The sequence below is a fragment of the Oncorhynchus masou genome, chromosome 19, assembly GCF_036934945.1.
Source record: "Oncorhynchus masou masou isolate Uvic2021 chromosome 19, UVic_Omas_1.1, whole genome shotgun sequence".
Taxonomy (NCBI): domain Eukaryota; kingdom Metazoa; phylum Chordata; class Actinopteri; order Salmoniformes; family Salmonidae; genus Oncorhynchus; species Oncorhynchus masou.
The window spans coordinates 11,048,741-11,120,829 of NC_088230.1; the positions used below are offsets into that span (position 1 = coordinate 11,048,741).

At 42.2% G+C, this 72,089-nt stretch overlaps 1 protein-coding gene across 1 annotated transcript; it reads left to right on the plus strand.

Moving 5' to 3' along the window:
• Window positions 1-6,705: 6,705 nt before the first annotated feature.
• On the plus strand, window positions 6,706-55,707 carry LOC135505515 (homeobox protein Meis1-like). Its single transcript, XM_064924588.1, has 13 exons — window positions 6,706-6,954; window positions 39,403-39,635; window positions 40,012-40,153; window positions 40,372-40,422; window positions 41,078-41,128; window positions 41,353-41,499; window positions 44,301-44,415; window positions 48,761-48,900; window positions 51,225-51,301; window positions 52,415-52,473; window positions 52,694-52,783; window positions 53,544-53,641; window positions 54,741-55,707. The coding sequence occupies exons 1-12, from the start codon at window positions 6,706-6,708 to the stop codon at window positions 53,600-53,602; spliced, it is 1,413 nt and encodes a 470-aa protein (XP_064780660.1). The 3' UTR covers window positions 53,603-53,641; window positions 54,741-55,707.
• Window positions 55,708-72,089: the final 16,382 nt, after the last annotated feature.

The following is a 72,089-nucleotide window of genomic DNA, read 5'->3' on the forward strand; positions in this document are numbered from 1 at the left end:
TGTTAATTGACACACGTCTACCACACTATGTTATTGCATCCCACTTTTAACATTTATATTGTTATTGTGTTGCTATATTTGGCTAGCTTAATCACGTATGCTTATTGCTATTGATATGTTTCATAATTGTATTTTCACATTGCAATTGATTAAAATTATAGCATTTGTGTCACGGTTTTCTGTAGGTGAAAGAGAGTCAGACCAAAATGTGGCGTGTCTATTACGATCCATGTTTAATGAAACAAAGTAAACACGAATCAAATACAAAACAAACGTAACAAGAAAACCGAAACAGCCTAATACTGGTGCAAACTGGCACACGACAGACATAAGGACAAAAAGGACAATCACCCACAAAACCCAACACCAAACAGGCTACCTAAATATGGTTCCCAATCAGAGACAATGACTAACACCTGCCTCTGATTGAGAACCATATCAGGCCAAACACAGAAACAGACAAACTAGACACACAACATAGAATGCCCACTCAGATCACACCCTGACCAAACAAAACATATAAACATACAAAGCAAACTATGGTCAGGGTGTGACAATTTGATAACCTAGTTATGTGTGCGTGTGCTATCATTATTGCTCATTATTTGCTATTTCTTTCTCCCTGCAGAAAAACATACATACATACATACATACATACATACATACATACATACATACATACATACATACATACATACATACATACATACATACATACATACATACATACATACATACATACATACATACATACGTAACAGGGTTATATTGGTGATTCCCCTTGCCACTTTATTGTTAAGCCAATGGGTTTTTGGTTTGAGTTTGTCTTGCCTTCACCTACTCAACATGGCATCTTATTGGCTGGTTTGCGTAGCTTGCTTACGAGGGGGGATGTTCCAGTTAGAATCGTCCCAGTGAACAAGCACCAAACCAGCGGTAAGTTGTTGGTTGCCAAGCATTGTACATCAAAAGTGATTCTTATCAAGTGATAATTTAAATGTACAATTTATATCAAATTGTTTGTAAATGTTATTCGAACATCACATATAAGATGCAGCGGTTTTTGGAGAATATTTGTTGTGCATTTTGTTGTAAAGAATTCCCGCCAGTACTAGCTAGCAACTTACTGTGTCTGGTGGGGGGAAGTTCATATATTTTACACAGTGCGTGAGTGCAGAGTTGGATGGTGAGACGTGCATTGCATGCTGTGCAATTTTGTGCCGTTCCTAACAGAATAAAGCTACATGCCTGGTGCTACATACTGGAGTTCCGTGTCGATGACTGATTGTACACAACGCAAGAAGAGTACTGTTACAGTGGTGCCGTGACCGTTCTTCTGGATCGGATCATCCTTCGCTGGATTTCCATCTCAGAACTTCGCTGTGGTTGCTGTTGAAGAATCAGATAAGACGTTGCTGGTGCAGTTCATGGCGATATCGCATTTCGCCACAAGATGGCGCCACTAGAACGTTTTATTATCACAATTGATGATTTCTCTGGCTGAGGCTCTTCACAGATAAAGGACAACTTTTGTGTTACTTGTTTATTTGCAATTCTGATGTATATCTGATATAAGTAGGGTGAGTTTTACCAGTGTACTAGATATAGGTTAGATTTTGACGTGAGGTTAAAATATATATATATATATATATATATATATATATATATGTATGTATATATGTTTTGCTATTTACATTTTTATTAGGGTGTTGATTTCCCATTGTTAAAATGGAAGGTGTTGGGAGAGGTAGGGGTTTCCTGTCCTTTAATCTGTCACCATCTGTTGGTAGGGGTTCAGCCAAAATTCCAGTTACTTCTACACCTATGCCCAAACTGGAGGGTTTTGATGATAGGTTACCCATGGACACGCCCAAGGATGTGTATGAAAGAGTTTTGCCAAATACAGGGAGTGGGGAGGTCTCCATGGATTTCATAGCAGACATAGTACAGCAGATTGGTCATTCCATTGGGGAGAACATTGCCTCCTGTTTGGAGTCAAAGGCAATTGTTGGACATGTTGGGGACAATGTTATGGGGAGTGTATGCAGCTCGAGGGTTATGGATGTGTCAGGCCTGAACCTGGTATTGAAGTCTGATATCAGGGAACCGGTGTACTTTCGGGGGGATGGCTCTGAAAAGTGCACAGTGCATGAGTGGGAGGATATGGTAATGGTTTACATGCGTAAGAGGGGCGTGTCTGTGATGGACCAAGCAGTTGAGGTTATGGGCAGGCTTATGGGAAGGGCCCGTGATGTTGTTAAAGTTGGCATACGCAGCAATCCCTCCATTGATTTATCTAAAGGCCCGAGTCCCATCTTTGACATACTGAAACAACATTTTAGTGACACTGTTTTTTTCAAGCATGCCCCTTGCTGACTTTTATGCCACATTACCTCTGACTGATGAACAACCATTCGAATATTGGCTCAGACTGAACAGGGCTATGGACGTTGCTGAAGATTGTCTAAAGAGACAGGAAAAAAGTGTTGAAGACCCATCTCGTGAGCTCACAGTCATGTTTATCAGTCATTGCACTAATGCTGAACTGTCACTTATCATTAAGTGCAAGCCATTACAGCAGTGGACTGCTGCAGATGTTCATGAGAGGCTGGATGAATACAGGAGGGAGCGGAGGTACTCTCACTTATCTAAGTTGACCCCAGCCATCGCAACAATGAAGCAGGAAGTTGGTGCTGTCATGCTGATCACCATGCCTGCTGTGAGAACCCACATGGAAGTACCCAATACGTTGCCTTACCCAGCCCAGACTATACAGGGCTCAGCTGAACCGATGGAACGTATCCTTGCAATGCTGGAGCTTGTACCTTGAGCTCTAGGGTCTTACCTGAACTGTTGCATGCAGGAGTGTTGAAAAGTCCATCATTGAGTCCTACAGAGGTAGTCTTGGTTGGTTGTGTTGGATTGAAGACGAGACCTTTGGGAGTATGTGAGCTGGAGATGGAGGTGTACGGATGTAGTGTTGCTGTGCCTACACTGGTGGTTGAAGGCCAGAGTGATGACCTCATCTTGGGCAGCAATCTCCTAAAGCACTTGATTCGCCACCTGAAGACGGATGGAGATCTCTGGAAGAGGGTTTATACTCCTGTGTGTGACGGGGGTGAGGAGATCAAGCTAATCGATATGATGGCTAATGTGGAGAGATGGAGAGACAGTGAAGTACCTGACAAAGTTGGAACTGTGAGACTAAAAGGGGCTGTGACTCTAGAGCCTATGCAGGAGCACTTAGTCTGGGGCAGACTAAGAAACACTCAGAATCTATCAGCTGGCAGTGCTGTTGTCATTGAGCCCAGCAGTTCAAGGTCAACACCGGTAGGGAGGACAGTAGCTCTATTGCGGGGGGATGGGTGGCTCCCTGTTAGAGTGATAAACCCTTCTCAGAAGACAGTGACATTGAGACGAAACGCCACTCTAGCCGATGTCTTTCCTTGCATGGCTCTAGAGGATTTTGACTGTTTGTGTGTGAATGATGACTCATCAGCAGCTTTCCAGCAGCAAGTGCAGAGAACGGCTGATATACTCACTGACTGCCAAGATGACTTGACACTGACTGACGGTTCCAGCCAACTTCACGACACTGACGGACCTGACAGTTCAAGCAATCCTGAGGTCTTACGTGACTTAGGTTTGACTGATATTGATATCTCCTCCTGTCAAGCGTCTCCTGCTGGTAAGAAGAAACTCATCCAGCTCATAGCTGAGTACCAGTCTATTTTTTCCAGGCACAAGTTGGATTGTGGAAAAGCTTCCGGATGTCTTCACCGCATTCAACTGAGTGATGAGAAACCCATTCGGATGCCCTACCGACGCCTTTCACCAAATAATTATGAGAAGCTCAAACAAGCATTGAATGAGATGGAAGAACGTGATATCATAAGGAAGTCTAGTAGTGAGTTCGCCTCTCCCCTTGTCCTTGTATGGAAGAAGTCTGGAGACCTGAGACTCTGTACTGATTTTCGTTTGCTCAATGCTCGCACCATCAAAGATGCCCACCCTCTCCCTCACCAGGCTGACGCGCTGGCTGCGTTAGGTGGAAATGCCTTTTTCTCGACAATGGACCTTACCTCTGGCTACTACAATGTGGAAGTGCATGAGGATGACCGGAGATTCACAGCTTTTACGTCGCCATTTGGATTTTATGAATACAATCGAATGCCACAGGGGTTGTGTAATAGTCCTGCATCCTTTATGAGGATGATGCTAAACATCTTTGGGGATCAGAACTTTCTTAGCCTGCTGTGTTACCTGACGATGTCTTGGTCTATGCACCCACTGAAGATCTGGCTATACAGCTCCTGGAAATGGTTTTTGAGCGTCTCAAGGCTTTTGAGCGTCTCAGGAGTAACAGAAGCTGATCTGATGAAAGATGGCACTGACATTCCATCTCAGAAGAAATTGAGGTCATTCCTTGGGATGGTGGTGTATTATCAACAGTTCATTGAAGGTTTCTTGACCATTGCAAAGCCTCTCTTTGGATTGACTACTGGACACAAGGCCCCACGCTGGAAAAAGAAGCGAAGCTCACCTGTCAGGAAGTTGACAGCTGCCGACTGGACAACAGAATGCAGACAGGCCTTATTCCAGCTAAAGCAAGCCTTACTGGACCAGGTTTTGTTGGCCCACCCCAACTTCAAAAAACCCTTTCTACTCTCGGTGGATGCATCCAGCAATGGCTTAGGTGCTGTGCTATCTCAGGTGCAGGAACCGGGAGCTACAGCGAGACCTATAGCCTTCGCGAGCAGGTCCCTCAGTTATGCACAGTCGAGGTATCCTGCGCACAGGCTCGAGTTCTTTGCCATGAAATGGGCTATCTGTGACAAGTTCCACCACTGGCTACGGGGACAGCAGTTCACGGTATGGACGGATAATAATCCCTTGACATACATTCGGACCAAAGCAAAGCTTGATGCTTGTGAACAGAGATGGGTCGCCAAGCTGGCACCGTACGAGTTTGACATCAAGTACATCCCTGGAAAAATAAATGTTGTTGCAGATGCTTTGAGCAGAGAGCCCTTCGTACGACCTAGTGCACTCCATCGCCTGACAAGAGTCCCGTACGAGACCTTACTAGCTGAAGCTGACGCTGTGCGCACAGACAGAGTGCAAGATGTGTTTCGCTGGTCCAGCCTCCCCTTTGACAAAGCATCTGACTCCAACGAAGTGGTCATTAGCTGTCAGGCTACTGTTGACCCCCCATCTGGTGCTTTATCAAGACATGAAGTTGCAGCTGTTCTTCATTCACACAGGTGCTGGGTGGGTGAAGTGGGCTCACATGCACTGCTGTTGCCACAGCTCCCACAGGCTGTTATGCCATCAGAGCAGACCGATGTCGATGTTCTGCCACACGACCTACTGATGAGTAAGCAGCGTGATGACAACGTGATCAGCAAAGTCATCTTCTTTGTGGAGAGGGGGAGAAGACCATCCCGGAGAGAGCGTGCCCATGAGAGTGTTGAGGTTTTGTGTCTTCTCAGAAGTTGGGACAAGTTGACCATGAAGATGGGTGTACTGTATCGTTTTTCGAAGAATGTGGTTACAAAGAGGAAAATGTATCTGTATGTGGTTCCAGCCTCCATGAAAGCAATGGTGTTGAAGGGTGTCCATGATGAAGCTGGCCACCAGGGCCAACAGAGAACAGTTTACTTGACAAGACAGAGTTTCTTCTGGCATGGCCTGGAGAGGGAGGTAAAAGCTTATTTGAAGTGCTGCAGGAGATGCGTGGTGAGCAAGACTCCTGATCCGGAAGCAAGAGCTCCTCTTGAGAGCATAATAACAACTGAGCCTCTTGAACTAGTGTGCATAGACTTCTGGTCTGCAGAAGATTCTTCAAACAAATCCTTGGATGTGCTCGTTGTTACTGACCACTTTACCAAATTGGCTCATGCCTTCTTGTGTCCGAACCAGTCTGCTAAGTCAGTAGCTCATCAGTTGTGGAACAACTATTTCTGTGTCTACGGGATGCCTCGCCGTATACACTCAGACCAGGGAGCCAACTTTGAGAGCGCTTTAATAGCCGAACTGTTGAGTGTTGCAGGCGTTCAGAAGTCTCACACCCCGCCGTACCATCCGATGGGGAACGGGTCCTGCGAAAGGATGAATAGGACTTTGGGTAACATGATCCGGGCCCTGCCAACGAGAGCAAAGCACAGATAGCCTCAGGCGCTGAAGTCCCTTACGTTTGCATAAAATTGTACAATCCACGAGACCACAGGCTTTGCGCCTTTCCTGCTAATGTTTGGCAGGACGCCAAGACTGCCTGTTGACATAGTCTTTGGCTCTGTCATAGAGAACCCAGAAGTTGTCGACTATGACCAGTTTGTTCAGTCTTTGAGGAGAGATCTGAAAGAAGCCATGAATGCAGCACAGGCATCTGCAGCGAAGCAGTTGAAGAGGCATGCTGACCTTTATGACAGAAGAGTCAGAGCACCAGTGGAGATTGGGGATTGAGTATTGCTGGCTAACAAGGGGGAGCGGGGAAAGCGGAAGCTCGCTGACCGTTGGGAGGATACTGTCTACCTTGTCACTGGATTGAATGCTGTCAGTCACACTTTGAAGATTCAGAACAGCTCCACTGGACGGGAGAAGACGGTACATCGCAATCTGATAATGCCAGTCAACTTTCTTCCTCTTCCCCATGCTGCTGTTGAGGAGGGAACAGACATGTCTGGATTAACAGAGTCTGAGGACATGAATGACAGCCTTGTGGTCTCAGCAGCCATGGACACTGCAGTGGATGATGGTGCTGAGTACAGAACCAGAGTGTGGGTGTCAGAGTTGTCTTCTGAAGGAACAGGTGACACAAGCCTGGAGGGTGATGTGCGATCCTTGGATGCTCAGGATATACCACCTTTGGATTCTGTGGATGATATACTGCAGCTGGAAGGTCTGCCTCGATCAGAGAGTCTTCAAGAATCTGACCGAGACTGTAACAGTGTAGTGAGTGAGCTAATTGACCAGTCTGCTTACGATATCCGTACTGACCTACCAAACGCGGACCATTCCTTACCTGATCAGTTACGTACTGACTGTGTTGACGGACACACTATTGCAACAGTACACAACACTGTTGTCATATTAGGTCAAGGGCAGGTAGGCTATTTAAACCAGTGTCAAGACTGATTGAGATTATGAATCAGCAGAAAGTTAGCTCTTGAAGGTTAAATATGTGAATAGAGGGTATTGACATCTTTTATTTGTTTTGCTTTTACATCATTGTGACCATGATTAGAGGTTGCAGGATGGTAATGTGACGGATATGATAACGTCTCTTATGGTGGTTTATTTTATTACTTGGCTGTTTTAAAGTCACTGAGTGTACTTAACATGTGACAGGCATGTTTACCTATGAGGGCTAAGGGGATTGATCAACCGCTTTTCACTCTTTTCACTCTTTTCACTCTAATAAGGAGAATAGTTAGTATTTAGTAGTTTTTCTCTGGATTATTCTGTACATATGTTGACTGTCTCTGTATCTGGTATGTTTGTACAGTGCCGTTTTGTATTTTGTTATTTTTCTTGGCAAGTGGAATTCAGTAGGGGGGAGTGTAACAGGGTTATATTGGTGATTCCCCTTACCACTTTATTGTTAAGCCAATGGGTTTTTGGTTTGAGTTTGTCTTGCCTTCACCTACTCAACATGGCATCGTATTGGCTGGTTTGCTTAGCTTGCTTACGAGGGGGGATGTTCCAGTTAGAATCGTCCCAGTGAACAAGCACCAAACCAGCGGTAAGTTGTTGGTTGCCAAGCACTGTACATCAAAAGTGATTCTTATCAAGTGATGATTTAAATGTACAATTTATATCAAATTGTTTGTAAATGTTATTCGAACATCACATATAAGATGCAGCGGTTTTTGGAGAATATTTGTTGTGCATTTTGTTGTAAAGAATTCCCGCCAGTACTAGCTAGCAACTTACTGTGTCTGGTGGGGGGAGGGGGGGGTTCATATATTTTATACAGTGCGTGAGTGCAGAGTTGGATGGTGAGACGTGCATTGCATGCCGTGCAATTTTGTGCCGTTCCTAACAGAATAAAGCTACATGACTGGTGCTACATATTCCATGTCGATGACTGATTGTACACAACGCAAGAAGAGTACTGTTACACATACATACATACATACATACACACACACGCGCATACATACATACATACACACATACATACATACATACACTCACACAGTACAGTACGCACGCACGTACAGTACAGTACAGTACAGTACACACACACACAGTACAGTACACACACGCACGCACACATATACACACACACACACATATACACACACACACACATATACATACACACACACATATACACACACACATACATACATACATACATACATACATACATACATACATACATACATACATACGTACACACATACATACAGTACACACATACATACATACAGTACACACACACACACACACATACATACATACATACATACATACATACATACATACATACATACATACATACATACATACATACATACATACATACATACATACATACATACATACAGTACATACTACTCTACCCACCAGTTGGTCAATCCTAAAGCCAATCAAGACAATAATTATAGACTAATGCCAACTAAACTGTCAACTCTCAATCATATGATCTAACTCAACTGTACTGTGATTTAATTAATCTGAACAACCTTCCATGCCATGTATCATCATCGAAACATAAAGACTCAGGTCTGGACATTAGTGTAATTGATGACTGGTGAATCGCTTTGAATGCTGGGCTGACGTTTTATACAAGTGCTACAGCTAACATTATCAGTCATTATCTGCATTTGCTTCCATTAACGTGAAGAGATTTTGAAGAGTATTTATCTGGTAAATACCTTCCCTTGTCAAAATATCCCTAGTCCAATAGGATTCTAATAGAATCCTATAGGATTGTGTCACCTCTATCAGAATCCTAATGGACTTCTTTTTTCCTACTGGAAATAAAAAGTAATCCTATTGGATCCAATGTGATTCTCACAATCCTATAGGATTTTGTATCACCTCTACTAGAATCCTATTGGAAATAAAAAACAATCCGATTGGATCCTATAGGATTTCGATAAATCTTGTGGAATTTTGTCTCCCCAATCAGAATCCTTTTAGAACTTTTTTCTTTTCTTTTTTCTTTTTTGAATCCATTCAACTACAGTTTGCTGTCATTAGTTCCAGTATAATACAACAACATTAATTACAACATATTTGTTGATCAGAAACAACAGCTATATATTAGTTTCTGTTTGTTAACATGTAAAAAAAAGCCTGTCCCTTTAAGAGTGACTGAAGTCACAGTTAGCACAAGTATTAAGGCAGTATTAATTAGCGGGGGTGATACCTGAACCTTTTCATGTGTGCAGGGTTATTTTAGCAATTTTCCTACTTAGTTTTAGGATTATTGAGATTGTTTGTGAATTTATATTTAATTATGTGCTTATTTCTGTGCATCCACCTCGTCTCTGCAATGCTTTTGCTAACGAGGAAAATAGTGTAAAAACGCTTCAAGCGAGCCTCTCTTCACAGACGTGCTGCTTTTACTTACAGTATAGCATGTCTCATAAGCTGTGTCTACACTTGACACTTAGTTATATGCGACTTCTGGTATTAGACATACAAAAGTCTCATTGTGGTCAGATTGTGTTCAGACCTGGCTGACAACTTCAAGAGGGGGTCAGTGACGCATTGTGTGCGGATTTCTCCTTCGTCTGGACACAGTCAGGCTACTGAAAGCATATACAGTGTGACATCATTGGCACTCCGCCCACAAGTCTCCAGAAAACTTGTGTTTGGGAGTGAAAGGCACCTTTTTTTCATTAAACGTTGGAGGAAATATATTTCTAGTGTGTGAGGAAGGTGTTGGCTGGCTTTATAAATGCTAGCCAGCAAGTTTATTTAGAAAAAACGATTTTATGCTAGTGTTATGCTAACCTACTTGAAATCCCTTTATCGTTGCTAGCTAGCTTGCTGGCTAGTTACAGAGGTTTGCTGGCTAGTTAGCTACAGCATTTTCTAACTTGATGGTCTGTTTTCATAGCTAACTTACTGCCATCAAGTTGTTGTTGTATTATTAGATTTTGCCTGTTCCACCATTTGCAGAATGCATACTGGCATTTGAATATAGTGCAGGAAAGGGGAATCCAGACACAATGTGGACACGGTAGACGCATTTAAATGTAGTTGTAGAAGTATGACCAGTTCGGAATTCCAAAATCAGAACTCCATGATCAGAATACAAAAGCTGCATGAACTGTCAAGTCTAGACACGGCCATAGATCAGCATGAGTTGTTACTGCAGCTCATGTTATGGAACCGTTACCATGACATGACGGCATTGGCCTAGTTTAGCCGCCAGGGCTTTGATCAGTGTCAGCACATTTGAACAAAAAGTATGCGTAGGGAAAATCATTTTAGTTGAAAGGTTGGGACCCATAGGTTTTATAGCCATAGTTTAGACCTATGGGTCTGGTCAAGCTGGCCCTGCCTCTGTTCAAGATGACTTTACCTTGATCCAAGCTGGCCCTGCCAGGGGTTGTTGGTATGTATTGGGGGGGGGGGGGGGGTCAATAAAAGGTATTGATATTACTGCTAATGTCAGGTTTGAGCTAGGATTCAGGACTGTGGTTTGGTGTGTAGTCAGCTATATCTGAAGCATGTGACTTGAATTTAGTTTTTAAGGTTATTACATTATTGGTTGAAGTTTTTACACTATTCATGAATACAATTTCACCCATTTTGTAATATTATCAAATTTTTCACATCCACCGGATACAGCAAGTGCGTGATACAACCTTAGCATGAAAAATGTACTTACAAGCCCATAACCAACAATGCAGATCAACAAATAGAGTTAAGAAAAATATTTACTAAATAAAGTAAAGTCAAAAATAAAATAAAAAGTAACACAATAAAATTAAAATAACGAGGCAATATACAGGGGGTACCGGAACTGAGTCAATGTGTTGGGATAGGTTAGTCAAGGTAGTTTGTAGGTGGGGTAAAAGTGGCTATAAATAGATCATAAACAGCTAGTAGCAGTGGTGTAAAACAAAGTGGGGGTCAATATAAATATTTATTTAATGAATTGCTCAGCAGTTGTTCACCAAACTTATGGCTTGGGGGTAAGAGCTGTTAAGGAGCGCTCCAGTACCGCTTGTCGTGCAGTAGCAGAGAGAACAGTCTATGACTTGGGTGACTGGAGTCTTTGACAATACGCACCCACCCTCTGTAGTGCCTTACGGTTGGATGCCGAGCAGTTGCCAACCAGTCAGGATGCTCCGGATGGTGTAGCTGTAGAACCTTTTGAGGATCTGGGGACCCATGACAAAACCTTTCAGTCTCCTGAAGGGGAAAAGGTGTTGTCGTGTTGTCGTGCCCTCTTTACGACTGTCTTGGTGTGTTTGAACAATAAACATTGTGCGCAAAATAATTATTATGTTATGTGTTCAGTTTATTTATTACATTATTTGTGATTTATTACATCATTAGCATTTATTTTATGTTTTGTTTTTTTATAATTATTTATTACAAAAAAACACAAGGGGTAACATTAAAGTATTAGAACATGAAGGACAAACAATCCAGCATCAAGACACTATCAAACATGCATCAGTCTTTCCGCAACAGAGCCATCCTTATGTGTGAGTGTACGTGTGCATGATAGTGATATAAAATATATGTCAGTTTCCTTTTTCATGATCACAATCTTGTGAAACCCGAACCCTCCAAGATCCCCCCCACAGTTCCCCAATTAGCTGTCCTTCAACCATTCATTCCCAACCCCAAATGCACCAACAACCAAGAGAATGAACTAAAGAGAAAAAAGGAAAAGGCAGAAGAAAACAGCAAACAAAAATGCAAAAAAAATAAAACTAAATAATAAATGTAAAACAAAGGACATCAAGGACAACTGAAATCATAACAGCAATGCCTACTTTATATGTTTGTGTGCATGTCTGGCACTATTACATGTATGTGTGTGTGTTTGTGTATGTATGTGTTTATTTGAATGAGAGTGTGTGTATATTGTGACGGCCCTGAATTTTCCTGAATGGTCTCAGTGCTTCTCCTTCCAATAGGGTGCTTCCCCTTCAATTCCCAATTAAATAGTGCTTCCCCTTCCAGTAGGGCGCTTTCCCTTTAATTCCAATTAAATAGCCAGCATTAGCTGCGCAAAAGTGGGGTTGTGATGGAGACGTAAATGAGGATGTGTTCAATCCTCAGTTCCCCTATTTCGTTTGTTTTGTTGCCTTTAAACATGTGTTTTGTAGCCAAATCGAGTTTACCCAGGATCGGATCCACTCTTTGCGTCCGTGGACTACACCACTCTTCTTCGTGGCCGACTACACCACTCTTCTTCGTGGCCTTTCTCCGCTGGAGATCTGTTGGCAGATTGGATTGTCTGACTGACTACAACCTTTTTGTTTACGGTATTTCATTTGTTTTGATGTGATGTATACTGTGAGGATTTATGTAGTTAGTTGTAGTTGAGGACTTAGTAAAAAGTTGATACGCTTTATAGTTGTGTAGTAAAATAATTGTTATATTGATTGTATGATTTGAAACTGGGTTTAGCTACACTTGTAGGAACGGACAAACATTGCGTGGCTAAGGTCACTTGAGTTCCCTGAACATCTTTACCGGGCTGGACTCTCTTTTTTTTAGGCCATAGGTACAGGACCTTTCTGGAGGAACCAGAACTCATTGTGGTATATTATATGTGTGTGTAATCATTGATGTTGGTAATACAACCCACGCAAAAGAATACAGTTGTTTTTTGAAGTTCTTTCCAATGTTTTAAGGGTTTATGAAAAGTGTATTTCCATCCTGACTTTTACATACGGACCAGATGGGACTCATTCCCTCTCAAACCAAAAGGAGACACCAATGTTTTCTCTGGTAGGCACAACCTACCTGGCACCCCTATAAATAATAAGTCAAAACCGTTACAAAATGCATGTGTACAAACACCTGCACGGCTCAGCCTCAGGCAAACCCGCATTAGTTGTAAAAACACTGCCACTTAGTGTCATTCAAATGTACTTTTATTATGTTTCATTTTGACATTTTTTCCCCCTTTATCTTTTGACCATCATTCTCTCTCTCACACAGCAACTCAACTCCCATTTGTCTCCAATTCCACATCCCATCAGCATTTATTACATTATACATTCAAGAAGTATGACATTATTAGCAGCTATTGCTATTTGTCAGTTTTTTTAAATTAACAAACATTGTATATTCTACTGCTGTTTCTCATGATTGGTATCAATAACAAATGTAAACACAAAGCTATACCATTTGGGTTTATGATCCAAGATGTATAAACTTACCTTTGATTAATGTGTCATGATTCACAAATTACATTCTCACAAGTCCAGTTCTGATTCAATTACATGACTGTGCTGATTATACTTTATCTGCAGTACGGTGCTTTTGTTTTGTCCTGTAGAATTGAATACATGTTTATTGGCTGACATTGAGTGGTGGGTGTTGTTTATTGGCTGACAAACTTCTCTGAGAAAGTGCTTGCAGGCACCATCTCTTGGTATGTCCATGACATAACAATTTCTTCCAGTGGGAGAGGAGACCAGGTAAGCATGCCATCTTCTGGCCATTCTGAGAGATACACAAATAGATCAGTCTGAATATGGCTGATGGTCCCCCCCCTCCAAGAGTTATGCTGACGAGAAATGACTGAGATATAAAATAGGAAACAATTACGGACCAATGCCATAGTACAGACTGATACCTAATCATCTTAATGTAGGGTCACGAAATAAACTATTTGAGTCTAAAAAATAACTGAGGTCACGCGCACACCAGTACAACCCCATTTTCTGCTGGCCTCCTTTCCCAGGGGTGAACACATAACAATACACTTACTTGGCCAATAGCTAAATTACCTCGACTCGAGCACTAAGAGAGAACTCAAACACAGGGCAAAACGCCAGTGAACTCACACATCTGAGTAGTTTGTGCAGTTGTCTAGGTAACATGCTGTTACTAGTATAAGTACATTGGCTTGCGAAAGTATTCACCCCCTTGGCATTTTTCCTATTTTGATGCCTTACAACCTGGAATTAAAATGTTTTTTTGTATAATTTGATTTAAACAACATGCCTACCACTTTGAAAATGCAAAAAGTTTTTATTGTTAAACTAACAAGAAATAAGACAAAAAAACTGAAATCTTCAGCGTTCATAACTATTCACCCCCCCCCACACACACACACACACACACACAAATTCAATACTTTGTAGAGCCACCTTTTGCAGCAATTACAGATGCAAGTCTCTTGGGGTGGGTATGTCTCTATAAGCTTGGCACATCTAGCCACTGGGATTTTTGACATTCTTCAAGGCAAAACTGCTCCAGCTCCTTCAAGTTGGTTGGGTTCCACTGGTGTACAGCAATCTCTAAATCATACCACAGATTCTCAATTGGATTGAGGTCTGGGATTTGACCATTCCAAGATATTTAAATGTTTCCCCTTAAACCACTCAAGTGTTGCTTCAGCAGTATGCTTAGGGTCATTGTCCTCCTGGAACGTGAACCCCGTCCCAGTCTCAAATCTCTGGAAGACTGAAACAGGTTTCCCTCAAGAATTTCCCTGTATTTAGCGCCATCCATCATTCCTTCAACCCTGATCAGTTTCCCAGTCCCTGCTGATGGAAAAACATGGTGTCAGTGTTCTCAGGGTGATGAGAGGTGTTGGGTTTGCGCCAGACATAGCGTTTTCCTTAATGGCCAAAAAGCTCCATTTTAGTCTCATCTGACCAGAGTACCTTCTTCCATACGTTTGGGGAGTCTCCCACATGCCTGTTTATTTTTTTCTTTAAGCAATGTCTTTTTTCTGGATACTCTGCTGTGAAGCCCAGCTCTGTGGAGTGTACAGTTTTTAAAGTGCTCCTATGGAGAGATACTCCAATCTCCGCTGTGGAGTTTTGCAGCTCCTTTTTTTTTTGATTAATGCCCTCCTTGCCTGGTCGGTGAGTTTTGGTGGGCAGCCCTCTCTTGGCAGGTTTCTTGTGGTGCCATATTCTTTCATTTTTTTAAATTATGGATTTAATGGTGCTCCGTGAGATGTTTAAAGTTTCTGATATTTTTTTATAACCCAACCCTGATCTGTACTTCTCCACAACTTTGTCCCTGACCTGTTTGGAGAGCTCCTTGGTTTTCATGGTGTGTCGTGGAAATGTCCTCTATTTACCAAATGATGAAGGAGCAAACCACACACACAAGTCAGAGTTAGTTATCAAAGTCCATCTTTAATTATATGAGCTCCATCACAACCCTGTGACTCTCAGATCAATCCAGTGTCTATCAATGAATTATCTGAGAGTCCCTTCCACATTGCAACTGAGAGCATTTAATAGCAAAAAAAACACACATAGCTAGACAGCATAGACATAATTTATCATTCATCTATGCTCTCTTCTCAAACTCAGAACCATAAACCAATCCTCCATATCAACAGGCATATATCAAATCCATCCTATCTTGACAAGATCACAGAGACACACTGACTGGCACACAGACATTGTGGAGCCAAGAGATACACGCTTGACCTCTCCCCTCTCTCCGGGCCCAAACAACTTAGTCTTGACATAGAACAGATACTGCAACCCCGCCACAGTATTATACAAAAATAACATTCTGATGAGAAGTAAATTACAAACATCTGATGAATATAAAACATCTTACCTATGTTACCAACCTAATTCTGATTATTCCCCAACAGGTGCCACTTGCTTGGTGGTGCCCCTTGCTTAGTGGTGTTGCAGACTCTAGGGTCTTTCAGAACAGGTGCGTGTATATATACTGAGATCATGTAAAAGATCATGTAGCACTTAGATTGCACACAGGTGGACTTTATTTAACAAATTGTGTGACTTCTGAAGGTAATTGGTTGCAGGGGCTTCATAGCAAAGGGGTGAATACATATACACGCACCACTTCTTCTTTTTTTAGAAACAAGTTATTTTTTTCATTTCACTTCAACAATTTGTACTATTTCGTGTATGTCCATTAAGTGAAATCCAAATAAAAATCCATTTCAATTACAGGTTGTAATGCAACAAAATAAGAAAAACGGCAAGGGTACTTTTGAAAGGCACTGTAGCTCTCCAAGAATGAGAAGCACGGGCATCCCGAAGGACCTACCCTCACCTCACCTGGCAGCTTTAAACAGGTCCATTCTTAATGAACAGTGATATAATAATGCATTTTACCGGGAAGCTCATTTTCCCCATTCCCACTGGCGAAATACCCTCACAAAACTGTGTTTTTAATACGCAATGAAATTAAACACAGACTACCCCTTGTTAATCAGGAGACTCTCGGGTATGTTGTGGTGGACTGCCATGACAATTGTTTCACAGGAACCTGGTAAAATTAAGGTTGTAGTGTGACTAGACACTGGATGGCTCTGATTGAATGCACTGTCAGCATGCAGCCAAAGCTACAAACCTTGTGGAGCTAACTAGTGCTCTCAAATAGTATCCTGATGTCGACAGCAGATAAGTTGTATTCATAACATGGCTAACATGCCTTGAAAATAAAGTTATTAATTGTCTAGCTTGCGTTAACAATATTGTGTGGTCAATGAGACTGAGACTGGGAGCTAGCTAACCAGCTGAGCTAGCAAACAATGTGCGCAGTTACATTATTTAGCCATTTAAACCATTTGGTTTTTGATGACAACTCTCAATGGCTTCCAATGCATTTAAAACATGAGCTTGTTCGAGATGTCGGACTAGACAACGCTTGCTATCCATTGGAGCACTGCGATTGGTTGCCCCAGAATAGCGGGGATAAGCGAAGGGGTAATTGCCAATTCTTAACTCTAAGAAAACAAAGGTATAATTTGCATAAACATTTGTGTTTCTAGTAAACAACAAATCACCTTAAACGGGAGACCCAAATAACAAGAGGCGCACAGCTGTGGCTAGACGTGAACATGACTGGCTAAAGCCGTGAACATGACTGACACGCGTTTACCTAGGACGTGTTAGTGTTGCGTCAATTCGAATCTGGTATCGGAACAAGTTATGACACTGAGTCACCGATTTATGAACTATGTACATTTATTAGCTAAGCAATAAATGGTAAATGCAATTTTTGTGTACATACAGGTTCGCTGTAATACCACGCAGGGCAGAACAGAGAACTAGCCAACACCCTAATAGTTTCTTCTTAAATACTCTGACAGAAGTAGTTCCTGCTTCTGAGCTGGCCTGTCAGAGTAGAGACTGAGCGTGGTTTAAACTCACTCAACCTATCGTTGGCGCACAGGCTGGTCCCAGCCCCAGGCGCTCCAGTTGATAGGTGTAACTGTTGCTGTGTAGAATATCTATGCGCTCATACCCTAGATGCCGTTATCACACATCTGGTTCTTGATATTATCCTTTTAGAGCTCTCCCCTACTTTGTGAAATTTCCGCCTGAAGACATACCCAAATCTAACAGCCTGTAGCTCAGGCACAGAACCCAGGATATGCATATTCTTGGTACCATTTGAAAGAAAACACTGACGTTTGTGTAAATGTGAATTGAATGTAGGAGAATATAACACAATAGATCTGGTTTAGATAAAACAATGAAAAAAAACATATGTTTATTTATTTTTTGTATCATCATCTTTAAAAGGAACAAGATAAAACAAACATTAAGATAGGATGATGGGGACAATTTCAGTGAAAAATATAAGAGGGCAACAGTACTTTTTCAGAATTTTCAGAATGATAACTTCCAAAATGAGTGTGCTACATGACATTTATCATGAAGTCACCCAGGTGTCCCACACAAGTAGCCCAAATGTACCCAAGTGGCCAAATTAGTGAAGGTATACATTTTGAAACAAATAACTATATACAAAATACCAAAATTGTATTCTAACACACCCCCCCCAAAAAAATATAATTGAGAAAAATAAATGGGAAAATTTTTATTTGTATTTTTATTATTGATAAAAAAATATATGTATATATACATTTACAAAATAACATGGGTAACTATTTACACACTTTCAATATTTGGAAGACCCTCAGTCCTCTATCAAATCTATTTATATAGCCCCAGCCTAAAACCCCTAGGCTAGGAAAAACTCCCTAGAAAGGCAAAAACCAAGGAAGAAACCTAGAGAGGAACCAGGCTATGATGGGTGGCCAGTCCTCTTCTGGCTGTGCCGGGTGGAGATCACAGTGGTTGTAGAGGGTGCAACAGGACAGCACCTTGAGTAAAAATGAACAGTTTATGATTCCATAGCCGCAGGCAGAACAGTTGAAACTGGAACAGCAGCAAGGCCGGGTGGACTGGGAAGAGCAAGGAGTCATCATGGCAGGTAGTCCTGAAGCATGGTCCAAGGGCTCAGGTCTTCCGAGAGAAAGAAGGAGAGAAAGAGAGAGCAGTCTTAAATTCACACAAGACATACTAACATACTGACCCTAGCCCCCACCCACTTTGCAATATAACCCCACCAACTTTGCCAAAACTCTAGACAATATTCTGATGCTGATGCCAGATGCCATAGCAGTCTCTTTCTGATGTGAAGCAGATGGTCACTGAGCATGTGGTGCATGTGATGGGAGACTTCATCTTGCAAACAACACAGCAACGCCTCCATGCTGTGCCCTTTTGGCCCTTAGGCACATCCATGCCTGCACAAATATATTTGGGCAGATGAACACTTGTGGCAGGAGCAGAAGGGACAGGGCTTGGTGCAGTGGTGCTGTAGCCAGCAAGCTCCTTGATGCTCCCTCTAATGTAGACTGATTGGAGGAAGCATGCTGGCTGTGTTGAGATGTATGGGTTTGCATTCTACACATTCTACACCATACCATTTTATATATATATTGATGTTTGTTTGTATATATATATATATACACACACAGACATAGCCTATGGTCGTTCTCATACAGACAAACAGACCCTCACTCACAATGACTTGCTAACGTGTACTTTATCCATTTCATTATATCTTTATATATTGCAAATAAAATGTAAAAACAATCACAAATAATATTTTATATTAATTTCAAACAACGGCATTAGCATGAGAGCAACTTACCAGACCAAAACAATGTCCTCTCCGTTCAAAAAATATGCCTCAGTTTCAGAAACAAAACTATGGGAGCTAATGGAGTCTTCAAAAAGCAGATCTGTCTCACTTTCACGATCAATTTCCTCTAAAATTGTTTCTACGTTCGTATATCTAGTCTTAGAATTAGCTTTCCTTGAATTATTCGCCATGATGTTGGATAAATAAACAGCTGAAGATGCAAGTCACCGAAATACTGCTGTGCGTAATAAGTGTCGCTCCTACACGGTTGAATTGGCAATGGTGAAAGAACGGTCCTTACGCCAGCGTTCAATGGAAAGGTTTGTCTTACAACAAAGAACCATGGGATATTGCCATTTACCTCTGCTCATTGGCTATCTACTGTTGAAGAAATTCTAAATTCCTCTGTTGTAATTCCCAATCAAAATTAAACACTCTGTCAATGCATTAAGGGTTTGTAAGACCCTTATTTTATAAGAATGGACAGAGCCCCGGTCTTAAAAGTCAGGTAACAGCCTTTAATTCAAGAGAGTACTTCCTTCATCCACATTTTACCACAGGTTACAGTGCCTTGCGAAAGTATTCGGCCCCCTTGAACTTTGCAACCTTTTGCCACATTTCAGGCTTCAAACATAAAGATATAAAACTGTATTTTTTGTGAAGAATCAACAACAAGTGGGACACAATCATGAAGTGGAACAACATTTATTGGATATTTCAAACTTTTTTAACAAATCTAAAACTGAAAAATTGGGCGTGCAAAATTATTCAGCTTCTTTACTTTCAGTGCAGCAAACTCTCTCCAGAAGTTCAGTGAGGATCTCTGAATGATCCAATGTTGACCTAAATGACTAATGATGATAAATACAATCCACCTGTGTGTAATCAAGTCTCCGTATAAATGCACCTGCACTGTGATAGTCTCAGAGGTCCGTTAAAAGCGCAGAGAGCATCATGAAGAACAAGGAACACACCAGGCAGGTCTGAGATACTGGTGTGAAGAAGTTTAAAGCCGGATTTGGATACAAAAAGATTTCCCAAGCTTTAAACATCCCAAGGAGCACTGTGCAAGCGATAATATTGAAATGGAAGGAGTATCAGACCACTGCAAATCTACTAAGACCTGGCCGTCCCTCTAAACTTTCAGCTCATACAAGGAGAAGACTGATCAGAGATGCAGCCAAGAGGCCCATGATCACTCTGGATGAACTGCAGAGATCTACAGCTGAGGTGGGAGACTCTGTCCATAGGATAACAATCAGTCGTATATTGCACAAATCTGGCCTTTATGGAAGAGTGGCAAGAAGAAAGCCATTTCTTAAAGATATCCATAAAAAGTGTTGTTTAAAGTTTGCCACAAGCCACCTGGGAGACACACCAAACATGCGGAAGAAGGTGCTCTGGTCAGATGAAACCAAAATTGAACTTTTTGGCAACAATGCAAAACGTTATGTTTGGCGTAAAAGCAACACAGCACATCACCCTGAACACACCATCTCCACTGTCAAACATGGTGGTGGCAGCATCATGGTTTGGGCCTGCTTTTCTTCAGCAGGGACAGGGAAGATGGTTAAAATTGATGGGAAGATGGATGGAGCCAAATACAGGACCATTCTGGAAGAAAACCTGATGGAGTCTGCAAAAGACCTGAGACTGGGATGGAGATTTGTCTTCCAACAAGACAATGATCCAAAACATAAAGCAAAATCTACAATGGAATGGTTCAAAAATAAACATATCCAGGTGTTAGGATGGCCAAGTCAAAGTCCAGACCTGAATCCAATCGAGAATCTGTGGAAAGAACTGAAAACTGCTGTTCACAAATGCTCTCCATCCAACCTCACTGAGCTCGAGCTGTTTTGCAAGGAGGAATTGGAAAAAATGTCAGTCTCTCAATGTGCAAAACTGATAGAGACATACCCCAAGTGACTTACAGCTGTAATTGTAGCAAAAGGTAGCGCTACAAAGTATTAACTTAAGGGGGCTGAATAATTTTGCACGCCCAATTTTCAGTTTTTGATTTGTTAAAAAAGTTTGAAATATCCAATAAATGTTGTTCCACTTCATGATTGTGTCCCACTTGTTGTTGATTCTTCACAAAAAAATACAATTTTATATATTTATGTTTGAAGCCTGAAATGTGGCAAAAGGTCGCAAAGTTCAAGGGGGCCGAATACTTTCGCAAGGCACTGTATAAACTGAAAATGACGTCAGCGTTTTCTAAATGTTCTATCTCTTCTTGACACTGGTAGAGAGGCCCTATAGTTCTCGAGCCTTCCCTCCTCGCCTAAAGCCAAGGTCAGTCAGTGTAGATAAGCATTCTAGACAGTCTGGAGACAGTTCATTCATTTGTACCAAGGCATTGTTCTAAACTCCTGACTATATGATATACAATTGGGAATGGGAGCAAGAGAGAAAATGTACAGTTCATAATAGCATTTGGACTAGTCAGTCCTGATTGAAATGTATACATAATTAGTCATCATTGATAAAAAAAATTCCCTTAACATCTACCCAGTTAGATTTCAAGACGATCAGTGGTCATTGGGTTAAAATACAGTCAATCAACGAGACAGTGGTCATATAACTGGTGCACAATGGGCTCGTCACTTGTTGTCTTCCAATCGGTTTTTCCGGGTCAATACGTCCTGAAAAATGACCCATCAAGTTTGGTTGTGTTACAAACAAACAGTTGATTGCAAGGAAACCAAACATGACTGGATAAAGTCAGGGAAAGTCTGTCTATTTTACGTTGGATATTACGTCAAAAATTGAATGACACGAAGTTCAACAAGATAAGCGTTCACAAAATGTTTCGTGTTAGGCTATAAAAAATGGATTTAACCGAACAAAAGACCATTCATTGTGTAACAATGAGCCTTGGGATTGCAACCAGAGCAAGATCTTCAAAGGTAAACAATTTATTTCAATGCAATCTGTGATTTTGTTACGCAAGTGCTGGTTGAATACGTAGTTTGATATGGGGGTCTGTGCTTAGATAATTGCAGCGTATTCTTTCGCAATAAATCATTTTTTAAATCTGACAACGCAGTTGAATTAGCAAGATTCTAGGCTTTCGAACCATGTGAGACACTTGTATTTTCATGAATGTTTAATGTGACTATTTATGTAGCCGAATTTGTCGAATTTAATCCTGCTCGCGGGTTCGGTGCGCAGAGAGGTTGATAGCATTTCATGAAAATATTAAAAAGTTTATTAATTCTTTTTTTTTTTTTTACAGAAAAACAGAAAAAAAATCAACAAATGATATATGCTTTTCGACACACCCACAAGGGTGTCATACTCAGAATACAAAGATTAAAAGAAACACACATTTATTGTATAAAGAATAAAAACCCTCTTCTCCACCGTGCTACACCTAACTGGTACTGGGTTGGCTACCAGCCACCCAGGAACGTCAAACCCTCACATAAGGAAGGACAAACAATGCACACAGGGAAAAAAAACTATGTCAAAAAACAGATTACATGTTAACCTCCTCCTCTCAGATACAATGGCAGTATAGTTCACAAGCCTTCCCACGTTATTTAACAGGTGGTTAAATACTACTAGACCAAAGTCTATCCCCTCCCTGGGTAGAGACAGGATGTCCTGTAAGGTACACAGTATTCCAGTCGTTCTCATGATAACTCCATTCGTTTCTAACAAGTAACAGACCGTCCTTGTTCTAATGATTTATAATTACACACATTATATTCAGTATTATGATTATAATAAGATTCATACATCCATACAGTAACATAGTAGTATTCTGTTTAGTTATAGTTTTAAGCTAAATGTATACATAATTTAGTCATTATTCATCAAAATCTATGAATATATCCACCCTATGACTAAATCTTATACATCCAAACACACATATTTTTATTAGAATATTAAAAGCACATATCTATTTTTATTAGAAATATTTATTGTTATCCAAATACAACCTAATAGAAACCAATACATGCATTTACACTGGCTGCTGTAGGCCTACATCAGAATCATAACTCTTCTTATCAGGATATTCATTACCATCTTCATCAAAGAAAGAGTCTAGCATCTGGTATCGGAACAAGTTATGACACTGAGTCACCGATTTGTATACTATGTACTTAGTATTTGTATTAGATAAGCAATAAATGGTAAATGCAATTTTCGTATATATGGGTTCGCTGTAATACCACGCAGGGCAGAACAGAGAACTAGCCAACACCCTAATAGTTTCTTCTTAAATACTCTGACAGAAGTAGTTCCTGCTTCTGAGCTGGCCTGTCAGAGTAGAGACTGAGCGTGGTTTAAACTCACTCAACCTATCGTTGGCGCACAGGCTGGTCCCAGCGCCAGGCGCTCCAGTTGATAGGTGTAACTGTTGCTGTGTAGAATATCTATGCTCTCATACCCTAGATACCGTTATCACACATCTGGTTCTTGTTAATGTCTAACAAAAGACAGTTTGTTTTCGCAACACTATGCTCTGTATGTGTCCCCCATAACTCATGATAACTGCCTACACCCAAGGTTAGCCATAGCCTTTCCGCTAGTCACACCATATGTTGCAAAATGTTACTTCTAACACACAGACACCCTCATGATAGGCCAAGCATATTTTCAACCCTCACAAAAGCCAGTTCAACAGCAGTCGTGAGTAAACATGTTGGCCATGCCAAGCACAGAGAAAACGAAATATAACACACAATGTTTGATGGGAGTACGATAGCATAGTTAATTTATCAACCAATGTTTGTAGATGACCAAACGATGAGTCTGCATCTGTGCGGCGAGAAATGGAGGAAAATGTCTAGAAGTGATGTGTCCCCATCCAAAAAGATGTCACAATGTTTATAGGGCCTAGTTATTTATTTAAATATAGGCTACTTACTAGCCTATATTCATTTTATATTATCCAATCCTATCTTACTCTATAAGACTTGCTACTACTGGTTGTAACTATACACATGCCGCGTTCAACCAGTTCCTAATTCCGACTAGTACTTGAACGCGGCATTAGCAGTGGAACGCACACAATGTCTACAGCCGACTGAGACACCCCGGAATGGCCTCCAGTGTATCCCTCCCCTGAATAATGTACACTGAGGGCCTCCCGGGTGGCACAGTGGTTAAGGGGGCTGTACTGCAGTGCCAGCTGTGCCACCAGAGACCCTGGGTTCGCGCCCAGGCTCTGTCGTAACTAACCGAGACCATGAGGTCCGTGGGGCAACGTACAATTGGCTTAGCGTCGTCTGGGTTAGGGAGGGTTTGGCCGGTAGGGACCAAGGTTGCCAGGTGCACGGTGTTTCCTCTGACACATTGGTGAGTCTAGCTTCCGGGTTGAATGGCACTGTGTGGCCTGGTTGGGTTGTGTATCGGAGGATGCATGACTTTCAACCTTCGTCTCTCTCGGGCCCGTATGGGAGTTGTAGCGATGAGACAAGATAGTAGCTACTAAAACAATTGGATACCATGAAATTGGGGAGAAAAAGGGGTAAAAATTTTACAAAAAAATAATAATAATGTACACTGTAAAATAATGTATATCTTGAACCCAGTTAAAATGTACACTCAGAAATATACTTATCAGCCTGACATGTTATGGAAGGCAGCAATTAATAAAATATGAAATGTTTGAGCAAGACTGAAAACAAAATCCCAACACTCCCCACACTGTTTTTTCTTGTAGCTCATTCACGCTCACTCACTCTGCCCAACATGGCAGGACAGTGACACTGGTCCCCATTTACCTTATTAGGGCAAGTACCACTGACATGACCAGTGAGCCAATCAGCATTTCTATCCTCTGGCCCTGCAGGAAGACTGGCACTGGAGTTTAAGTATTTTTGGGGGGCTCTCACGAGTGTCAGCAGGGCACATAATCAGGGCCACTCCACTGAAATGTGAACAAATATAGAGCTGGAGTCGCTCGACTAAGAAAATGACAGCATGTAGGTAGTGGGATTGAGATACAGTACCATGCTAAACCCTAGTTCAAACACCTCTCTTTTGCCACACTGATCCAAAAAATATATATAACTTTCTCTTTGGAAGAGGGCGGCTAGTGTAAGGGGCGGACTTAGTGTTTTGGAGGCCCCAGGCAGAGCCCATGCTGACATGCCATACTACTTTTGGCCAGACAGCATCAGATACGTGGGCTACATATGCAATAAGTATACAAAACATGAAGAAAATCTTACTAATTTTGAGTTGCACCCCACCTTTTTGCCCTCAGAACAGCCTAAATTCATTGGGGCATGGACTCTAAAAGGTTTCGAAAGCTTTCCACAGGGATACTGGCCCATGTTCACGACAATGTTTCCCACAGTTGTCAAGTTGGCTGGAAATCCTATGGGTGGTGGACCATTCTTGATTACACACGGGATACTGTTGAGCGTGAAAAACCCAGCAGCATTGCAGTTCTTGACACAAACTTGTACGCCTGGCATCTACTATCATACCCCGTTCAAAGGCACTTACATATTTTGTCTTGCCCATTCACCCTCTGAATGGAACACATACACAATCCTTGTCTCAAGGCTTAAAAATCCTTCTTTAACATGTCTCCTCCCCTTCATCTTCACTGATTGAAGTAGATTTAACAGGTGACATCAATAAAGGGAACATAAGCTTTCACCTGGTCAGCCATGTCATGGAAGGAGCATGTTTTCTTAATAGTTTTTGCACTCAGTTTATGTATATGCTTTTTTATATCCATCTCATGAGGACCCTTGATGATGTGAGGCCTGAGACAATGGCCTCTTCTGCCTAATGGTAAGTCTGCCAGTTGATACTGTGCAGTCTGGAACCATTGGGTGTGTTTGAGTGGTAAGGTGAATGTAACCGACTGTTGACGAAAGTCAAGGAGTTATGTCAGGGGAGGTGAATCTGCGACAGCCGAAGGTCTGACACTAATGTGGTTTTCCAACAGCAAGGCTCAGATCAACATGGCAGTGTTGCCATTGTTTATAAAAAAATATTTTCTTTATAATGTCGAAATAAACATGGCTCCAACACCCATATCACACACACACAAACTAAAATCATATGTGTTCATTGTACAATCAATTACTGAGAGTCTCAAATATCACATTCATTTGTACAGTGCTTTCGTGAAGTATTCAGACCCCTTAAATCTTCCACATTTTGTTACGTTACAGCCTTACTCTAAAATAGGTGAAATAGGTTTTTCTCATCAATTTACATACAATACCTCATAATGACAAAGCAAATAACGGGTTTTCAGACCCTTTACTCAGTACTTTGTTGAAGCACCTTTTGGCAGCGATTAGTCTTCTTGGGTATGACGCTACAAGCTTGGCACACCTGTATTTGGGTAGTTTCTCCCATTCTTCTCTGCAGATCCTCTCAAGCTCTGTTAGGTTGGATGGAGAGTGTCGCCACACAGCTATTTCAGGTATCTCCAGAGATGTTAGATCAGGTTCAAGTCCGGGCTCTGACTGGGCCACTCGAGGACATTGAGACTTGCCCTGAAGCCACTCCTGCGTTGTCTTGGCTGTGTGTTTAGGGTCGTTGTCCTGTTGGAAGTTGAACCTTCGCCCCAGTCTGAGGTCCTGAGTGCTCTGGTGCAGGTTTTCATCAAGGATCTATCTGTACTTTGCTCCGTTCATCTTACCCTGGATACTGACTAGTCTCCAAGTCCCTGCCGCTGAAAAATATCCCCACAGCATGATTCTGCCACCACCATGCTTCACCATAGGGATGGTGTCAGGTTTCCTCCAGACATGACGCTTGGCATTCAGGCCAAAGAGTTTAGTCTTGGTTTTATCAGATCAGAGAATCTTGTTTCTCATGACCTGAGAGTCTTTCGGTGCCTTTTGGCCAACTCCAAGCAGCCTGTCATGTGCCTTTTACAGACGTCTGGCCACTCTACCATAAAGGCCTGATTGGTGGAGTGCTGCAGAGATGGTTGTCCTTCTGGAAGGTTCTCCCATCTTCACAGAGGAACTCCGGAGCTCCGTCAGAGTGACCATCGGATTCTTGGTCACTCCCTGACCAAGGCATTTCTCCCCCAATTGCTCAGTTTGGTCCGGGCGGCCAGTTCTAGAAAGAGTCTTGTGGTTCCAAACATCTTCCATTTAAGAACGATGAAGGCCACTGTATTCTTGGACCTTCAATGCTGCAGACATTTTTTAGCACCCTTCCCAACGTCTGTGCCTCGACACACTCCTGTCTCGGAACTCGGCAATTCCTTCGACCTTATGGCTTGATTTTTGCTTTGACATACACTGTTAACTGTGGGACCTTATATTGACAGGTGTCAATCAATTGAATTTACCACAGGTGGACTCCAGTCAAGTTGTAGAAACATCTCAAGGATGATCAATGGAAACAGGATGCAGCTGGGCTTAGTTTAGTATGTAAACAAGGTATTTCTATCTGTTTTTTTATATAAATTTGCAAACATTTCTAAAAACCTGTTTTTGCTTTGTGATTATGGGGATTTGTGTGTAGACTGATGTTTTATTTAATCCATTCTAGAATAAGACTGTAACGTAACAAAATGTGGGAAAAAATCCAGGGGTCTGAATACTTTCCGAGGGCACTATATATAGGCTCCAGTGTTCATGCTAAATTGTAATTATTTCACCACTATGGCCTATTTATTGACTTACCTCCTTCATCTTGCTACTTTTGCAAACACTGTAAATATACTTTTCTATTGTGTTACTGACTGTACGTTTTCCCATGTGTAACTCTGTGTTGTTTTTGGCAATCTGCTTGGCTTTATCTTGGCCAGGTCGCAGTTGTAAATGAGAACTTGTTCTCAACTGGCCTACCTGGTTAAATAAAGGTGAAATAAAAATGAATCAATAATGGTTACCGACTTGACAAACGTGATCCACTCGAACATGCCCAATAGGAGTGCCTCAACTGACTTTTGAAAGTCGTTTGGCAGCATCTGTCACTCTTTTGGAGTGGTGCCGGTGACGTGTGGGTCAGTCAGGGTCTCAACTTGCTGTTGAGAACACACACAAGTTGCAGTTTTGAAATATGGTTTTGTTTCAGCAGTTTTCCTTTTGTTATGTCAGTCAATGACAGTCACTCAATTGTCACTCACTAAATATTTTTAGATTGGTAAATTAGTCTAGTAAGCTATCTTAACTTGTAACCATTGTCAAATTACCAACCGAGCATGAAGGGCACGTGCCCAGTGGCCTTGACCTTCAGGGGGCCCCCATTGATTTTGTTAACCACTCTCACTCAGAGATAATTTTCACATGGCAAAAGTCATGGCAAAATGTGTGGAATTTCAGGAAATTAGCTTTAAAACAGCAAAAGGTTCGCCTATGCTAACATATGGAATTGTTTTAAGATGGTCATACCGTGGATGATTTAGCTAATAGACTTTGAGTTTGAGTTCATTTTTTATTTTTACAGGGACAGTGCACATTGGTCAACGTTTCAGTAAAAGTGCCGGTTTTAGCCAGCCGGCTAATTTTCAACCGCAGTCCCTGGGCAGGTTATTAAAAACAATTACAATATAGACAATAGCAACATAGAACAAGCAAGACATAGCAACATAGGACAAGCAAGACATATCATACAGACAGAGCAACATAGGACAAGCAAGACGTAGCATACAGACAGAGCAACATAGAACAAAAAGCAAGACAAAATTCATAAAAGCAACAAAGTGTTTCCACACCTCACAAGCTACAGACAACAGACTTTTATATAAAACAAATATTTCATAAAATATTGAATTTGGCCTATGCTACCATAGCCCATAGAAACGCATAGAGTAACACATTCATAAATGGCAACAACAAAAAAGGTCAAAAAGTGTCTGTATTATATTTATGATAGACTGTATTTCAGTTGATTTTGACACATTTAACCCCTTATTTTTGATGGCACAAAACTACCTCCATACTGTCATTCATTTGTATGGGTCTCCCCTTTCCACAGTGGCGTCATAATAGCGTGTAGCCCAAACGGTTCAGATGCTACAGACAGACGTTGGCACATCAGTGTTACCGCCTTCAGACGAGTCCCTTGGGGCTTGTGGGGGTTGTAAAACGGAAAGGGTTTGCAAAATGGAGAATATGTTTGTGAGAGTCTCGTCTTTCCATAAAGTGGTCATAACGGCCAAACTGTTGGGACGCTACAGATGTTTTCGTGAGAAGATCCATTTTGGGTTGTCTCGTAGTTTGACAAACACTGCTGTAGCTCGGCCACCATAGGCTGATGAGGTGATTGAGATGCAGCCCACGCAAAAACACACATCTCTAGTTTAACCTGACATATTTTGTAGTGGAATCAATAGACTTTCAAGGAAGCTCTTAACTGTGCCAGCCCACTTTTCATTTATTTTCAGTTCGACTTGCCAACTGTGAGGAAGAGAAGCAACTTGGCGATTTTAATTGTATTTCTCTTCTGCTTTAGTTGTTAAAAAGTGATGTATTGTTATACTTTACGGCTGGTTTACAGGTTTAGCATGGAGCTTGCAATGCCAGGGTTGTGGGTTCAATTCCCAAGCGGGACCATCATGAATGCTGTAAATTGCTCTGGATAAGAGCCTCTGCTAAATGGCTTTAATGTAATTGTAACGCCCTTGGATCTTATTGTGAAGTAGTACTGTCATATGGCCAGTGGGTGGTGCCGTCTACCTACTAGACAGCAGGTTGTGCTGCCTCAACATAGCCAGCAGGGGGCCTTCTAACAAAGTCCATCTATACACCTCATAAAGGCAACTGAGATTACCTTTCACGTATATCTCTTAAATACACGGTGTTGAGTGGTCTCAACTAAAACATGAAAATTAAACATTCTTATCAAATATTTTGTTAAGTCTTTTGAGACGCAGTGACAGCATTTTGATTGTGTGAAAGGTGAACTGTTGAGGTTCTTGTGAAAGTTGTGAATCTATGCTACGTTATGAAATGAAATGACTGAATAATTACAGGATAATGTATCCTCTCTAAAGCTATGCCAAGTTAGGTAGGTGGAACCTGCACACTACAAAATCAAATCAAATCCACATGTGTTGTTAATAACTTAACCAATATAGATCCAAACTGATGAATGAGAGTACAGTTGGGTACATTGTTTTGCACAGTCCTTTGCCAATAGACCAATACCCTATAAACCACACAGACCTCCTCTAAGTGACTGGATAATGCTATCAGTCCCTCCACACCCACATCCACGCCAGGTACATATTGAAGAGGGGTGCGGTGGTGCAGAGGGACACACACACATGCACAACGTGTGAGGCATGGCACACAACTGAAGTGGCCGCAGAGACCAAACAGTCTTTGTTTAGGATGAACAATTAAAATGCTCCAAAGGACCCGTAATGAGCCGGCTGGCTTCTAGCCCACAATTCCCTAGGCGAGGGGGAAAACAACACACTCCAGCGCGTTGAACGGCTAATGACCAATCAGATCCTTATTGACAGTGGAAAGCATAGGCATACAAAGAATCATAGATGTGGATTTATGGTGCAAAGGTTTTTTAGCAATTGGGATAAACATTGTTGGCTAATATTTAGCCATTTAGAAAAAGGTTCAAGGAAAAACTGGAAATTACTATATGGAGGTAGGATTTGTTATTGGGACATCATGGGAATATCTGGTGCTCCTTTTTCAGTGACACTTTATTTGAGGTGTACCTACACAACACATTCCTAACCCGTATTCTAATGCAGTGCATAGGAATTCCATAAAGTCAAACTTCCTGTAATTACTTGCCTTTTTGTGGAATAAGAAAGAGTTTTACTCAAAAAGTGTGAATAAAATGTACTGTGATGGGTTTAGTAGTATTGTCATTTGCATCATGGAGGTGACCATATCAGAAGTGATTTGGCTTTTGTTATACTTCTAACACACTGTTCACTCCGAGCAAGGCTTAGCTCATCTGCGAAACCTTTTGAGGGTTACACCTCACCTGAGCTCGGTGAATGTAATCTCACCCTGATTGAACTCACCATTATTCCCACCAATATTGAGCTGAGACTGTTTTTTTGTTTGTTTTTCCTGATAGTCTTCTACTGGCTTGCCTGCCTTTTGAAAGTTGATCGTTACTGTGTACTTACTGGGATCTTTTGTTAAAGGCAGCGACCGGGCGTCTGATCTCATGACTCTCGCCCTCTGCGGGGTGTGGTCTACAGATAGGTGGCAGTGTGACTCATAGGGTTTCTGTTTTGAATGGACTCTACCTTCTTGGATTCATTCACTCTGCCTCCCTGGGTAAATCTTGTGGATTTGTTGTGGTTACTTACCACTGTTTTTACCACGGTAGTGGTGAGGTGCTGATAACTGACCAAGCACACAACTGTGAGTGCAGATAAGCACGCAAGCTAACTTTGATCTCACGGCTACTACAAGAAATTCGATGTGGCCCTCATAGTTGCACTTGTAGACGGCACTTGTTTTAAAATTGCAGGATATTAAATCATATCCAATTAGACAGGTCATTTTTCCCAGCTCGCTGTGCGAGATAAGCTTTCTACGATCTCTGAATGAATATAAGGTGACTTTTTTTTCCCTGTGCTTGGCTCTTTCTGTGCTGTGTGACTGCTACAGGGTGATTAATGTGTTCATTTCCTATTATTAAAGACTAGACCTGCGCTGCAGGCTACAGATATAGGGCCTGTCATAAATCTTAGCCAAATGAACAGTCAAATAATCGCTCATCGGAAATGAAATCCGGGCTCATTAATACTGACACCCAGACTAGGAAGGGAGAGTACACACACACACAATGCGTCTTGGATGTCTCGTTTGTGTATGTAACACACACTTGCACACAGACACGTTGCAATTATAAATCACACACAAACATACATGCCTTAGAGGGGACTCCGCCACCCTGGCTCACCACTCAGAACAATGACAGGCTAATCATTACAAGCTAACATTGAGGATCTTATTGTGTATCTTTCTCCTCTAGAGATCGATGTGGGCATCACACAGTGATCAGTGACCCACACTGTTAAGACAAAGAAATGAGCATCTCTGAACGATGCAGTAAATGACCTCTATAGGCCTCCGAGGCATCACAAACTGGCCTCCTCTCATTCATCCTGTTTATCCAAGGCTCTCATAAGCTGTTTGTGGGTAATATACACACGTGATCGCGCAAGCGCATACACCACACCACACACACACACACTCTCGCGAATACACAACCATGGAAACATATACACACTCAAGCTCCCTCTCGCTCGCTCTCTCTCACACACACACCTACATACGCTCCTTAGGGGTCTTCCATCTCCTATAGCGGTGGAGAAGGAGTAAGAGGTGAGGACAGAGTGTGTCGTGGCTTTGCTTTAATGACTAATGGCGTGCATGGGATTGATTATACGAATGATTAATGGCATGTATGGGTTGCATTAGGCCTGGGATTTATAATAGGCATGGTCTGGATTTATGGTTAGTGGGAACTCTGCCTTCACTCTGAGCTCAACACTCACTTATGTGTCTCCCATACATGCAGAGACACTACGTGAAGGATAGGATGGTGTAGAATGGTGTTTTAACAGAATGAAGAAAGCAATAGATCATTCAGTATTTTCAGTCTCACAGCATGCTTATTGATAATCAGATGCTGTGGCATGTAAAGGATGTGTTAATAATTATCCCCTTAGAGCACTGGGCTTATTTGTGGGTTGTAGTACTACTTATAGGAGAAGCCATGCAGTCTGCATACTGACAGTTCACCATCTGTTTGGTTAACATACAGCAATATGCAGTATTGTTACTAACAATTGTGTATCAATGTATGAATTCATATTAAAGAAACCATAAATAAACAAACAAAAGTATTTTATTATTTTCAACATTCATAATCGTCTTCCAGTGATCGACATCTTTATATGTACAGCATGAGCTTCAACACAGAGGTCGTTAACACATCCAGGTACACACAGCAACATCTCTCCTATCCACAGCCCCATGCACAGCTCCACTCACCCAGACACTGAGACCTGCCACATGTATACTGTTTACCATTCATCACCCACCCTCTCTCCATCTCTCCCTCTCTCCCTAGACACGACACTGTGTACCATTCCACTACACTGCCTCACACACATACACACAGATTTGCATGCATGCGCACACACACACACACACATACAAATGCACACACACAAACACACACACACACACACACGCACACCATCCCAGTCTCTGCTGGCCTCCTTTCCCGGCCCAGTCCTGACAACGCTAATGATTCTCACTGAGGCACTGGATGACGGGTGACAGAGGCAGCCAGACCAGGGCTGAGGATAGGGAGTGTGTGTGTGTGTGTGTGGGGGGGGGGCGAAGAGGTCAGGGATGGTGGTTGGCCTGGGTCCTGCTTTCTGGATGGTGGAAGGTTGGAGGATGCTCAGACACGAGGAAGATGGTAATTTATTACATTTAAGACAGGCATGACACCCTGAATCAGCCTGCATTCAGATCACTGGCCGGGCGAGAGAGTGGGAGGGGGAGGTAAACACAAAGGAGGAGAAATGGGGAGCAGAGGAAATGGAGGAGAGTAGTAGGAAATAATGTGCAATGGGAGAATTTAGCCTCAGGCATGATGCATGTTTTGCCTATTTCTGTATAGTTAGTGTATTTATAATTCAAATAGCCTATATGCCTTCAATAATTCACCAGAATATAATATCAAAGGGTAGTGCATAATGATATTTTTAAAGAGAATAAATAATAAAAGTGTGTTTTGCAAGGAGAAATGACCACATGATTAAGGCTATTCCATTTCTTCCTCACTCGGTTGGTAATGATGTAGATGAAAGTGAATGGCTGTTTTTCATTTGCTTGTCAATATAATTAAATAAAGATTATTTTTTTTTGCTAGTGTATTTTTGTTCGTTTTCTATAAGGTTATGAATAATATTTATTACACATAACCAAATGCCTATATATTATAGGCAAAACTATTTTAAGAAATTTAAAACAAAATATTGTTCACAAACACCGGGCGGCTTGTTTCCTCTAAACGCTAGATGGCAATGTAATTCAGTAATTTCATAAACCATTTCAGATCCAATTGATTTCATTTGTTAACTTCAGAGGTTTGGGCAGGTGACTCCTAATGCTTCTTCAATGCTACAGAGAAATCGGAGTAGCCTTATCAGCTCCAGTAGGCCTTCAGTTGGTAGCTATAGGACTAGCCTACAGATCTTCCGAAATCTGTGAGCACTCAGGCTTACATTTTTTAAGTGGAGAGTCCGATACAGTGAAGTGGAGAGTCATTCAGTGAAGTGAGGTAATGTTCTTGTTGACCAGAACCTTATTATTTTAGTAGGCTAGCTACTTACAAAAACGCTTATGCTGCGTTCACAACCAAGTGGGAAATGGGGATTTACTACCTGTAGATAAACCCCTTTTGGCATGGATTTCTGACATGACAAGAAATTACCTCTAACAGCATTTTCATCAGTTATATGCAACTAACAAACTGAACGGTTGATGGTTAGAATACCTGAGCTGTTACGCCCTGACCTGAGAGAGCCTTTTTATGTCTCTATTTTGGTTTAGTCAGGGTGTGATTTAGGTGGGCATTCTATGTTTTGTTTTCTATGTTTCTTTATTTCTATGTTTTGGCCGGGTATGGTTCTCAATCAGGGACAGCTGTCTATCGTTGTCTCTGATTGGGAATCATACTTAGGTAGCCCTTTTTCCCTCCTTCAGTGTGGGTAGTTAACTTTGTTAGTGGTACTTAGCCCTGTAAGCGTCACGGTTGTTGTTCTTGTTTTGTTGGCAACATTTGAAATAAAAAGAGAAATGTACACTCACCACGCTGCACTTTGGTCCACTTCTTTTGACGGCCGTGACATGAGCAGACAAGGTGAAAAGTATGTTGATGTGCCCTTGAGCAATGCACCTAACCGTAATTTGCTCCAGGAGTGCAGTACAACTATCACTGACCCTGTAAAAAGACTGTTGGAAAAGCATTCCAGTTGGCTGGTTGAGAGAATGCCAAGAGAGCACAAAGCTGTCATCAAGGCAAAGGGTGGCTACTTTGAAGAATCTCAAATATAAGATACATTTTGATTTAACACTTTTTGTGTTACTACATGATTCCATATGTGTTATTTAATAGTTTTGATGTTTTCACTATTATTCTACAATGTAGAAAATAGTAAAAATAAAGAAAACCCTGGAATGAGTAGGTGTGTCAACTTTTGACTGGTACTGTACTTCTATCTAGAATGTGTTATTTGAACAGGTTTAAAGCCAAGGGTGGTAATTTACTGCCATCTACAGTTATGGAATGTTTGCTCACAAGTATAATTCATTGGCTGATCCCTCCAGATGACCCGGTGGTGTAGCCTCAATGGCAATGTCAATGCCAAAACAGGTTTTATCCATGTAGAGTCCTGTTCTATGGTGGTAAATGTCTACTTCCCACTTGGTTACGAACGCAGCACTAGCCTGCAGGAGTCCTATAAGAGGGAACAGATTTACCAAGAGCCAACTTTTTATTTTGTATTCCACATTTTAATAATTTTAAACAAACAAACAAGTCATTTGGTCATTTTCTATTGTAAACATTGGAATAAAACACATTTTTGCCTCCATAAGCTAGAACAAGATGGTTTAGGCCATATTATATCACTAATATCGAGTTTGTATTACTCCAATGCACTTTATTGACATGTCATGTATTTAATTTCAGTGGAATAAAATCTAGGACAGTTCTTTACTACAATCTATTAACGCAAATATTTGTATTTTGTTATTTAACTTTGCATACATTGCCTTCGGAAAGTATTCAGACCCCTTGACTTTTTCCACATTTTGTCACGTTACAGCCTTGTTCTAAAATGGATTAAATAAATATAAATCTCTGCAATCTACACACAATACCCCATAATGACAAAGCATTTTTTTTATGTATTAAAAATAATAGACAAATGCCTTATTTACATACCTTGTCAGACCCTTTGCTATGAGACTTGTAATTGAGCTCAGGTGCATCCTGTTTCCATTGATCACCATTGAGATGTTTCTACAACTTGATTGGAGTCCACCTGTGGTCAATTCAATTGATTGGACATGATTTGTACAGGCACACACCTGTCTCTAAGGTCCCACAGTTGACAGTGCATGTCAGAGCAAAAACCAAGCCTTGAGGTAGAAAGGAATTGTCCATAGAGCGCCGCACAGATCAGGGGAAGGCTACCAAAAAATGTCTGCAGCATTGAAGGTGCCCAAGAACACAATGGCCTCCATCATTCTTAAATGGAAGAAGTTTGGAACCCCCAAGGCTCTTCCTAGAGTTGGCCGCCTGGCCAAACTGAGCAATCGGATGAGAAGGGCCTTGGTCAGGGAGTTGCCCAAGAACCCGATGGTCACTCTGACAGACCACTAGAGTTCCTCTGTAGAGATGGGAGAAACGTACAGAAGGAAAACATCTCTGCAGCACTCCACCAATCAGGCCTTCATGTTAGAGTGGCCAGATAGATGCCACTCCTCAGTAAAAGGCACATGACAACTAAAGACTCTCAGACCATGAGAAACAAGATTCTCTGGTCTGATGAAACCAAGATTGAACTCTTTGGCCTGAATGACAAGTGCCACATCTGGAGGAAACCTGGCACCATCCCTACGATGAAGCATTGTGGTGGTAGCATCATGCTGTGGTTATGTTTTTCAGCAGCAGGTACTGGGAGACTATTCAGGATCGAGGCAAAGTTGAATGGAGCGAAGTACAGAGAGATCCTTGATGAAAAGCTGCTCCAGAGCACTCAGGACTTCAAACTGGGGTGAAGATTCACCTTCCAACAGGACAATGACCCTCAGCATACTTAAAATGTGATGGTGCATTTCAGATACTGATATTTCAGTTTTTTAATTTGTAATACATTTGCAAAAAATTATACAAAAATTTTTGCTTTGTAATTATGGGGTATTCTGTGTAGATTGATTAAAATAATTTTAGAATAAGGCTGTAACGTAACAAAAAGTGAAAAAGTCAAGAGGTCTGAATACTTTCCAAAGGCACTGTATACTGTTTAGGGTTCTTCTTTTTTCTCAAGTAAATAATTTAACACAAAATGAACATTTCATTTATAAATATTAGAAACTTATTTCCAATTTTAACATGTATTATAAAATGTTCCTGTTCTTCCAAATGTAATCATAAGATAAGCCTATTCTTAGCCATATTAAAAATACTGGCTTCGTGTTATGTTAATAAAAGTTTATATGACGTGTAAATGCATTTCATAACTGCCAATGCAAGGAGATATGTGTTCATGTACAAATCATTTAAACTTGGACTAACTACACCTTACCACCAAATCTGCATGTTTCATAATGTATGTCACGTGCAGTATTTGTCACCACAAAATTATAAGGCTATCTATCTTTATCTGTCCACAACATTCCTTTATACCCATGTTGGTCCAGTAGGCATGACTTGTCCGGAAAAAAAGGAGAAATGGAACGTCGAAAGGAAGAGAGAATTCGAGCCAACACGCAAACAGCATCCTTACAATCTGAAACACAACCTCTTCATACGCTGACCACAATATACATGTATAGTGTCTGTAGCCTAAACTCTGTTTACGGATGCATTGTTATCCAATACTGGCGCTGGACAGGAAGGCATTCTTCAAGGTATCATTATCTGTCATAAAGAGCAAAATAGGTGCCCAAAATATATCCGATTCAACCTATATATATGCTACACTCATCGAAAAAAAGGTTCTAGATAGAGCCAAAAAAGGTTATGTGCTTGCTTCATACATGGCACCTCGTTCTATAAAGAACCGATATTGGCTCCACATTTAACCTTATATGGAACCCAAGGGTTCTATATGGAACCCTACATAAGGGTTATACATAGAACCATTACATTTTACATTTACATTTAAGTCATTTGGCAGACGCTCTTATCCAGAGCGACTTACAAAGGGGTGCCATATATGAAACAAGCATTAGAACCCTTGTTGGTTCTATCCAGAACCTTTTTTTCTTATAGTGTATATCCAAATATGACTGGGTGACCAATGTCACGGCCTGAGTGAGGCTATTTGCGCCGAAATTAGACTCCTGTTTGATATCCTATCCACAGCCTATACTATAATGCTATAATGTAAGCCTATACCTTGATCACTAGTACAGAAAGTGGAATATAATTATATTTTCTCAAGACTGCTCTAAAAAATAATCAGACATTTGTAAAAGTTAGATCATTAAAACAAATAAGTACAGTTTTCTTCACGGTTACGTTCAAAGGGAATAGTTAAAGTGTTGAATTGTCATCTACCAAATTCCTTTCTTGCGCTAATTGCAATGGATATCCTCACCGCCTTGGTGACAAGATGTGACAGTTATTTTTCGTCACCCTCTGCCTTATCCAATGCAAACAACATTCGTTGGCGTGTCATGGGCTTTACTCCAGTCCCCCTTTATTTGGCAGTATGGGACTGGTTAAACCCTCCCTCTTTCCAGGTTCCGTCATCACCTTCTAACGCTGATCAGTGGAGCCAGTCTATCCTATAAGCGCGCTCACAGCCAACCTGCAAACATTCGCTGACACCTTCACATTTCAGAGCAGGAGGCAATGGCCACGAGGACCGACGCATCGATATAGCCTGTTTGTCCTGGGAAGTTCTTTCTTCTTAGGCTACATTTCGTTTTCAGGGAAAACGGTGCGTTGGAAGCAATATACGGCATTCTGGAACGAATCAGCTCTCAACTGTATGGGCTATAGATTACCTTGACAAGCAGTCTCGGTGATTGACAGCAGGACCAATACACGAGGGTTGTCGATGCGCTTATTAGAAAAACTTTTTAACCGAAGGTTCTTAGTATTATCCGCCATGGTGATTTCGCCATTTAGACTATCGCATTAATTATTGTTGAAAAATACACATCTTCACCTTGCTGCGGGTTTCCTTTTTATTGCCACTGCGGATTACAATATTCAATCGGACGTAAAAGGCATCAACTTCAAACGCCACCTTCTCTGCGGACTGAGACAGTAGCTGTTTCTTACCACTCTGTATCTCCAAGACAAGCGCATGTCGATGGCGCAAAGGGTAGGTCTTAGTGCACTTCCAATGTGTAATTTCTGAGTTGATCAAACTGAATCCAATTTCCTTTTGGAATACCAATAAGAAGTCTGGACCCTGTATCCGATGCATTGTTCTGTTTTCCATGCATGGGCAATTTGATTAGATGAATGTTTACTGTCATCCTCATGCATAAAGGCTTGTGTTTGGAGGGGGATGTCTGTAGCCTCTCTTATATCCGTGATAGAAGCATGCCAACAGACAGTCCTCGAGTTTCTCACACTTAACTGTATTTCTCCATCCAGTACGATGAGCTGGCCCATTATGGTGGTGGGATGGACGGAGTTGGACTCCCGGCGTCTATGTATGGAGACCCGCATGCTCCCCGGCCGCTTCCGCAAGTCCACCACCTGAACCACGGTCCGCCTCCTCATCCAACCCAGCACTATGGAGCCCACGCACCCCACAACATCATGCCCAGCAGCATGGGCAGCGCTGTCAACGACGGGCTAAAAAGAGACAAAGATCAAATCTATGGGTGTGCATCAGACTTTTCCCATGGTTTTGCACTGGGTTTTCTAATGTTTGATATAGCCTACAAATAACAGTTACAAGTGAAGTATTTAAAAGCATTTAGTCAGAAGTTAGAACCAAATTCTAACTTGACATGATTGAGTAAATCGAATTTAATTCATTTTGCGCAACAACAAAAAATCTAGGCCTATTTTACGAGCATATTGCATCTCAAGATTCGGCCCTTAAGTGGAGACACTTCCCTTTTGTCAGCTATTGTAGGACATCCGGAAATATAAAACACGGATCAAGTGCAATGCAGTCCACTTAAAACATGTTTTTATCTAATATTCCTGGAAAGTGTGAACACATATTTACGTTTTGTTTCCATCATGTTGCAGTCACCCGTTATTCCCTCTGCTAGCACTGGTGTTTGAAAAGTGTGAGTTGGCGACCTGCACACCGAGGGAGCCTGGAGTAGCGGGCGGCGATGTCTGCTCGTCAGACTCCTTCAACGAAGACATCGCTGTCTTTGCAAAACAGGTAGGCTACTTGTGGTTTAAGCCACGTTTTGTCAGCAAAAATAGGGATACAGATATTATTGTTGTGAAGGTTACTGTAAATGTTAAACATGTTTTCCTTCATTTATTTAATGTTTGATTGATAGATGGATGGATTGATTGACTGATTAATTGATCGATTGATGGACTGATTGCTGTATGCAGATAATAGACTCATATTATACATTTATTTTTTTATAGATACGTGCAGAGAAACCGTTATTTTCATCGAATCCAGAGTTGGACAACTTGGTAAGCAAGTTAACCTGCAAATCAACTGTTTACGCATCAATTGCGCAGCTGGATAAATAGTGTAATATGGGCTTGTTTGAGTTCACTTTATTTGAACACAACACGGATGTTCAAAACGTTCATTTGAAGGAGCAACAGGAAATGCAGACGAGTCTTCTATCCAAAGCCTATTCTGTTCCTCTGCAGTTGGAAGCCGCGGAGGTCCTTGCCTTGGGCATCCCCAAAGCAGGGACTCTAGGAACCATTGCTGTGCTGTTGAATCCATTTGAATAAGAAAATGCATTGTTTTAATTCATGTAGAATACTGTTACATATCACTTGCTTTACTGTATATGCCTGCAGTGGGCATTCATGCAGTCGCTGTCTAATGAAAACCTCATCTCCGTTTTCGCCAATTTTCATTTTTTTCTTTTATTACATTAATTGAAAGCAGTAACTCCCCTCAATGTACTCTGAACATTTCATGACTCTGGGACCAAAATATATTCAGAATAGCTTCTGAAGTTTTATAATATGCTCGTTAATATGAAAATATGGGCGTTTTATTCCTTCTGTTGAGCTTTTCATCAGACAGCAACGATAGGCTAGTTACTATCCATTTGAGGTCAACATGCCAGCATGAATTAAGCCTAACTCGTATATTTTCCTTTTCCAGATGATCCAAGCTATACAAGTATTACGATTTCATCTTTTGGAATTAGAGAAGGTAAATTATGTTGTTGTATTGTAGACCTATATTTAATGCTTTACTCTGTGCTTTTTTGTGTTTTTCTATATTTTGGTCAAAACGTCCTGCAATCACTGATATAATCGCACAGTTGTACTCATAACTGCATATTTTACTCGAACACACTAAGCATATAGTTTACCTGGCTGCTGCACGAATGTCCTGTGTTAAGAGTGCTGCTAACACGAATTTTCATTGAATAGGTGCACGAGCTCTGCGACAACTTCTGCCATCGGTACATCAGTTGTTTGAAAGGCAAAATGCCCATAGACTTGGTCATAGACGACCGAGATGGCTGCAAATCTGACTTCGATGACCTGACAGGATCCTCCACAAATCTAGCAGATCACGTGAGTGGGTCGGCTTTGAAATTAGCCAACATATTGGTGCTCCTTTTGACAAGGGGTCCCAATAACATGGTGTTTGTGACGTACAAAAAAATATAATTTCAAGAAATGTGCGTAATTGTGAGTCAGTTTAATAGATAACACATGTAATCAACAGCTTTTAAAATAGACGGTCAAATGTAATTTACTGGTATTAAACGATTTTTGTATTAATAACCTATTAGCAAAACGTTACCTAATGCACATTGGTGTGTGCAAAACTGAGACAGTCAGTCCCTTAATTCATGTGTGTGTGTTCTCATTATATGTTGTCCTGGTGGTGTGTAGGGAAGTTTCATAGAGCTTTCGTGTCTTCTTAAAAAGAGGAGGAATACGAGAGGGAATGATTTTTCGTTCTTAACCTTCTTCTGCTCTATTGTATAAATCATCTACTTTATCTGTTTATCAGAGAGTGAGCGAGAGAGAATGACAATTGTATGCACGCATGACTGTAAGCCGCTTTGGATAAAAGCGTCTGCCAATGGCATATGTTGTATATTAGATGAGAATGTGCTAATTAGACATTTCCTAAGTCAATTTTCTATAATTTTATATTCTTTCCTAAATTGCATTTTTGATGTTTTGACTTTGAGGTAATGGTAATGGATCTTTCTCCTCTCCTTCCCCTTCTAGTGTTTTGATTTTACACTTGAATGCGAATCCAATCAGATTATTATTGTCAGTAAAGAGGGGGGTCTTTGTCAATCCATGTGCCCATAGGGTGCCCCCTACTCTGGCTCTTCCTCTTCCCAATACCCACTCCCCCTGTCACACGTCATCTCAGATGGCACGATTCCTTAACCTTAGCATTGGAGCAATGGCAGAAACTTTGTTGGGGAGATTCCTCATATTAGATTACTGTCATGTACAGTCGATTTTTCTTCGGAAGTAAGCCAAAAGAAATGCTATCCACTGTCCACATTCACTTCCATTTTTGGATGATGTTGCACTTTGTTGATTCGGCGGTTGTAGACACAAACAAACACTGTCAAGGTTCATTCGTCTGACAAGACGGGACATTTTCCTGCTGGTCATCCTGGGATCCAGTTTCCCTTCGTAATATAATATGTTTTTATTCCAAAAGGACTTGCAGTCATGTGTGCATACATTTGATGTATGGTAGGCCCCGGGAATCAAACCTACAAACCTGGTGTCGCAAGCGCTATGCTCTGCTACCTGAGCCATACAGGACCACTTCACCCACTGCATTATGTATGAGCTGTAGTTCTCTGGGTGTGAGGGCACATGCAATACACACAGAATGTTGTATGTGAACGCCAACCACACCGTATGTTGGGTATGTTCAAGTTTGAGAAGAAACACCAGCTGTTTGTTTTATGTTAGCTATGTGTTGACGAAGGCAACTTTAGCCTCCGTTTCCAGTCCTGGCCATTTGCATGATTTCAGTAACATTTGTCTGACTTGTGAGACTAACAGCAACTAGTGTACGTGTGAGAAGTTAATAAAAAACAATTATTGTGGAGTTTAGAACTATGTTTCCTCTACTCATTCTATTTCTATAGTGAAGGCAAACCCTCACAGTGATAAAATGTGTGAGGGCAAGAAAATATATTGGTCTGAGTATGCTTCTCTAAGTATACTTCTCTAATCAAGTTCTGCCTCTCTTTTGCCATCTCCTGCTCTTATGCAAATGTGAGCTCATCTCCCTATTTGAGTGCACAACCCAGCCTATAGCCAAGAGACAGCACCTTTTTATATCCATGTTTATATCGCACATTTACCGAGTGATAATACTCATTTGAGTTAAGATACGACTGGCTTGAAAAATGTATATTTGAATCGGGTTAACCAGCTAGTTGATACTGCCATTTTTCCTCTGATTTGAAGATCATGTGAGTTGAGAAAGCAATCCGGATATCGTAATGTCTTATACTTACCTCATCAACTTCTCTGCCTTTATGGGTCTCAGTTTTTATGATACATTTTAAAGAACGATGGACCACACTGTATCAGTAATTAATGCCATCTTAACAGCTGGAGTGCGTGTGGGTAAAGAACCCCCGTCGTTTGCTTGATAAACGTGGAAACACATGGCACTTTGAATGGGGATGCCACACAAACAGCTTTCTATTTACTGTGTGTTGGGATGGAAAAGGGGGCCTGCTCGTCGAGCTCGTCGAGAGGCCTCATTCACACTGCGCTGCCATTGTTGCCGTGATTATTCTTGTCGTTGGCTGAGCTCTTCATCTGAGCACCATCCGGCAAACAGCTGACAGCCAGGAGGCTGAAGAGGTTGCTCTGCTGTTTGGCCCTCAGCTTAAGTCTGTCTAAGTACCATGGTCCCTGCCCTTATATGGCCCAATAAATAGGGGTTCGGACAGATACTGGGCTTCTGAATCAGGATAGGCAGGAGTGTTGCTGGAGCTCTGATGCTGATAGGTTTTGCTCTACAGTATTAGCAGGTTTAGCTGAATATAAGCTCTCTTCGTTTTTGTGGGGGCCATCTCCGTTTCAGGGAAAATGGTAACTTCGAGTTTGGGATTATCGATTGTTTGGATCTTGTTCTATTTTCTTATTGAGGTCAAGGTCAGATTGTTCCATGTTGTGTGCTGTGGTATATCAGCTAATAATGAGGAGAGAGAGAAGCGGTGCGTGCGTGTGTGTCCGGGATTTACATTGATATTGAGTAATGGCATACTGTTCCACTGCTCTCTAATGTGATCTCTCTCTCTCTCCCTCCTCTCCTGGTGTGTGGCCGGGATGTGGGATATGTTTATGACCCGATGAACCTCTGTGGACCCCAGAACCCGGCGTCCTGGAGAGACCTGGAAGACGCCCACTCCACGCCTTCTGTGGGCACCCCGGGGCCCTCCAGCGGGGGCCACGTCTCCCAGAGTGGGGACAACAGCAGTGAACTCGGTAAGAGACCCACAGCTTCTCTTTAGACTCAACTCCATATCAAAGGTTGACCTCAGTGCTGACCCCATACAAAGGCAATGGTATTTTCTTTGTAGGCTATAGGGTAAACTTAGTCTTTCCAGAGATCCTAATGATAAGCGGTTGTTGTTGCTCTATACTTATCATTCAGATAAAGTTGATAAGAGATTGTTGTTGAATCAACAGCTATTTGATTGAGTTTTGATAGTGACTTTGTGGTTTATCACTTATCCAGGTCAGGTTATGGAAATAGTTCTATAGTTTAATCTGGTCTCTGTTATATGATGGCTTGTCTGATGAGTGTCATTACTGCCAATTACTGGTTTTGCATGATTCTGCCGAGCATTGCAGTAGTGTAGTCTACTTTGGTTGCTGTCTGTGTGCTGGCTGTTCATTTGGCCTGTGATTTGCTCATTGGAGGCTATAAGGGTTTTATGACTTGTTTTTCTTTTTATCTCCTATGGCCACAGTAAAAATAGAATAGACTTTAAAGCAACTTACCACCCTCTGCCCATCAGGCATCAATAGCCAGGGCATTGAGCTAAACAATGGGAGGATGCTTTGCAAGACAACAGCAATTCAGAGGATGAAAGGACCGTCAGAAACACAGATTAATTCTCTTCCTACTCTGATTTTACCAGAGTTTCTTCACTTGTCCTAACTATCTGAAAACATGTCAAACAAATTGCACTTAATATCCCTGACTGCATTATTTGTAATGTAATTGAATGCTTTAACACAGTAACACTGTATCTGACTTGTATGTCAGCAAAGCGAGGGGATGAGGATGGGTGCGAATGGCTTTTTCCTTGGTTCCTTCGGGATACTTTTTTTTTTAAACAACAGCAGGGGAACACCCAAGGTCCATGCCTCCCTGCCCTTTTGACCTGGGTAGAGAATGCATAGAGGATGGGGGAAGCACAATCCCCCCTGCCGAGAGAGCCACTTTTTATGTATGGATGAACAAAGAGGAGAAAAAGCCCCTGGTAGCAGGATCTGATGCTGCCGTGCCTACCTGCTGCTCCTCGTGCTCCTCCTAGGGCCCCTTTGCCCTTTTTCCATCCCTCGTTTCCATCCCTTGTTTTCATCCCCTTTTCTCATTCAAGGGGATGAGGAAAGCAAACACTTTTAACATAGGAAGGGAACTGGGGGCCAAAGTGGGGCCCTTACGTCAGTAGTGCAGACCTGGGTAGGAGATTACCGATGCTCTTCAAAGCACCTGCTACTATGAGGGAGCTCCTATTTTCCTAATGGACATTTGTCATGGTTTTCTGGGCCAATGATAAAAGCCTTTTAAAGGGTTAACCTACAATCTTAACTAATCGGGGAGCCTTATGGTTGGTTGCTGTGTGGTTGTCGTGTAGTATCAACCACAGGTATGTGATATGTGGTTAGTTGGTGGTGGTATGGTTGTGGCTATGTTAGCCATGTGGCTAACCGCTAACCCATGGCTTATACAGTCTTTGGTTGTTTCCTTGTAAGCTGTGTGATATGCAGAGGGCTTTCTCTTTGATAACACCTCCCCCAGGGTGACTCTCTCAGATGGGGCACAGGGGCAGAGCTAAAAAGGCTGAGATATCCTAGGAATGTTTTTTTTGGGGGGAGGGGTTTTGAATGTCCATGACAAAGGCAAAAATAAAAGGAAAGGAACCCAAGGGCCGCTAGCTGCTGCAAAGCGCCTGTGCAAGAGGGGAATGCAGAGAAGGAAGAAACAGGATGCAGTCAGTGCATCTTTTAGTGTCCTCCAGATTCCACCGAAGAACAGCAATGACACTGCAGGCTAATGTCCCTATAGAACCTGTCACAAAATGTTCTCACAAATAACAAGGGAGTGAGACAAGAGAACTATATCTAACCCTTATCAATCACCACTCGCCATCAATAGGATATAGGCCTACGGAAGGCACAATTCTAGACATACTCGTGATCTGTGGAGAAGATTCAGCAATTATCAAGATCTTCACACTATGGATTCGCCGTGTTTTGGCAAGCTGCCAGACAGCAGCTCCCATTTAGCGGCGTGCATCATGGGTAATAACAGGAGGGCTGAGAAGTGTCACTGATGATGGATCAGGTCCCGGTGAGCTCATTAAGCAAGCTGCACTGGGCTCGCATCACCGATGCAGGACCGGGATACAGCAATCAGTTCTGCTAGCTAGTAGCCCACCCTGCACTTTGTCTTGTATGGACATGTCATCATGTGGATTCTCTTGCCTCTAGTTGTCCCAGTTTATACCTGACTGTAGGAAAACGGGTTTCTGCTGTTGTTGATGAGAGAGAGGAAGAGATAAAAAGAGAGAGGTAGTGAAGTGTTGGGGGGGTGGAAGCGGAAGCCAGACAAGGATGCTACTCTTCTTCATATCTTAGGGTACTGTTTTTCCTAAAGCGCCTGAGGCGATACTCCAGCTTCCCTTGCGGCAGCAGGCCCCCCCCTCCTCTATGTTACGCGTGTAGACACTGGGGCATGCAGGGAGGGAGCTGGGCAAGCAGGCAGGCGAAGGGGGCTAGGTCACGGGAGGAGAGTTCCATGGATACAACTTTGCAAGTAGTGCACCATCACACTGGTTAGATTGGCTGAGTTGCCAGGGAACAGTCAGAAGCGATTAGCGTAGCGGAGGATCTGCCCTTAGGCCTTCCCTCTCTGGAGCAGGAAAAAAGAGAAGGATGGGGGAGAGGAGGAGGGGGGCAGGAGGGGGCTTGATGTTTCTTAGATATAATTAGGCCGTGCTAGTGAGTTCTGTCTTTTCTTTCTTTTTTTCAGTTATTTGCTTCAAGGACAAAATGACTTAAAATGACCAATATTGGTTTTGGTCATTTTGATTTCCAGCTAAGCCCGAGCATTTAATGATTGATTGGCATAGTTTGTACTGATTATTTCACTATTGAAGGCATATCTTGAGTGGTGTTTCTCCCAGCCTGTGAGACAGGATACTAATTGTCCTCTCTGAAATGACAGATGTCTTCAACACCATCCTTCAAGTACTCTGCACCCACAACAAACCTCATAAGTTCCTTAGAGAATAAAACTGTTATAACAACTTGTTATAACATCTACAGACAGAAGGTGGGGTATGGAGAACAAAGTGAAGCATCACCTATGCCCTGTCCGGTCCACGGATTACACCATCCGTCAAAACTCCCACCCCCCCCCCCTTCTCTCTCTCCCGTCACCCTCGTCCCAACCCACTCAGTCCAACTCATCCTTTTTAATGTCAATATTCATTAGCTTAAATATTTATGCATGAATTTGGGCGCATATATAGAAGCCCCTTTGATTGATGCATCCCCAAAAACAAAAAGACATGCCAGGGTGATGCCTAAGAAAAGTAGGGTTCCTGTCCCGCCCTGGGGGAGGGGTCTCTCAGATACATTATTCACATGCCCTCCAGGCAGGCTTTCAAGGCATCTCTGCCCAGAGGGCAAGAAAAATAACCACCACTGTTAAAAGTAAATCATCTCTGCTGATGCACAATTAATGTCGGAAAGGGAGGAGAGACATGGAGAGAGTGCACAGAGAGTGCTGTGATGGGGAGCAAGGGCAGGGGCGGAAGCCTCGGAAATCTCGGTTTAAAAGGAAGCCTTGATCCGTGTGAAGGTTCCCGCAGAAATCGAACGACGATGGCCTGCTAATAATGCCAGGAGGAGAGAGGTGGTGTGTGTGTGTGTGTGAGTCCGACAATCCAACACAGACAGACTGGAGGGGGAGGGGTGGGGGGGGGGTCACTGAACACATGGTGGGGCTTGAGGGGAAATGACCACAACCCCCACACCCCCCCCATCCACCCACCAACACATCCCTAGCCAAATGTTTGATATGTTATTTTCCTCTCATAGCTTTAACCATGAGGTTACAAATGATGTTTTTGTTATTGTTCGTGTTTTTATTTTTTTATAACCAAATCATTAGTCTATATCAAACAGCGGTGTATATAAATAAATACGCTGCTGCCTGCGCATTGTGTCCGGCCACAGCACTAACAGTCATTATTCATGTCAAGTGTACAGCCCGGATCCCGCGGTCATTACTTCATGTCAAACTTGTAGCTCAGATTGAGTTAATAGCCTGGCTTTTTTCTTGAGGTCTCTCAATACAGTATACTGTATGAACCTCTCTTCAATATCCAGACACTGTATCAGAGTGTGGATGAGGAGATGCAAATGTGAAAGATATGTGGAATATTGTGTTGCTATGCTGTTGCCATGCCCTAGACCTCTGCTGCACTTTTAATGTGTTCGTGGCGAATGGCGGTGACGTGCCGAAATGAAAGCCTTCTCTCTCCTAACGTATCCCGCCACCTCTCTTCTCTACTTCTGTCTCTTATCGCAGGAGACGGCCTCGACAACAGCCTTGCATCACCGGGCACAGGGGACGAGGACGACCAGGACAAGAAGCGGCAGAAGAAGAGAGGCATCTTCCCCAAAGTGGCCACCAATATCATGCGAGCGTGGCTCTTCCAGCACCTTACGGTAAGACGGCAGGCCGAGCCTAACACCAGCTCCAGACATTCTCCCTTCATGCAGTGGTTCTCAACCTTTTTTTGGTTATTGTACACCAATCACACCGTCAGGTGCAACTGGTCATGACTATTATCAATTTAACCATGAAGCCTATGTTTTGTACATATCTTATGGCTCTTGTCTAGTACTCCCTGAGAGTAGGCCAAGTACCCCTAGGGGCAATAGTAATAACGGTTGAGAACTGAAGGTCTTGCATCCAACACTCAATGCGCAACAACACAAGGGCGTCGGCCTGTGGCTTTGTAGTCCTTCGCCGAGCCGTTTTCTCTCGGATGTTTTCTTAGTGAGAACAGTCATTGAGACAAAGGCACAGAGACCTGTGTAAAAGACAAGTAGCGAATGTTGTCTAAACGTGGCCTCTCCATCATACCACACTTGTTAGGAATGATGCCACTTTACTCAGCGTCTGAACTACGTTTTACAAAAACAGAATAGGCTACTTTCCCAAAGTGAAAGGACGAGCTCACATTCCAGCGACTTCCAACCAATCCTCAATGAGGAGAATTTCACCTTTTATATACGGGCCCAAAAGACGCCGCCACTGCCTCTTACTCCTCAGTTTTTCTACTTTTCTCCTCTTCCCGCTCTTAGATGTTTTCATAGCCTCTTATTTGGTTGCCGGGTGAAAAGCGGCCACACAGCTCCTGTACAGGCAGCAATCCTTTCCTCTAAAAACCCACCTTTAGATTCCCCAGTTAAAAAAAGAAGAGGCAAAGAAGGGCTAATTTAATTATCCCCTCTCTGTTCCCCCTTTTCAGCCTAATTGGTTAAGCACAAGTGTTTGTCGTGGCAGGATGTGCCTCGTGAACACTGTGTGAGGGCCCCTCAATGTCCTCTGAATGGTCCAGTTGCAACACCCAGGCGATCAAGCATTCATCGGGGCCGCGGAGGGTGTGAATTGTGAAAAGAGCCGGATTATGTTTTGTCCCGACTTTACCGTTGAGGCTGGCATCGGAGAAGGGACAGAAGGGGGGGGGGGGGATTCTCTGGATGGTCTTAGCCTCCAGCTTTTGTGGTCCCTATTCTGAGGAAAGAACTCTAACGATCCTCCTCTACAAAGCTATAGAGAAAGCAGCTGTGTAAGGTTTACATTACTTCTAGGATTCCTTATTGGCCCATTAGCATGGTCATACAGTAACTGTTGGTTTCCGTGCGAGCCACGCTGTTTGAAGACCTCCATCTGCATGCCGATGAAGACAGATCTTTGTGACGCTCTGTTCTAGACAATGTCTATAATTAGTTACGACAAACATACATTGCGTTTTGAAATGCAGCTGTGAAAGGGTCCTCTTGTTTAACCATGAGACCCTTTGCTTTGCTTGGAGATAAAAAAAAAAGGATTAAGTCCACAGCTCAATGACAGGTTGCCCCAGAGTGACCTGAGTAAATTTCGGTTGTACATTGGAGAGAGGCCCCAACGTGACAACAGTCTGTGGGACATTAGCAAAGTGGGTTGTTTTTTTTTCTAGACAGAGGGGTTCTGCTGGGTTGAGGGAGGAGCACTGAGCCATCCGTCACTAGACTGTCAGCCACCAAGCTGGGAGGTGACCATGACGATCACTTGTGGTAACAGTGGCCTTTGTCACTACCATGTCGGTTTCTGTGTGTGTGTGTGTGGTATATGCTTGCATGTGTGTGCACGCTTGTGTGACTGAGTGTGTGTATACATGTGTGTGCCTGAAAGCCTTGTTTAAAAATGAAGTGCTTGGAAGCTCATCCTTCACCCGATGACCACAGGAGGTGGCTGTGGCCCTGACAGCGCCAAAATGGGGACGCGCCTCCGACCCTGTAACCTGTACATGGGTCACCTCTGTCTGCCATCTGCCACCCTCCTCCCTCTGTCACACCGCCAGCGGAGAGGCAGGGACAGGGAGACAGGGGCCGGGGCCCCTATTCAGGCCCTAACAAAGGCGGCAATTGTGTCCCTTTGTATCGCATCTGATCATTTGTCAAATAATGTCAAATAATGTCAAACAATGCCACACGCTTTAAGCCCAAAGTGTTTGGGGCTGGGGCCAAGCAGTGGTCAGTCTTGGTTGTTCACTTGTGCTTATGTTAACTAGAGAGAGAGACTTGTGTGTGTATATGTGCCAAGGATCACTGTGGATAGGAGTCAGTCACAGGGCTTGACTACATTTCCTGAGCGACTTTCCCTTTAAATGGTGTTTCAGGGTTTCATTCTAGACGTGATCATTCAAAATGAATGCAAGCTGGGTGTTCTTTTTTTCAACTGAAGCACAGACTCTTCTCTTTCTGTCCTCTGTTTACCACAGCACCCCTATCCTTCAGAGGAACAGAAGAAGCAGCTAGCACAGGACACAGGCCTCACCATCCTGCAAGTGAACAACTGGTGAGTAGCTAACCCCCATGTCCCCACTCTAACCCTATAACCCCTGTGCTTCCTTCTCTCCTTCTTTCTTCATTTCCTTCTTTATGTCTGTCCTTTCCTTCTTCCTTTTTGTCTTTCCTTCTTGCCTCCTCCCAGCACTGGTGAATATGCTCTCATTTGCAACTACACTACAGCCATGTTTTAGGAGAAGCACAGACGTTCTAAGCTCAGCTCTTTGGAAATGGAACTAAAATGGAACTGTTTTACATGCTCTATCTATATTCACTGTCTGGTGGACACACTGAAACTTTAAAGGGGAGGTGGTGTGTGTGTGTGTGTGTGTGTGTGTGTGTCCCTCCCCACACGATCCCCCAGCCTCATTTTACATGTATAACATGATGGATTAATGTATATTTAAGGCCCAGTACCCTTGCCCCTTTGTAGATGGCTTAGCATATTTTGGGAAAGAGGAACAGAGACAGGGGGATTTGGTTTTGAGGATACAGTTCTGGTGTGTCGTCTAAAAGGAATCATTTTATTTGGGGCTTACACAGGGTCCGTTTTGGATTAATTGAGATGACATTGGCTTCTCGCGATTAATCCTCCCCCGTCCCAGAATCCCATGGTAGGGTCTTTTTTTAAGTGTATCAGATTCTCAACGGACCTAATTACATAGACATGCACCTCTAATCCCAAGGAGTTAAGTCTATGGATTTTTCTCATGGATCAACTTCAATACACTTATCAAAGCAGGCAAATGCTTAGTTTACCAAGCTGTCCGTTCTTTTGGGTAGTGGTACGTCTCTGCCCGAAATTGGCAAAACGTTTAGCCTTATCACAGCCCAAGGCTAAAGGGGCTAAACCCAAATCAATAGACTTGGTAAGATGCTGTATGTGGCTTTCTCCGAACACCCTAGATCACGAGAGGTTAGTACGCTAGTAAAACTGGGGTAGGAATTTGTCACACTCTGTTTGATTTCTGAATGCTTTGATTGTGTAAGATTATCTTTAGTAGACCCGGGAGAAAAATGCAAAGGAGATCTAAAGCAAGGAGAAGCTTTGAACTGTATAGTCCATGTTCGTCCGGACAGTGATTGGAATTTTCTCTCCGTTCTATCTTCCCTATCTCTCCAGGTTCATCAATGCCAGGAGGAGAATAGTACAGCCTATGATTGACCAGTCTAACAGAACAGGTTAACCATAACATACATTTGTTAATTGATAATAATACAATGAGATGATAATGTTGCTCTGTCATATTTAATTGTACTATATGATTATTATTTATGTAGATAATGATTTTTTTTGAATGCCAATTTTATTGTTATCTCTTCTGTTTTATGGCCTCTAAACATACTACTCTAGTATTATATCTCTATTTTGACCCATTTCTGGTTTATTTTACATCCACAGTGGGCCAGGGGACAGCATACAGCCCTGACGGTCAACCAATGGGAGGCTTTGTACTCGACGGACAGCAGCACATGGGAATTCGACCTGGCGGTAAGCAACCTTTTATTCTCACCATGTCATATGCAGTGGTGGGAAAAGTACTGTATTGTCATACTTGAGTAAAAGTAAAGATACCTTAATGGAAAATGACTAAAGTAAAAGTGAGTCACCCAGTAAAATACTACTTGAGTATTTGGTATAAAATATACTTAAGTATCAAAAGTAAATATAATTGCAAAAATATTCTTAAAATATACCTAAGGATTGACGGTAAAGTATAAATAATTTCAAATTCCCTATATTAAACCAACCAGATGGCACCATTTCCATGTCTTTTTTTAGTTACGAATAGCCAGGGGCACACTCCAACACTTACATATAATTTACAAACAGAGCATTTGTGTTTAGTCAGTCCGACAGAGGCAGTAAGGATGACCAGGGATGTTCTCTTGATAAGTGCGTGAATTTGATAATTGTCCTGTTCTGCTAAGCATTCAAAATGTAACGTACTTTTGGGTGTCAGGGAAAATGTATAGAGTAAAAAGTACATTATTTTATTTTGGAATGTAGTGAAATAAAAGTAAAAGTTGTCAAAAATATAAATGGCAATGTACAGATACACCAAAAAAATACTTTAAAGTATTACTTAAATACTTTACACCACTGGTTATTTGTTCCTTTCTACCAATGTTGCCTGGAATCAGTTTTGGTTCTGTTTGTCTATTCATGAGTTAAATATTGCAGAGTTTTATATGAACCTGTGTATATTGCATCATGTAATTGGTTCCTCTCTCTGTCACTCATTCTGCAGGACCAATGGGTGGCATGGGAATGAATATGGGCATGGATGGACAGTGGCACTACATGTAAACCCTCTCCAACCAAGGCAAGCCTGAAGAAGACGGTGAAGTAAGCACTGCCTTAATCTCTCTCCCCTTCTACATTTGTCACCCACAAGCCTGCCTCCTCTGCCTTTATCCCTCTCTCTTTCTCAATCTCTCTTTCTCCCACTCCCTCCTCACTACTCCTCTCCTCCTCACCCCTCGCCTCAATCGTCCCCCTATTCCTCCACAACACCCCATCTATTTAAAAAAAAATGTTCTTGCTCCCTCTCTCCTCTCCTTCTCACCCCGTTCCTCAATCGTGCCTCGATCCTTCTCCATCACTCCATCCTCCTCTCATCTCCTTCTCGGGGCCCAATATGATTAAGAGTGTGGGGTTTTCGACTCCCTCTGTCCCCCTCCAGCCCTATCAGCTCTCTAGCCCTGCTGACAGTTCACAAATCAAGATGTATCGCCTGCCGGAGGCACTGGAGCTCACCGTATTTTATTTAACACCCACACTCCACTGCTCAATGAGCCACGCTATAATGACACTTACCTTGATTAATTGAGCTCTTTATATGTAAATAGGGAACCCCGCGTTTGCCTCACTTTTCACTGGGCGCCAATTCCGCCAACACAGCCCCTTTCCCTTCCCGATAATCCACAGATTTTGCTAATGAAGTCCAAAGAGCATGATGGTGATTGCAGCGACGGCACATCGCCTAAATTTTAAATACAGCCCACATAGACATCTTATGCACTCAAGCTGAATAAATGTTGGCAATATAAATTTTTGACTGTTTCATCCAATCATTTCTCATTGAATGATCATTGACCGATTACTGTAATGGCGTAATACAGGAGGCTGTTCTCCTCACCTAATTTAATCTGAAGTGAGACCGTATGCTGATTGTGATGGCAGTAAATTTACCTAAGGATCCATGTGGGGTTGTTTTGCAGTAATATGTGGTTATCCTATGCATAATGGAGTCAGCCATATCAGTTATCTATTAGGGAACCCGTAAGAATTACACCAAAGAACCAGCACTGTCCCGGTGTATGTATATGTTGTAAGGTCTAAGTTTGTCTCTGTCATGTGTAGCTTTGTCTTTAATTTCTAAGGTTTAGGTTCCATATTTGTCTTTCTGTAAGAGACTGACCCAGGCTTCTTCTTTGTGTGACAGGCCTCCGTGGTTGGCTCAGGGAAAATTCCATCCTGCCGCGTGGTCCAATGAAAGCGTGACTCCGCCCAAGTCACACCTGTACCCATCATCTGACCACGCCCACCTCACAATCGCACTGGAAAATAGAGGACCACACCTACCCTGGGACAACCCACACCTGTACAGACCCTGCCCACATTGACCTTTACTAACTAACCCCATGGCTGGAGGAAGACCAGGATCTAGGAATAAACAACAACATTTACAGACAACAACAACAAAATACTTCTGAATGAACAACAGAAGCTAAAATGACCTCAACAACATTTTGACAAATTAGTTTTCTTTTTTTAAATTATTTATTTATTTTTCTACAATGGTGGACCATTGGGACAAGAACTTTCAAGTATTTGCTCAAGATCTATTGTCACAATTGTACATACAAACAGCACACACACACACACACACACACACACACACACACATATGCTCACTTACACACACACATACGCTCACTTGTTCTCACACACACATATTCTCTCACACACACACACACACACACACACTACATCCTATGAGCACACCATTTGAAAACAACCACTGTGGAATATCTAAAAAGATGATGGAGACTAAGACTTTTAATAGCTGTTGTGGTGTATAGACTTGTGCTTTTTCATTTGACTGTTCTGTCCATTTTTGTGCTTTTGTGATCACTAGTTTATAGCGTGAGAGTTTATCACTGATCCCACCTTTATGTGCTGTGGACGAGAGAGAGAGATTGACTCAGTTTGCAGCTCCATCCAGCTCCCAGCAAAATACCAAGCCCGCTTTTTATAAGACTGAAAGAGCTGATGAACTGACTCCATACTGGTAAGGTGGATCCTGGACTGACTTCCATTTAGATCGCATTCAAATAGTTTTATAGCACACAGGAAGGAGGGAAGGGTTTCTACACTAAAAACCAAAATAAAAACTCATTTTAAAACTTGACCTCAAATCTTTTGGAGGAATCTTTTTTCCAGCACATATTCCCTTTCATCTGGGAAATAAAAAACATTTTGGGGAGAAAAAGAAGAGGTATGCCTTGAGTTAATCATATTTTGTACAACATATGATACGATATTGTGACCCAATTCATTTGGATAACATTAAGAGCTGAATGCATTATTTTTGTTGTTGTTGGTGTTTGGTGGTTATTTGCACATTAGCTACCTCCTGCTTTGTATCTATGGTAAACATTTATGAAATACCGCATATCTTTGTAAATTAAAATGATTTTCGTAATAACACACTTCGTATTCACACATGAGGTCAAGTTACAGTTTTGGTCGATATGGGACGAAGTTGCTGTCGCTGTTTTCTTACTCGATTGAGGCTGACAGGAATGATGGATGACCTAGGACTACCGTTCTTCGAAATACAGGGAGATACGCTGAATACCAAAGCCACACTAATTCGTTTTTCTCAAGACACAATAGGCTTATGCAATGAAAAATGAAGTGGAAGCCTAGAGGAAAATGTCATATTTTCAAATAATTTCGTATGATATCAGTCCCCCGACAAAGGGGGGAAAAATATTTCAACATGGGTCTTGTAACTTAGCCTAAACAACGTCGATTGATAAATTCGTTGGTATATGGTTTTGTTGATATTGCTGTATTTTCAAGGATATATTCGTTTGTGTAGTTTGCTGTCTGTATTGCGGGGTGTGAATTGGACTGAGAAAAAAATGTGGGCTACTAGGAGGATCATTTATCAATGTCAACCAGTAATGATATTGTGTGCTGTATTGATGAGAAGACTTACATTATGGCGAGATGAGACTCATGGGCCAATGGTAAATGCGCAATTATGAGTTAGGCATACGAGTTAGACCTATTTATTTTTATTCTTCATAGTTGGGAAAATTGTCCGTTGATAGGCTATGACTTATAAACATTAGGCTATACGTTTTATATATATATTATCTATAAATGATTATTACTAGGCCTATTATTATTATTATTATTATTATTGATATGTTATTTAAGCCGCAGTTAATTGTTTGTAATTTTGATACTTATTATAGGCCTAATCAATGGTATGCCTTTTGAAATAGTTACTATTATTGACGTGTCCTGTTTTTAGCTCACACCAAATAGCAATTACACCTATTATACCACCGTCCGTGAACATTTGACATAACTCCTCAAAAGATACCATTGGATTTGTGAGATTCAATTTAAGCTTTCATTTAAGAACTTTTCACCTGTTTAAAATCACGCTTTTCCATCTTCTGCCTCTGTCAACTCGATACGAATAAGACCAAATAGGCTATATACATATTTCTATTTTTGCGACGCTAAATTTTCAATACTGTGAAGATTTTTTCCTCGCGTATTGTTCACAAATTAAATACAACTCGGGGAAATTATTTTCTCGAAATAAAATAGATGCTAGAATCTGCATCGTGATTTGTGCACCAAATGGGTCGGTTATTGGAAATTATTTTCAAAAGTTAGTGTCAAACATCAAAACTGATGGCCTAGGCAAAATAACTTGTAAGCCTAATTCTAACCTTATGGATAATATGTATTGTGTTTAATTGATACGCTGTGTCAATTAGCATCTTAAAGGCAAATTCATTTATTTTTGTTTGTTTCATTAGTCCATGGTTGATATGTGCCCAAACTGTTAGCATGCCAGTAATTAAGTTTTCAAGATATATACCTTTCAAAATACAGAAATACAGCTTTGCACGATGCATTTCAGACCAATGGCCTGAATCCATCATACTGAGCTGTCTTTATTCCTTAGCCTATGTAATACGTCATTTGATAGCTGTAAATTAACTTGATATTGGTCTAAGAAAAGTATACATTTGACAAGAAACGTTCAACATTTCTTCCGTTATCCTCATGTTATTTAAATTAAAATCAACGAAATCTGCTCCCGCAAACAAACAAAAGGTTTGGACGGTTGAATTTTCCAAGACACGAAGTATTTCAATTGGAGATAATTATTTCAAAGTCACATAACATAAACACATTGAAATATAGTTTACACTGCATACAAGCTAAAAAAATCATTGTGATAAATTAACTGCATAGGTCTGGATACCCATTGTATTTTCCAGATGTAGGCAACTTAACACACAAAAAACAAAGAGCATACTGAAACGCATGCAGCCTTTTCCCGACTGTAGTTAAGACAAATGCGTTTTGAAGGCTGCCGGAAACAAGCGCCTATTCACATGAAATATGGGTCATCCCTCCCGCAGAAAGTAACATCACGTGGGAGAGAACTCTTATTTTCAGAACACTTCCATTCACTGGCGCGCGGAATACTCCCAACACTTCTGTTAAACTAAACGGAATCTGCGCCTCTACAACCGTAATAAGTGAGTAATGAATTCATTACAATAGTCCAGTTAACTTATTCCATATAGATAGGCCTACATGAACTAACACACGAGGAAGATGCATGGTTAGTCAGGAAAACAGTAACTCATAAAATGAAGGCGTGTTTCTCTATGCATTCACTGTATTTTCTCCAAGTTTGCATCAACAATGAACTTTGCAAACTGGGTGCATGCTCTGTTCAATTATGTTCTACCAAACCGTTGCAATGCAACACAACCAACTACACACTATAGCCATGATCTTATGGCCAGGTAAAGATATTAGGCAAGCGAGTCCGAAAGTGCCCTCTGAAATTGCTCTAACTCTCCCTCCTTAAAACATTTATTCCATAACACCAAATGTCTTTTCTAATCTGAGGATCTCTCTTTCCCTTTATCACCCTTTTTGTCCAACACACACTACTCCCCTCATCTCTCTCGCTCCCTCTCTCGCTCTCTCTCTCTCTCTAATTAAGGAATGGAGGGATCGTCAGAGGGTGATGCGGGTGGTTTTATTTCACCCTCTGGTCACAAAATCGCAGCCTACTCACCCAGCTCATCTTCTCAATCATGTCTTCATCCTGTCACGGCAGCAGGCCAGGCACCCATGTCCCAGATGCAGGCTGACATCGCCCAGAACAGGCTAGGGAGGTCTCCAGGCTCAGGCCCTATAGGTAGTCATACAACCTGGAAGATGCTGTGAGAATCTAGCCTCTGGTGGGAAATGTGGCTTTATCAACAGGGGGTCAACAAGTTAACTGCAGCCACATGTAGGGTATAGAAAGCAGTGCTTATAGGTTACGTTCGAGTTAGGGGCTATATAAAAATAAAACATGTTTTTGTGACCAAAAAGTTGAAGGTTTTGTTTTTAAGTTGGTAACATTGTCATCTACCCAGATTGTCACATGACTATATATTAAAAATAGGGATATTTGAATGGTAAGATATTTCAGTAGATGGCAGTATTAATTGATGATTTATTGATTGACGTGTTGATTTTGAACGGTAATGACAACATTCACCCCTAATCATTTCATTGACTACTGGGCTGCAGTAATGTGTCTCCTCTTAATACGAGCATAGAATTACTCCACACCCCCTTGATTTCATCCACCATCTGATCCCAGGTAAGCTCATCTGAGTAATATCTACAGACATGCCATGACAAAACCCCTGAAGCTGCCTTGTCAAACACAATCTCATATGTGTATATCTCCCCTCTCGGAATCGGCAAAAAAGTTTCTTTGAGACTCCCTGCAACATGGATAGATGTTTAGCCCATGGTTCAGTTCTCTGTCTGGGAGCGATTGGTGTTTAAATTTGAGATTTTTGGGGGATAAGGAAAATCAGGTGGTGCAGCTTGGCGGCAGCAGTCCTCTCGTCAGTTTTATTTACAGCAAATGCATGCCAGAGATCAGGGGTCAAAGTTGAGAGCAGGGCCAGCAGGGCATACATAGTGCCATTCGGATGGGACTCTTATAAGAGGGTGGATGGTGATGTTTGATGTGTCAGGTCTTCTAAACATCTCTTCGGTATCAACCTTGACATGCCTCATGGCACTAAGCAGGGAGATACTATTACGTCATTCTATATCAAATGGTGACCTCATGTCTTCAATGAAACGCCTTCCCTTCAGAAAGAAAGACAGCGTATAGGCTGGATTTGGAATTTTTAACACTACTGTAGTCTTTCAACAGCCATTTTATTTGGGGTTAAAGGCACACAAGAATTGACTGAGTTAATCGCCATGGTTACTTGAATATCATGTTAACTTTGCTATTCAGTATATGCTGTTTACTTTTCCATTGGATCCAGAAAAAGGACAACAGTGTTGCATACAGTAATATTGGTACATTATGAATGTAAAATATTCTGATGAGGACATTGATTTACTACCTAACGACAGTGTAATGTCTCTGGCGTCATATGTGGTTATGTTTCTATGTCATTTCTATGTCTCTTGACATCAGCGGGTTAAGCCAAGGCATCAGACACCCTTCCTCTCCATTTTAAGATTATATATTAGAGAGTTTCTCTCATCCTGTCCAGCCTCTCCCTCAAGCCCTGTCCTTCTGCGTCTGGGATCTCTGGACATGAGAGTTTTCACTCGGATTAGGGTGAGAGAGAGGCGAATTCAGATAGGCACGTTGGACTGTGAACTAGCAACACTGGATGCTGCTCTGAGAATCAAAGTGACAGATGTCGTCCCAGGTTATTCACCTGACAACTTTGTTTCCACTGTTGTCCAGTGTATGTGACGTCCTCTCACACTACAGCTGCCACATCTGAGCCCGTCTTCATTTAGACACATTTACCACCTATTTTATTGTCCTCAGTGGCTCATGATGAGCCCGTAAAATGACAACACCTATCCATAAATGTTTACTATCGTTTTTCAGTCAGAAATGACTTCTGGTGTTCGCACATCATTCATTGCATGTTCATTGAGTCACAAGCTCATAAACATTTACATCTCTATTGTTAATAAAAGTAAATCCATACTCAGCACTTTATTAACTCATGTTTATCCTGAGTAGTAACAACACTTAAATCCTGTGTTAATGTAACAGAAAATACATTAAATAAAATACATTAGTAGTCTAATAACTGAGTCTCAAAAAGGTTGAAAATAGGTTTAAATGAGCAACCAACATGCAACCTAATTAATCGCACATGTGGAACAGTCTGAATAGGGAAAAGCATTGACAAATGAGATATTGTATGTCAGTGCAAATTAATGAGAAATTAAAGGTCAGAGGTCAAAACAGGACCTCAGAAAGCGCACATGACTTTGATTAGCCGGCCCCTCTGTTTGGCTACAATTGTCACAAGCGGTCAAGTCATCAGGCAATCACTGAGAGGCAGAGAGTAATAGAAGTGAGATTTGTTTAGGCATATTGTCTAAGGCACGATGACGAAAAGACAAATGAATACTACAGGGAAGGACTGTTGTTTTAAAAAGCACATTTAGACATTCAGATGTTAGTTCACCATAGCTTTCTACTGACCTGTTCACGAGTTGAAAATTATTTATTTAATTTATGTTCTAGCTATCATCTCCTTGCCGAACAAGTGTTACAAAAGTTATGTGTCTGACCAGATGATAAAATATCTGACGATAAAATATCCAGATGTTCCCAGCACATGCGTTTAGAAGTAGGGCTGTCAAAGTTAGCGTGTTAATAACGCGTTAAGGCAACATGTTTATCGGCGTTCATTTTTTTGATATTGTTAATCGCGTCTCCATTTTTTCACCTTAATGTACCTTTTTAAGCGCACATGTTTCCCCGCAGAGTCTTTTAAGTGCAGAACACAACATGGAACACAGCTACAGTTAATGTTTACATCGCTGAAAAACCGTCATGAGGTTGCTATAACCTAGCCTAGTGCTCAGGTCGAGAGATAAAATTGGAGTAATCAAGGTTACAGACAGTGATAGATTCAATATCGCCTTGCACACTCTTGCTTGCATCTAGCTGATCTAGGATGTAATCATTAGTCCAACAATTGCAAATGAGAGTTTTTATTGGACAAATTCAAGTATATTTATCCCCATTTTGTCCTGTTTGCATTTAAGAAACATATTTCAACAGAATCAGCAGAATTAATACACCCCTGATCACCGTAAACACAGTTCACTTTCATAGCAGCCACATACAAACAGCATGATTTGAGAGAGAGGAGTGAGTGTGAGTGCCAAGCAACTTCGCCGAGCTCATCTGGTTCTCCATTACGACAACAAAGTCTGGGTTGGGCCTGACGGATGGAACGGGCAGACAGAGGTAAAGTGGGGCCTCTACGGGGGAACGGTCGGGGTTGAGAGAGAGGACAAGGCTCCAGAGGAGGACTGAGCCACAGTGTATTTATAAACAGGAACTTAATCCAAAGAGGAGTTCATCGCCACAGCCATTTCAGTCTGATATTGACATTAGGAATCTGTGTATATGTGTTGTAAATTATACAGTATTTTCTTCCATTTTGGCTCAAGCTCATGCTGGTGAGTGGGCTGTTTGAGCTCTACATTTAACGCTGTAAATTATATTGCAAATTCTTCCATTTTCGCTCAAGCTTGAATTACAGGTGTCCACAGTTTCTGTGCTGAGTAGTGCTGTGCAGCTGTTTGTTTGAGCTGACCCCTGGGTTAGTCACCTCCAAGACAGAGTCTCTCTGAGAGGAGTCAGGGGTGTGCGCCGTGCTCAAAAAACATTAGGCCCTATCACGGTTCCCTCCTCTTTGGATAGGATAAAATCCTGTGGTGAGAATCTCTCACGGCCGTGTCCATGTGACAAATGCCTCTGCCCTCCGCCTGCGATGGGATCTGACAGGGTCATCCCAGAGAACAAACGTGCCCAGACCACTCACATCCCATAAATCTTCGCAGAAGCCGACAACACAGAAATGCAGAACGGTGGTTTTGGCGTTTTTACAGACAGGATCCCATAACAAAACAGGCATTTGTTCCAAAGACATGTTTCTGATTCGGTTTAGTTTAAACTTAATTCCCCAATGCTCTTTTCATGTCGATTGTTAATGTTAAAAACATTTGATGTAATTTAAAAGTCAAGACTTTTAAACTACTGAATATTCATTGTATTATCCAATTCCTTTTCAGATCAGGGAAAGTCTACCTACCTGTTCTTGTTCTTTGTTTTTGTTCTTCTTATTCTTATCTTGGATTTCCAGAGCCGTTCAACAAAGATTCTTTATGATCTAAAATAATAATACAATTTTCCTCATACAGGCTTGCGGAGTGGTATTATATCCAAGGACCAGAGTGAGAGTCCACAGCTGCTGAGTGAGAATTAAGCAATTTAAAAAAACTTATTTCACCTTTATTTAACCAGGTAGGCTAGTTGAGAACAAGTTCTCATTGGCAACTGAGACCTGGCCAAGATAAAGCACAGCAGTTCGACACAAACAACAACACAGAGTTACACATGGAATAAACAAATATACGGTCAATAATAGAGTAGAAAAAATAAAAATCTATATACAGTGAATGCAAATGAGGTAAGATAAAGGAGGTAAGGCAATAAATAGGCCATGGACAATGGAATTGTAGATGTGCAGAAGATGAATGTGCAAGTAGAGATACTGGGGTGCAAAGGAGCAAGATAAATAAATACAGAATGGGGATGAGGTAGTTGGATGGGCTGTTTACAGATGGGCTATGTACAGGTGCAGTGATCTGTGAGCTGCTCTGACAGCTGGTGCTTAAAGCTAGTGAGGGAGATATGGGTCTCCAGCTTCAGTGATTTTTGCAGTTCGTTACAGTCATTGGCATCAGAGAACTGGAAGGAAATGCGGCCAAAGGAGGAATTGGCTTTGGGGGTGACCAGTGAGATATACCTCCTGGAGTGCGTGCTACGGGTGGGTGCTGCTAAGGTGACCAGTGAGCTGAGATAAGGTGGGGCTTTACCTAGCAGTGACTTGTAGATGACCTGGAGCCAGTGGGTTTGGCGATGAATATGAAGCGATGGCCAGCCAACGAGAGCGTACAGGTTGCAGTGGTGGGTGATATATGGGGCTTTGGTGACAAAACGGATGACACTGTGATAGACTGCATCCAATTTGTTGAGTAGAGTGTTGGAGGCTATTTTATAGATGGTCAGTTTTACGAGGTTATGTTTGGTAGCATGAGTGAAGGATGCTTTGTTGCGAAATAGGAAGCCGATTCTAGATTTAATTTTGGATTGGAGATGCTAAATGTGAGTCTGGAAGGAGAGTTTATAGTCTAGCCAGACACCTAGGTATTTGTAGTTGTCCACATTCTAAGTCAGAACCATCCAGAGTAATGATGGGCGGTGATCGGTTGAGCAAGAATTTAGTTTTACTTGCATTTAAGAGCAGTTGGAGGCCACGGAAGGAGAGTTGTATGGCATTGAAGCTCATCTGGAGGTTAGTTGACACAGTGTCCAAAGAAGGGCCAGAAATATACAGAATAGTGTCATCTGCATAGAAGTGGATCAGAGAATCACCAGCAGCAAGAGTGACTTCATTGATGTATACAGAGAAGAAAGTTGGCCCGAGAATTGAACCCTGTGGCACCCCCATAGAGACTGCAAGAGGTCCGGACAACATGCCCTCCGATTTGACACACTGAACTCTATCAGAGAAGTAGTTGGTGAACCAGGAGAGGCAATTATTTGAGAAACCAAGGCTGTTGAGTCTGCCAATAAGAATGTGGTGATTGACAGAGTCGAAAGCCTTGGCCAGGTCGATGAATACGGCTGCACAGTAATGTCTCTTATCGATGGCGGTTAAGATAGCGTTTAGGACCTTGAGTGTGGCTGAGGTGCACCCATGACCAGCTCTGAAACCAGATTGCATAGCTGAGAAGGTATGGTGGGATTCGAAATGGTCGGTAATCTGTTTGTTGACTTGGCTTTTTTGAGCAGTAAAAATACATGTTTTGTCATACCAATCAGCCAATCAGCATTCAGGGCTCGAATCACCCAATTTATAAAAGAAAATAAAACCATTGGAGTTAATCGGTGTGCTCCACAGTGCAGGAGCGGTTGATTTGCCCTTGTTAGGCGAGTCTGTTTCATTCTGATCACATCTATCACAGTGAGCCTGGTGCAATCACTCTCTAAAATAAACATGTCCGCCGATACACACGCTGTAACTGCTTGTCGGGAAGGCGAGGACACTCAATCCAAACCATTGATATCTTATCACACCTATGTCCTGTAGTTATATGATACTGTTTTACAAGTAAGGTAAGATGAAATGCAGGTGAAATACGCACACATATGCAAGCACATGTACATACGCACCAGTGGAGGCTGGTGGGAGGAGCTGTAGGAGGACAGGCTCATTGTAATGGCTGGAATGGAATAAATGGAACGGAGACAAACATGTGGTTTCCATATGTTTGATGTGTTTGATACCGTTCCATTAATTCCATTCCAGTCATAACAATGAGCCTGTCCTCCTATAGCTCCTCCCACCAGCCTCCACTGATCTGATATTTACGTACATTTCATCTTATACATGCATACGCACACACCTGTACTCACAAACAAACACACAACCCTCCCAGTAAATTTGATAGTGGGTGGACACTTCTTAATTAAACATCATCTAAAAATCACAGCGTAACATAAAATCACCGAAACGGGATGAGCCCCAAAATCAACGTCAGACAGCAGGTGATGAATGGGAGGGGGCTCTGGTCCGGGTCATCCATCATCTGCCCTGGTTCGCCAAACAGCGCTGACGTGACAGGAACGGTCAAATAACGTTAAGCACACAGGACCCTGTGTTTGGGGGGAGATTATTACTGTCAGAGCTGTAATGGATTAGCTTGGTTGCTTGGTCCGGCGCAGGTTCCAACCAATCTGCTTGTTGGGGTGGTTATTAGCATAACTATCAGAGGTCCAGCCAGGCTGCAGCAGGTTGATGATTGACAGATGGAGGTGGCCGCCCCGGCAGACATCGAGCCAGGCTCGGGCCAAACAGCCAGTAGCCAATTATATGGGGAGAAACAGGGACATTCATCATTCAGTTAGACACCTGTCCAGACAGCACGAGAGAGAGAGAGAGAGAGAGAGAGAGAGAGAGAGAGAGAGAGAGAGAGAGAGAGAGAGAGAGAGAGAGAGAGAGAGAGAGAGAGAGAGAGAGAGAGAGAGAGAGAGAGAGAGAGAGAGAGAGAGAGAGAGAGAGAGATAGAGAGAGAGGAGTCACAGCCCGCTGCATCCAGGGACTGAGAGGATGCTCATTAGATTGGACTATGGAGAATAAAGGAAGACCAGGGTTCACATTTAGAGCACGCTGCATTGAGACAAGATGGAGAAACCTGGAGAACTTCTCTCTCAAGGTGCAGAGAGAAGGGCAGGGGCTGTGGTGTTGGCAGTAGATTTTGAAGTGAGGACCTTATATGTGGCTTGTGACTATACTTTCTCCTTGTATTATATACATTTATACTGTAATAACCTTTTCACACTGCTGAGCTGAGCTGAGCCGAGCTGTAATGCGCCGATCTGGTTATGCAACCACCGTAGTTGCTGGAACCATGCTGTAAAAGAGAATGTGAAATAGAATCTGAGCTACCACAGTTCAGGTTGACACAATTGGGTATATTCACACACCCAGTTTATTAGGTACACCACCCCATTCACAAAAAACAGTTCACTCCTACAGACTGTGAGTCACATGGCCTTGGCTTGCTATATAAAGGAGGCAGACAGGCATTGAGGCATTCAGTTACTGTTCGCTTGAGCGTTAGACTTGGCATAACGAGTGACCTAAGTGACTTTGAGCGTGGTATGATCATTGGTGCCAGGCACGCTACTAGATCCAGTATCTCAGAAATGTCCGTCCTCCTCGGATTTTTACCCACAATATTGTCTAGTTGGGCACTCGATCACCAACACTGGACAATTGAGGAGTGGAAAAACATTGCCTAGAACCTGAAAGAAAGTTCATCTTACTTGAGTGGCCTGAGTGGTCTGGGGTTGAGGTCTGCGCAGGCCACTCAAGTAAGCTGAACTTGCTTTCAGGTTCTAGGCAATGTTTTTCCACTCCTCAATTGTCCAGTGTTAGTGATCGAGTGCCCACTGGAGCCACTTCTTCTTGTTTTTAGCTGATAAGAGTGGAACCCGGTGTGCTTGTCTGCTGCAATAGTCCATCCGTGACAAGGATCGACGAGTTCTGCATTCCGAAATGTTGTTCTGTACACCACTGTTGTAATGCGCCGTTATTTGCCTGTTTGTGGCCCGGCCCAACCCAATAGAGCATCTTTAGGATGAGATGGAATGGGCTGTTTGCAGCAAGAATGTACCGCCTTCCAAACTGCAGCAACTTCGTGATGCCGTCATGGACCAACATCCCTGTGGAAAGTTTACGACACCTTGTACAATGATCCGAAGAATTCAGGATGTTCTGTTCTGTTCAACCCGATACTAATAAACTGATTGGTGAGTATATATCTGTAACTACTCTGCCAGACCCCTTGACTTGCTCTAAGATCTGGGGTGTGTCTGTATCTGCGTGGCGTGCAAAAACTCCTCCTCAACACCATGCCGTGAGGTCACGCCTCATCAGCCCCTTAGCCCTCGCTCTCTCCACTCCCTTCACTCCCTGATCACAGCCCATAAACCCAGAGCTGCATAACGCCAAAATTAACAAACGCTTGACATTTGCTCCACGTCCAATTACTCAATATCCAAGGCTGAGCACATGTTTAATCAACATTCATATCCCCCAGGGATCCGGAGGCAGCTCTCTGCATCACCACCCCGGCCACATTAGGCCCCTTCCCTTGGGCCACTACCACCACGGCAGCTAGGCTCCACTGTTTACCCTCATCCAAACACACTGGAGACACTGTCATCTTGGAGACAGTCAGCCACAGCCAAATCAAATCTGGGGTTTGGTTTAGGGTTATTGATCTATCCACCTATTACAGTGGGGTCAAACATTCTATCCGAGCCCCCAAAGAGACCCCCATCCCCTGGCCAGCTTCCCCTGTCATGCTCCAGCAGGTCCTGGCCAGACCTACACCCCCCTAGGAGGGTCAAGAGCAGGCTGGACATGGCAGGGGAGTGACAGCAGTGTGGAGGTTGATTTCCCCTCACTGCAGGGAGGAACAGCATGGGGGCATGGGGAGGCATGGAGGACAGATGACTCCACAACATCTGGGATGTACTGGCTCAATGCATGAGAGACTTGCCAATATGCATAGATGGTAATGAGCTCTGTGCTCTGACACTAAACCAGTCAGTGTTGTTGTAACTTGAGATAATAAGTGTCACTGTGATTTTCAGTGAGCTTCAAAAGTATTGGGACAGTGACACATATTTGTTGTTGTTTTGGCTCTGTACTCTGCCACTTTGGATTTGAAATGATACAATGACTATGAGGTTAAAGTGTAAACTGCAAGTTTTAATTTGAGGGTATTTTCATTCATATCGGGTGAACTGTTTAGAAATTCCAGCAATTTTTGTAAATAGTCCCACCATTTTATGGGACCAAACGTATTGGGGCACTTATTTGTCTATTAAAGTATTGTGTATCAAAAGTTTAGTATTTGGCCTCGTATTCCAAGCACGCAATGATTACATCAAGCTTGTGACTCACTTGTTGGATGCATTTGCTGTTTGTTTTGGTTGTGTTTCAGATTATTTTATGCCTAATAGAAATAAATGGTAAATAATGTCTTGTGTCTTCTTGTGGTCACTTTTATTGTAAATAAGAATAGATTATGCTACCATGACTACGCAAACCTTTTCTAACCTCCCCTTTTATTGTAATGGCGAGAGGTTGCATGCACACACACACACACACACACACACACACACACACACACACACACACACACACACACACACACACACACACACACACACACACACACACACACACACACACACACACACACACACATTGGAATGGGGACATTTTCAAACACATACTCCCTTCCACTGAGCGTGCATTGTACAACAATAGGGAGATCCATGATCAAACAGAGTATTACATCTGTATGTGTGTGCGGTGCAGATATAAGTGGATGTGTCAGCCGGATGATGGATGACTGGGGGAATGTGCTGCATCCCAGCAGCCTGATACAAGCAGCCCAATTCCCCCCCCCCCCTCCACATCCATCTGAGCCCCAGCCACAGCCACCTCATCTGTCAGAGAGAAACCATTTTCTGTGCAGCAGTGCATAAAGCTTAAGGTTATTTCATTTCTTCATTGCAAACTGCTGGGATAGAAACAGGGTGATCCTAAAATTCTAAGCTTTCCACACACAGAGAGAGAGAGAGAGAGAGAGAGAGAGAGAGAGAGAGAGAAATGAACACAGCTTGGTATACAGATCACAGTTGGCCTTGTCGTGAACGTGGTTTAATAAAGGTTTTTGCGTGGGAAAAAATAATACACATGTTTTTAAAACATATTTTTTCATTTGCTTTACTCATTGCACACCTCACATAATCAATATAGGTAGCCTTTAGAGCAGCTATATAGCATCGCTTACACACCACTACATGCTTATTTTTCTTCCATTAAATGTTATAGAATTATAGCCTACATTTTTTGTATTTTTATCCCTCAGCATTGAACTAAACCACAATACAAGCCATGTGATGCCTCAGTGTCCAATATTTACTTGTCATTGTGCATATTGTGAACAGATTTGTAAGGGTTAATGTGAGACGGGTCATGTTTGGGGACTGTGTTTGGCGCAGGACAGCCACACAGAGAAACAAAGACGGGGCCACCGTCGTCATTAATCTTAGTCAGTGGCCACAACGCTGTCGCTGGCCCAATCTGCATAGCCAGGGAGGAGGCCAGTGACAAATGCCACTATTGGACTGGGGCGTCGCATCTCCCTAGCTTCGTCTCCCGTTAATGTCACATCCATCACGGGCCAAGCCGATGTCGGGAGAAATGAGACCGGTCGTGGATATGAATTCATTGGAGGGACAAGCACAAGTTGATATATCTAGGCTTGGAAGTGCCAAAAACAAGTGTCCCTACAGCCTGCATTGGCTTTTGTTCTTGTACAGAAGTTCTGAAGCTGTCTACAGTCTTGGTTGAATTGTAATTTTGATTAATTTTGAATCACGACCTTCGTGATTGTATTATTAATTACAAAATTGTGCGATAAGTAAGAGTAATAGCATCTAAAGTGATGGTTACTTTTTTGTGCAAAATTGTATTGCCTCCCCACTGTATACTGAATGAGGCCATACCTTTGTAATTTATCTGTGGAGCACTGCCACTGCACTGTGACTTACTACTGCCACCTAGTGATGATAATGTGCCATCATCTATGAGTTAATTACCAGTCTGCGCTGTCCTTGGGACGTCCTTACCCGAAACCCCATACCTTAACCCCTACCCTAACCCTAACCTGTACCATAACCCTTACCTAACCCTAACCTTAACTATTACCTTAACCATTTTAAAATTCAACTTTGGTGGGTGTCCCAAGGACCACGGAGAGCACGGTCCGTTAATTAACCGGCAATAAACACCTAATATGTTCTACATCCCTGGTTATTCTTTTAGGCAAGAGGAACATCTAAAATGTGGGTTTTCTTCAATGAGCTCAAATGTGACATTAAATGTAGAGAACACTCACTCTCACATACCCACGCCCACACACACACACACACACACACACACACACACACACACACACACACACACACACACACACACACACACACACACACACACACACACACACACACACACACACACACACACACACACACACACACACACATATAATATGCTCAGCAGGCCATGTCAATTAGCATCTACAATCAAGCACACATTGGCTATTATAAGTGGCCTCACTCCAAACTGAACTGTGTTCAAGTCACAGAAACATAAAGTGCACAATCCCTGACATGGCATAGACTGTCAGTCACAGACAAGAATGAAATATGAACGTAATCGACAGGCTTATTCTGTGACAAATGGGAATAATGTGTTTTCATCACACTGTACCAGAGGAGCGTAGGGTTTAGCATCAGAGTCAATCGAGCCCTGCTTGAGGAGATGGTTCAGCAGCCTGACAGCAGCATGATACGGGCACGTCCGAGGGAGCCACTCCTGAGTGATTCAATCAGGCAGCTTGCCCCTCAGCCAAGTGCCAAGATCTGTCCATCCCTATGTGTTATGCCGATTAGCTGCACATGCATGACGAGGGATGAAAGAATTTGTCATCATTTGCATCATTCCACAGTGATGCGGGCTTAACGGGAAGAGCGATGGGTCCAGGGCTTGTCATGTCCCAGGGGCAGGCTGCAGAAGGAGTGGAACAGGGAGATAAAAACATTTTTTACTGTGAAGAACAAAAAAATCTCACTTTGAATTTGTAGAAACATTTATCAGATTTAAGGGAAGTAGGCACTTGCCCTCACAATGTTGTTCATCATTGTGGCAATATAAAAAAAAGGTTTAAGTTGGATAGGACTATTGTCAAATATCCTACTGTTTGAATATACTCAAGATACTGTATGTCAGCCTGAAAGCATCAGCGAAATGTAAAGCTATGTTGTAACATGATCCCTCATAAAAGGATAAGGTGACATGATGTTTAAATGGCAATTCCTGCTAAATTAATTTCCCCAGAATGACAATTAGAGAGGTAATTGGATCCCTCATTAGCCATTGGGTTGAGGCTATTCCAAATACAGAATGGCACAAATTATATCTATTAAAACACACATTATCTCACCACCCCTCTACTGTTAAACGCCCTGAGGACTCTGAAGGGTTTTTGACTCCTCACACAATCTTTGCTTTCTCTTGTCTATGCAATCATTCTGACTGATTTTACTTCCAGCTCATTGCAAGTGTTCCACCATGATTTTACAGTCCTTTTGACCTTTTTAACTGTGGGGATAAATGTTTTCTCAGAGGAACTGAGTGGTTAGACTTTATTGCTACTGTTTTCAATATCTATTGGGAAAATGGTAGCCTGGGTGCCAGTCTGTTTCTGCTCTCTTGACAAACATTTAGCTTGACACTGACAACAGAGTAGGCAAAAGCACAAACAGATCTTGGACCAGGCTAGGAAAATGGTGCATGCTTCACCCAAGAAACAGCTGCCAACTTTTGAAGAAAGCTTAGCGTGAGATTTGCTATGTGAATTCCATTGCCCCATGGCACAGTCCCTAGATGAGGGACAGGGGTTCCTCCCCCAGGAAGATTTTTATAAGGGCACATGGCGAGACCCAGATGCAGACACAGAAGGCAGATGGTTAGGGTCCAATATGTTTATTAGCAATCCAAAAGGTGTAGGCAAGAGAATGGTCGTGGACAGGCAAAAGGTCAAAACCAGTTCAGAGTTTCAGAGGTACAGAATGGCAGGCAGGCTTGAGGTCAGGGCAGTCATGGTCAGGCAGATGAGAATGGAGTCCAGAAAAACAGGAAAAGGTCAAAACCAGGAGGACTAGTAAAGGAGAATAGAAAAACAGGCGCACGGGGAAAACACGCTGGTTGACTTAAACATACAAGACAAACTGGCA

Coding starts and splice junctions, on each gene's coding strand:
- LOC135505515 (XM_064924588.1), top strand. CDS start 6,706: ATGAATGACAGCCTTGTGGTCTCAGCAGCCATGGACACTGCAGTGGAT. Junction 41,129..41,352: donor ATCTTTTGGAATTAGAGAAG/GTAAATTATGTT, acceptor TTCATTGAATAG/GTGCACGAGCTCTGCGACAA. Junction 51,302..52,414: donor ATCCTGCAAGTGAACAACTG/GTGAGTAGCTAA, acceptor CTATCTCTCCAG/GTTCATCAATGCCAGGAGGA.